The 72,089-nt window shown below is 47.8% G+C and overlaps 1 protein-coding gene across 2 annotated transcripts; it reads right to left on the reverse strand.

The window, feature by feature from the left end:
• Positions 1–14,319: 14,319 nt before the first annotated feature.
• LOC134983161 (zinc finger protein 271-like) lies at positions 14,320–58,367 on the reverse strand. Of its 2 annotated transcripts, none has more exons than XM_063948914.1 (9): positions 58,067–58,367; positions 55,778–55,915; positions 47,604–47,792; positions 47,005–47,128; positions 46,790–46,887; positions 27,862–27,973; positions 22,803–22,900; positions 21,770–21,881; positions 14,320–16,321 (listed from the first exon to the last, which is right to left on the reverse strand). In XM_063948914.1, the coding sequence occupies exons 1-9, from the start codon at positions 58,178–58,180 to the stop codon at positions 14,583–14,585; spliced, it is 2,724 nt and encodes a 907-aa protein (XP_063804984.1). In that variant the 5' UTR covers positions 58,181–58,367; the 3' UTR covers positions 14,320–14,582. The 2 variants fall into 2 exon arrangements, with proteins under 2 accessions (XP_063804984.1, XP_063804985.1); XM_063948915.1 differs by having other exon boundaries at positions 14,321–16,318; positions 58,067–58,366.
• Between the last annotated feature and the right edge of the window lie 13,722 nt (positions 58,368–72,089).

Below are 72,089 nucleotides of genomic sequence, written 5' to 3' on the forward strand. Positions count from 1 at the left end.
CTGATTGAGCCATTTCAGGCTGGTTTCTACCTTCGCCGTCAGGAGCATGTTTAGTTCCCCCCTGGCCGTGGACAAGGATGAGAGATCTGCTTCGGACCCTGTTTTTTTATGTTTCAGTGAGAGGGAAGCGACCAAGTCCGAGAGCTCCCGGATGCGTTTGGATCTGGTCCTCTTATTATAAGAGGAGGTACTGATCAAACATCCACGTATTACCGCCTTGTGGGCATCCCACAATAACATAGGAGAAACAGACGGGGATGTATTTGTCTCAAAGTAATGGGAGATTTCGGCGGCTATGTGGGCTTTCGTTTGGGGATTGAGAAGGAGTCTGTCATTCAGTCTCCACACAGGGTGGCGAACGGGAGGATGCGGACCCGGGATGTCCACAGTAGCCGGGCCGTGGTCTGACCACGTGCTAGGGTGGATGGAGGTGTCAAGGATACATTGAGCAGGTTCCGAGCTTAGAAATATCATGTCCAGTCTTGTGTAAACATCATATATGGGGGAATAGTATGTGTAATCCTTAGCATTTGGCTCTTTCACTCTCCAAGTATCAAGGAGAAGGTGTCGTGATAGCAGGAGATTCAAAGCAGCTGCATTGCGCGAGTGAGAGGAGCGCATTGATCTGGGCAGAGGTTTAGATCTGTCCAGGGTGCTATCCAGAGTGACATTAAAGTCCCCTCCCAAAACCACGTTACCGCGTCTGTGCAGGGCTAAGAGGCTATTTAGGGAGTGGAAGAAAGGGGCCTGGAGCTGATTTGGAGCATATACATTCAGGAATGTATAGGGGGATCCGTTCAACAACCCCACTAGCAGCAGGTATCTACCTTCAGGGTCCCTCCATATTTCAGAGGGGGTGAAATCTAGGTGGCTAGCAAAGAGTATAGTGACCCCCTTTTTCTTGCGCATGGGGTCGCAAGCATGGAAAGTGTGTGGGAAGGATTTTGACCTAAGTTCTGGATGTGATTTACCCGAGAAGTGGGTCTCTTGTAGAAATACGATGTCGCCTTTAAGTTGTTTAAGGGACTGAAAAAGGAGGGAACGTTTACGTGGGCTATTCAAACCCTTCGTGTTCAGAGTAACTATTCTAAGAACCATGGTATAGGAGTGGAGCACTATTCATGCGGGAGCGCACCAGCGGAACCCCAGGGGAGATAGGGGAAAGGAAAGGGGAGGAGACCAGAGAAAGAGGAGGAGAAAGAGTAAGAGAACAGAGGAAGAACAGGCATAGGTTAGTACCAGTAACTAGAAGACAGAGAAAATCCATTCTCATTAGTCGGACCCAAGGAAGGAATAGACCTGCAGGTCTAGCTCGTCCGACGTCGACCTCGGAGGTCGAGTGGGGGGTGGGTGAACCCAGCCGATCGGAGAGGAGACCGGGTCCCGTGTGTGAGCAAAATCAATTTAAGTGTACATATTTGCAGTTAGTAAGCAAAAGGAGCTAACGGGGAAGGGAAGAGGGGGGGGGGGGAGGGAGGAGAACATATTTAAAGGAACTGAGGTTAAACATGTCATGGCGATTACAAAGCAACAGTAGTAACACTAGGACTAGTTTGAAGTAAGAAAAGAAGGCGAGGCCCAGTCGGGCCGCCCGGGACAGGAGCCCACGCGGACAGCCGCGAAGAACCCCTGCCCCGGGGACCCGAGAAGGCCCACCCACCATATATTCAACAAGACAATAAACGGTAAACAACAGTTATATAGGGGGCCCCGCACCACACGGAAATCCCGGTGAAGCGCAACGAGCCCCCCTGAGGTCTGCTAAGAACCCGTGTGGGCATCAAGTCCCTGCAAGACCATCAACATATGCTGAGTCATGTATCTGGAGAGGCATGGGATACCGGTCCGACGGTGTTCCAATTTGGGGAAGGGGCTGCGAGGGGAGGGGAGGTGTTGACTGGGAGAGGGCGCTGAGATGCGGCCGGAGGGCCGGAGATGTTCAATTGATGGAGTAGCTGTAGGGCCTCGTCAGGGGACCTGGCAGAGAGGAATTTGCCATCTGCCCTGACCTGGAGGGCAAAGGGAAAGCCCCATCTATATCTGACGTTGTTGTCTCTCAGGGTTTTGGTTATGTCCTTTAGTTCCCTTCTTCTATTTAGCGTAACCGGTGACAGGTCCTGGAAGATCGAAAGGTTGGACCCTTCGAAAGAGGTGATCGGTGACCTCCGGGCTTTGGCGTAGATTTGGTCTTTAACAGCAAAGTAGTGAAAACGTAGAATCACATCCCTTGGTGTTTTAGCGTCTTGAGATCTAGGGCGCAGAGCTCTGTGAGCCCTATCTAGGAGTAGCATGTCATCCGGAATGGAGGGGGCAAGTGAGCGGAAGAGGCGGAGCAGGTAATCCATGAGGTGGGTTTGTTCAACCGTCTCGGGGACGTTACGGATTCGAAGATTGTTCCGACGGCCTCTGTTGTCCAAATCTTCTTGTTTATCCGCTAGCAGCATGACATCTGTACGCATTTGCGTCATCTCCTGTTCCGATTCTTGTTGGAAGGCGATGAGCTCCTCTTGTTTTCTTTCAATGGCATCAACTCTGGAGCCCAGGCTGTCAACATCAGTTTTCAGACCAGAGATAGCCTCCTGCACCTCCGCACGAATTGATTTTTTAATATTGCGCATTTCGGACAGAAGAAGGGCGACGTCTGCTTTTGTGGCGGGGGAAGAGGAACAGTCATCCTCTGAGTCTCGATCAGAGGTGGGTGGAGGTGAGGATGATTTCCGGGTGGAGGATGGAGTAGAATTCTTGAAGTAGCCCACCAGGTTATGGGCGTTCGTCTTTTTCCCCCCTTTAGGCATAGTGGTGGAGAGAGGTGAAGTAGATTGGTAGTCAACACCTGGGCAGGTATGGGGGAGCTCCTATAGCATTAGAATCACACACGGGATCGGGTGCATTACTTAGTGAGATCACATGGTAGGCGGTTCACAGAGGATGGCCCGGCGAGTCCGGCCGGGTGCGCTAAAACGTGTAGGTACACCCCTAAGCTCCAACCAATTTGGGATCTTCTGATGGCTGAGGTTTCTATTAGGGTCGCCCTATGCACCGCAGCCGTTGTATGTGTAGGTGTAAGAGGTAGCGCCTTGAGGGTCCCCCGAGTGGCACCGGTATTTATATGCCCACGGTTGTTTATCAGATCCCTGCTTGGGTGCAGCGCAGGAGATGCGGGATCTTCAGGGGGTTGGAGTTACAATACGGGGCACCACAGTGCAGTAGAGGGCACCACAGTTGCGCTTTTAGAGGCACAGGTGCGTATGTTTGCGTATCACAACCCTACCCAGATGCACCCGGAGAGAGCAGCATCGCCCTCAATAGGGGACACCTAGGGGGGGAGAAAGCATGTGATAAGGCCGCACCGTAGTAGGGGCGAGAGCATCCACTGGGGAGGTTAGAGATTAATAGTGGTCAGCGCTTCCCGTCTTCCTTGTTTTTGTAACTGCGTGGGAGGTGCGAACAGAGATAGATGTCGCCAGCCCCCCGTTCGTTTTCCCGGGTGTTATTAACCAATATGCAGTCTCCGGTAGTGCGTCTTATCTCACTAGCACACCACCAGTACCCAGTCAGGCAAGAATATAGGTGTGTGGCACGTTACCGCAGGGGAACTGCGGGTACAGCACAGCCTCCGAGGGTGTGAGGGACTCCGCAGTCACAGGGGCCAAACTGGCGAGGGGTAGCTGCAGCAGGTAGCAGCAGGCCGGATAGGGGCGGCTGCAGCAGCTGATAGTGTTAATGCTAATGTTGCCCCAGCAAGGGTAAGTATCAAACAGAGCCGGCTGGGGAACTCCCTATGGCAGGCTGCACTATGTGGGAGACAACAGAAACACCGGCTCTTAGCAGAGAACACAGCCCGGGAACCAGCTCCCCTTCTTAATGCAGGAGTGTGGGCGGCAGTATGCAGCGGGGAGAGAGCAGAGAAGTCACCTCAAGATGGCCGCCGAGCGTCTCCCGATCTCGTCCGCTCTGCAAGATCTCCGGCGTCCTCGGGCAGCACAGGTAGGCAGCGGGTGGATGGCAGTCACTGCTAGCCGCGGCCAGCGGCCGTGCGGGTGCCGGGGATCAGGTGGAAGTCCGCGGTCAGATCCGGCGGCTCACGGAGCTGTCGCCGGTACAGGGCGGAAATCTAGGCCCCGGCTTGAGGAGGTCCCGTAGGCCGCAATCCGCGGGAGCTCAAAGGGCAGCTCCCTGACTCCGCGGCCTAGACAGGGACACTGCTGGGGGAACAGGAGGGACAGGGGAGCCGCTGGTAGCAGAGATGGGGCACGGATGTGGCAATAATAGGAGGTTTGGAGCCCCAAAACACAGGAGCTCGTATAGAGCGTGACTATCTCCTCCAGCAGCCAGGCCACGCCAGAAATGCATCTTTTAATTGCTCTATAGGCAATAATATACTGTCCTTATCTAGGATATCAAATTTCCAGTCAGGGAATCTGACCACGCCAACCCAGCACTGCACCTCCAGGCTGAGGCGATTGCTGGTCGCAGTATAACACCAGTATGTGTGTAAATACATTTTAGGATACCCTCCTGCTTTCTATCAGCAGGATCCCTAAGGGCGGCCATCTCAAGAGAGGGTAGAGCCCTTGTTCTTACAAGCATGTGAGCGCCTTATCCCTCCTAGGGGGTGTTTCCCAACGCACCCTAACCTCTGGCGGGAAAAGGTATACTGCCAATAACTTTTTAGAAATTATCAATTGTTATCGGGGGGAAACCCACGCATCATCACACACCTCATTTTATTTCTCAGATTCAGGAAAACTACAGGAAGTTTTTCCTCACCAAACATAATACCCCTTTTTTTGGTGGTATTTATATTATCAGAAAAGTGTAAACTTTTTCCATTGCCTCAATCATGCAATGTGTGGCCCTATTGGAAATCACGGTTGTCTCTTCACCGTCGACACAGGAGTCAGTATCCGTGTCGGCGTCTGTATCTGAGGTAACGGGCGCTTTAGAGCCCCTGTATGAGACGTCTGGACATGCACAAGCTGAGTAGCCGGCTGTCTCATGTCAACCACTGTCTTTTATACAAAGCTGACACTGTCACGCAATTTCAACAGTACATCCACTCAGGTGTCGACCCCCCAGGGGGTGACAACACTATTACAGACACTCTACTCCGTCTCCTCATCATTTTTCTCCTCATACATGTCGACACAAACGTACCGACACACAGCACACACACAGGGAATGCTCTGATAGAGGACAGGACCCCACTAGCCCTTTGGGGAGACAGAGGGAGAGTTTGCCAGCACACACCAGAGCGCTATATATATACAGGGATAACCTTATATAAGTGTTTTTCCCTTTATAGCTGCTGTATTGTTTATACTGCGCCTAATTTGTGCCCCCTCTCTTTTTTAACCCCTTTCTGTAGTGTGACTGCAGGGGAGAGCCAGGGAGCTTCCCTCCAACTGAGCTGTGAGGGAAAATGGCGCCAGTGTGCTGAGGAGATAGGCTCCGCCCCTTTCTCGACGTCCTTATCATCCGTTTTTTTTGTATGTTTTGGCAGGGGTTAAATGCATCCATATAGCCCAGGAGTTATATGTGATGCATTTATTTTAGCCATAAAAGGTTTTCTATCGATTTATTGCGTCTCAGGGCGCTGCCCCCCCAGCGCCCTGCACCCTCAGTGACCGGAGTGTGAAGTGTGCTGAGAGCAATGGCGCACAGCTGCGGTGCTGTGCGCCTACCTTTATCTGAAGACAGGAAAGTCTTCTGCCGCCGATTTTTCCGGACCTCTTCGCTCTTCTGGCTCTGTAAGGGGGCCGGCGGCGCGGCTCCGGTGACCCATCCAGGCTGAACCTGTGATCGTCCCTCTGGAGCTAATGTCCAGTAGCCTAAGAAGCCCAATCCACTCTGCACGCAGGTGAGTTCGCTTCTTCTCCCCTTAGTCCCTCGATGCAGTGAGCCTGTTGCCAGCAGGTCTCACTGAAAATAATAAACCTAAACTAAAACTTTCACAAAGAGCTCAGGAGAGCCCCTAGTGTGCACCCTTCTCGTCGGGCACAGAAAATCTAACTGAGGCTTGGAGGAGGGTCATAGGGGGAGGAGCCAGTGCACACCAGGTGATCCTAAAGCTTTCTTTAGATGTGCCCTGTCTCCTGCGGAGCCGCTATTCCCCATGGTCCTTACGGAGTTCCCAGCATCCACTAGGACGTCAGAGAAATATATGTTCAATATCAATAATCATCCCCCCTTTTTGGAATCCAACCATGCAAGGTCAGACCCACAACCTGAGAATGTGTACTGAGTACAGTGTAATATGACACACACACACACACACACACACACACACACACACACACACACACACACACACACACACACTGAGCACAATTAACCCACAGATTTCTCCAGGGAGACACATAAGTATGAGGAAGCCAGCCAAACAGCGCCCCTTTAGCCAATAATAATGTCAGCTGGGCACAGACTAAGTATCCCTAATAGGGTATTTATACTCCTAATACTGCCCCCCCCCCCCCCCCTTTTTGTAGGGAAGCTGCGCTTCCCTGCCAGCGTTTACAGTGTGAGCTGCAGAGGGAAAATGGTGCTGGTGAGCTGCAGGATCCTCTCATAGTGAAGCCCCGCCCCCTTAATGGCGCTCAGCTTCCCGCTTTTTTATACTGGCCTGTTATGTCTATAGCCAGTGTGGGTAACAGTGGTGGCTCAGCGTGCCCCTCAGCAGCAGGACACTCTATATGAAATGTCTTCCTGAGCCCCCTGGAGCGCAACCTGCACTCAGAGCTGCACTCCTACCCTTGTGCCGCCATTCCCGCTAACCAGGACGCCGACACTGTACTCACCACTCTTCTGTCTTCTGACTCTGTTAGGGGGTGGCAGCGTGCTGCGGGAGGGTATGCTGTGCCGTGGTGTGGCTTGCGAATGGCTCCCTCAGGAGCTCAGTGTCCTGTCAGCAGAGAAACGGGACCATTAACGCTAAGGAAGTTGGACCGTTCTCCCCCCTAAGTCCCACGAAGCAGTCAGGCTGCTGCCAAATAAGTCCTGACTTAAAATAACAAACATCTAAAATAAAAGTAGAAAACTCTTCAGGAGCTCTCCAAAGCGTGACCGGCTTCTCCGGGCACATTTTCTAAACTGAGCCTGGTAGGAGGGGCATAGAGAAACACTATTGATTTCTTAAAGTGCCCAAGGTTCCTAGTGGACTCGTCTATACTCCATGGTACTAATGTGGACCCCAGTATCCTCTAGGACGTAAGGGAAATGAGCGCTTATTCTAGATAGCTATCAAGAAATTAAGTAACGGGGGCAAACATAGTGTCTAGGGCCCTTCCGATGTAATCCAGAACAGTATATATGGACAGTGGTTTCTGAGTATTGTTACTTCTATGTCAGTGTATTCTCTGGTGTCGGCATTGTAATGTCACATGACCTCTGTGGTTAGCTGTGATGCGATATCACTTCTGTGTATTGGGATGTCCTAGGTTGCCATCTTTAGGATGAGTATGGTGTATCCGTTTATATACTCTGGGCCTTTTACCTGACCAGATCAACTTAGAAATGTTTTCTTGTAGACTGCAGGTATGATTCAGAGCTACACCCAAATACCTTGCGCACTTTCGGGATTGCCACTGGAAACTAGTTTTTTGGGGGAGGGGCATTCTTCTATTCATAGAGTATATCATATTACCCACGTTTCAGTTTTCCATCTTCAGATGGCAGTGGCTGTTGGGGCCAATCTCTCGAATGCTACGCATTGCAGAAGTTGGCAAGTGTGGCAGGATGAATAACCAGGGCATGAGTTACCTTTTTATCTGTGGCTTATATTAGGTCCAAGGATCTTCTGGTGCTGTCTGCTGACTGATGTCTTGAATTATTCCAACCTGGACTTGGCGATCTAAGGTCATAAGTGACGCTAATCCATATGCCGGGATCATGGTGTTAATGCCTAATTATTTTAAAAGAATTGGGGAGTCTCCATTGCGATAATATTCAGCATATAGAATGTTATCATCAAAGAAGAGGCCACGCCTATATTTTCTGCTCAGAGAAACGTGGCCCAAGACAGACTTCATCAATGATGCCCGTGCCTTCAGGGCATTTCGGGCTTACATATATAGTAATAATTATACAATAATTCATAACTGATTGATCAATGAGGCGTGTAGTCAGATAACAAGGGGATTATAGATTGGTTGATGGGTTATAACAGGAAGTCTCAAATATGGTCAGCTGGGCTAGATGTAATGGCTGATCTTCTCCTGAAGATGGCAGACTGGCTCCATGAGTCTTGGATCTCCCATTCACATCAATAGAGCTTCTCAATAGGCCTTGTCAGCAAAGAGGTTATTCTTGTTCAAATGTCATGTTGCTTTTTTCGAAGCCGAAGGTCCATCAGATATTGGTTTACCAAACCCTCATAAAATGTCATTAAGTTCTGGTTATCTAAATACAAGGGTCTCTATTTAGACACGTATGCTCTTAGTCACAAGCTAGGACAAAGGTTGACAGAAAACCTCACTCTAAGAATGACTGACCATTATGGGAATTAAAGTACTAGTTACAGATATTTAACTATAAGATTAAAAGCACAATTTCTGAGGCAATACAGATGTATATTTGATTTTTTTCTCCATCAATGGAGAACATCTTTCCATCTACACTGAGATGACGTGGGGTCTCGAGCTTGTACATGGATGTCAGTCTTCCTCTGGGATTACCGTATCTGCCCAGTGGTGTCAAATCTTTTGCCCTTGAGTATGATGTTAAAGAGTTCAATGACCAGCTACTATAGAGCGGGTACAACTTATGCTAGTAGCAGTATAATCATCTGGTCCTGGTGCCACCGACATCTGTAGGGATTTTATTGCCTAAGCCAGGCATGTCCAAACTGCGGCCCTCCAGCTGTTGTGAAACTACATATCCCAGCATGCCCTGACACAGTTTTGCTGTCAGAGAATGCTAAAGCTGTGTCAGGGCATGCTGGGATGTATAGTTTCTCAACAGCTGGAGGGCCACAGTTTGGACATGCCTGGCTTAAGCTATTTCTGCTGCTTATTGATGCAGACTGCGTACTTGGGAAGCAAGGAAAGTGCCAGGATGTTAGGAAGCTTACAGTATTAATAGCATGTTAGCTGGAGGCGGATACGTCCCTTTACAAGTTATACAAGAGTAGGCTTGCATTTGAAGTAAAACAGGGCTTCACTGTGCATGCGTCAGCCGCTGGTCATGTTTAGAAGCACAGTGAGGGGCCCTGGGTAGGGTGGTTCCACCGACACTAGTATACATAGAATGGGGTAGGATACTCAGGAACATGGTGGGTAAAGCATGCACTATGCCAAACCTAGGACACCAGATTCAGCCATACAAAGTAAATGTTACAAGCCAGAATATTACATTAATATATATAAAACTGAGTATAACTGAGCTATTATAAATGCAATACATGGAGTATTTACACATAAGCAAAATATGTTTACCATGCTATGTCACTCCATTGCAGCAGGATTAACTGTTAGGCAGAGAATGAGTGACAGTTGGCAGCCTTGCTCTGCAGGAAGGTACTTTGCGGATTGGTTGGTTACTACACAGGGGGAGGGTCACTGATGTCATCGCAAACCAGTCTCAGATCCCATAAACGCACAGTGATGTAGATGTGGGATGAGCTGAAGGTATCTTTAATGTAGATTGAAGATGATATTATACATCCATCCAAGCTACAGTGGAATGTCAGGATGACACTGAGCTATGGGGCTAATTCATGTTTGTACGCAGTGGCCGATGTTCACGCAACAGAGCAATTATCAGCAGAATGCGCGTGTCCTGCGATGGCAGTGCGCCTGTGCCAAGGTGCCGCTGCCATCCCACTCTCAACAAAGATGCCATTGTGATTAACAGGAAGTGACCATTTTGAGGTGATGACTAGGAGTTTACAGAGAGTGGTTAGAAAAATGCAGGCGTGTCAATATCTGTTTTCAGGGTGTCTATCTGCTGCGAGCTCATACATGCAAAAAGATGGCAGCTGTGTCGCTACTGCTGTGTCCAGTCTGCATAGCCATAGACCTTCCCTTTAGCATCGATGGGTCTTGTTTTTGCGTACAGGCTGCGAATGTGTATTGCGATGGATCCAGCGGGCGTCTCTTTTCATTTGTGCGGCAGCGTCACTTGCTAACTTTTGCAGTTCCGTAGCCTATAATATCGCAGTTGCGATTGCACGTGCGAACAAACATGAATTAGGCCCCAAGGTGCAGATGTATGTTGCCTGGAGAAGTGATAAAGCAGTGATAAGTGGAAGGTGATAACACACCAGCCAATCATTACTGGTTTGAAAAATGACAGGAGCTGATTGGCTGGTGCGTTATCACTTTGCACTTATCACTTCTCCAGGTTTAATACATCTGTCCCCATGTGTCTTACCATCATGGTCTCAACATTCACATTTTGGGATTAAAGTTTTATTCATTTGTTCAATTAATCATTTAAGTGGGCAGCCCTGACGTAACTCCCGGTGGCATGCGCGGCAATCTCCACTGTTCATCCAAGCATCCTATGGCACTGGATGCAAACTACGGGTAGAAGGGCATAGATACAAGCTAAGTAATATGGCACTTACATATACCAACATTAATAGTTGTAACATAAATACTCAGAATATATTTATTTCACATTTGCCATGGTTTTCTGCCACCCACACTCTCATGGCCTGCACTTCCTGTCAATTTCCATCTGTTCCTCCGTTTACAATTGTCCAAGTTACCAATGTACAACTCTAGAAAAGTGACACATGTAACTACTAGGACCTTTTAATGATAAAATGGCCTTTTTATTATCTCTAAGAGTTGCCGTTCTTAGTTTACAAGTTGTATTTTTAGATCTTATTTTTACATTGGTTGGTTGAACTGAATGGTTTTACAACTGAATGATTAGTTTCCTCCTAGATGAAGTCTTCAGTTCTGTACAATACCTATTTTCTGTGTCAAATATTTCCCATACTTCTGGCAGTTTATTGATCAATGTTCAACATAATTGTTTTCTATGTAGAAAGGTGGCACAGTGTGTAGCACTGCAGGCATGAGTTCAGTTCCCGACCAAGGCCCTATCTGTGTGCAGAGGGATGGACTGAGGGAAACAACTGTCCCCTAGCATTCTTTGTGCACAGAAAGAGGGGGCGTGGCCACACATCACAGGGTGTGGCCTCATGACATGGCCCGTTTCAGCATGACCACTGAGCAGAGTGCCAGGATGTTTAGATGTTTGGCCAGACTTGAAGTGATCGATCTGTCCATCGGGCAATTTGCCCTTCTGGCACTTGCCAAAGGTGCAGTCTGGCTGTGTGTGATGAGTATGTATGCTCTCCCCGTGTTTGCATGGGTTTTCCCCTCATACTCTAAAAACATACCCATAGGTTAATTGTATTCTGTCAAAATTATGCTTGTGTCAGGTAATTTAGACAGTAAGCTCCAAGGAGGCAGGGACTGATATGAAGTACAAATATTCTCTATTCAGTGCTGTGTAAAATAGTGGCGCTATATATATATATATATATATATATATATATTTATAATTGAGGATAATAATGATAATAATAATAATTACAATAATAATAATTTTAACTCATTTCTCAAAATTCACAATATGAAAAAGTCTTTGGGGTATATGCAATTGCGGTCGAATTCCCGAAATTGTCGAATTTCGGGTCATTTTCGCCCAACAAAAAAATTCGCCTATGCAATTCAGTGCTTTCCGACCAAAAAACGGACTTTCAAAATTCGACTTTTTGAAATTCGAATTTTTGCAAATTCGACTTTTCTGCAATGATACAAGTGCTGCAATTCGACAAAAGCATATTCAATTCAAGTTTGGAAATTCGACAGCAGTGCTTTAAGACAGTAAATTCGTCATTTTCAATCCGCCACACTTTGGAGGGTGAAAACAATAAAAAAAAATGTAAACATGTTTTTTTTGGTGTTTTTTTTGGGGGGAATAGCATATCTATTTATATTAGAAGGGATTAGGTACTTTTTTATTTTTTTTTGGAGGCACAAGTATTATTTATATATTTTTAAAAATATTTTTTTTTTGTTTTTGTTTTTTTATTGCTGGAACGGTAAAATAAAAAAAAAAAATGGCGTGGGGTCCCCCCTCCAAAGCATAACCAGCCTCGGGCTCTTCGAGCTGGTCCTGGTTCTAAAAATGCGGGGAAAAATTGGGCAGGGATCCCCCGTATTTTTAAAACCAGCACCGGGCTCTGCGCCTGGTGCTGGTGCCAAAAATACGGGGGACAAAACGAGCAGGGGTCCCCCGTATTTTTAACACCAGCATCGGGCTCCACTAGCTGGACAGATAATGCCACAGCCGGGGGTCACTTTTATGCCGTGCCCTGCGGCCGTGGCATTAAATATCCAACTAGTCACCCCTGGCCGGGGTACCCTGGGGGAGTGGGGACCCCTTCAATCAAGGGGTCCCCCCCCCCCAGCCACCCAAGGGCCAGGGGTGAAGCCCGAGGCTGTCCCCCCCATCCAATGGGCTGCGGATGGGGGGGCTGATAGCCTTTTGTGATAATGAAAAGATATTGTTTTTTCCAGTAGTACTACAAGTCCCAGCAAGCCTCCCCCGCAAGCTGGTACTTGGAGAACCACAAGTACCAGCATGCGGGAGAAAAACGGGCCCGCTGGTACCTGTAGTTCTAATGGGAAAAAAATACCCAAATAAAAACAGGACACAGACACCGTGACAAGTAAAACTTTATTACACACTGCCGACACACACATACTTACCTATGTTCACACGCCGACATCGGTCCTCTTCTCCATGTAGAATCCACGGATACCTGAAAAGAAAAGTTCAATATATTCACCTCAGCCATGGTCCAGAGATACATCCACGTACTTGGCAAAAAAACAAAGCGAACACCCGCTCCATGCCGGACTGAAAGGGGTCCCATGCTGACACATGAGACCCCTTTCCACGAATGAGACCTGTCAGTGACAGCTGTCACAGAAAGGTCTCTAAAGCCAATCAGGAAGCGCAACTTCGTTGCGCTCACCTGATTGGCTGTGCGCTGTCTGAACTCAGACACCGCATCGCACAGCTCCGTCCATTATATTCAATGGTGGGAACTTAGCGGCTAGCGGGGGGGGTTAACCCGCGGTCAGCCGCTGACCGGCGGGTGACCTCACCGCTAGCCGCTAAGTTCCCACCTATGAATATAATGGACGGAGCTGTGCGATGCGCTGTCTGCTCAGACGCGCAGAGCCAATCAGGTGAGCGCAACGAAGTTGCACTTCCTGATTGGCTTTAGAGACCTTTCAGTGACAGCTGTCACTCTGAGAGGTCTCTCTGCATTCGGGGAAAGGTGTCCCATGTGTCAGCATGGGACCCCTTTCAGTCCGCTGGTCGGGTATTTGCGGTTTGTTATTTTGCCAAGTACGAGGATTATCTCTGGACGTGGATGTACCTCTGGACGCTGGAAGGTGAGTATAATTTTTTCACAGGTACCCTCGGATCGTCGGAGACCGTGGCAGTCGGCGTGTCAACATAGGTAAGTATGTGTGTGTCGGCAGTGTGTAATAAAGTTTTACTATCAAGGTGTCTGTGTACTGTTTTTATTTGGGTATTTTTTTCCCAGGAGTACTACAGGTACCAGCGGGCCCGTTTTTCTCCCGCATGCTGGTACTTGTGGTTCTCCAAGTACCAGCTTGCGGGGGAGGCTTGCTGGGACTTGTAGTACTACTGAAAAAAACAATATCTTTTCATTATCACAAAAGGCTATCAGCCCCCCCATCCGCAGCCCATTGGATGGGGGGGGACAGCCTCGGGCTTCACCCCTGGCCCTTGGGTGGCTGGGGGGGGGGACCCCTTGATTGAAGGGGTCCCCACTCCCCCAGGGTACCCCGGCCAGGGGTGACTAGTTGGATATTTAATGCCACGGCCGCAGGGCACGGCATAAAAGTGACCCCCGGCTGTGGCATTATCTGTCCAGCTAGTGGAGCCCGATGCTGGTGTTAAAAATACGGGGGACCCCTGCTCGTTTTGTCCCCCGTATTTTTGGCACCAGCACCAGGCGCAGAGCCCGGTGCTGGTTTTAAAAATACGGGGGATCCCTGCCCAATTTTTCCCCGCATTTTTAGAACCAGGACCAGCTCGAAGAGCCCGAGGCTGGTTATGCTTTGGAGGGGGGACCCCACGCCATTTTTTTTTTTATTTTACCGTTCCAGCAATAAAAAAGCAAAAACAAAAAAAAAATATTTTTAAAAATATATAAATAATACTTGTGCCTCCAAAAAAAAATAAAAAAGTACCTAATCCCTTCTAATATAAATAGATATGCTATTCCCCCCCAAAAAAACACCAAAAAAAACATGTTTACATTTTTTTTATTGTTTTCACCCTCCAAAGTGTGGCGGATTGAAAATGACGAATTTACTGTCTTAAAGCACTGCTGTCGAATTTCCAAACTTGAATTGACCCCACGCCTTTTTTTTTTCCGGGTTTTTCCCGTTTTTTAAAATCGCGGCAAAATCCGCCAAATCGGCCGATTTTCGCCCGTGGGTCTGTCGAATCCGTTTTTCATTGAATATGGTGAATTCCGGCAGCCACCTGCCGGAATTCACCTGTCGAATTGTGTCGAATTAAAAAAGGGCAAAAAATTGCCGCGATTCGCCGTGAATTGCATATACCCCTTTATCTTTGTGAATCCTCTGATGTCTTACAAGAATTCCTTTCTGCGTAAAACATTTCCCACACTCGGAACACAGAAATGGTTTCTCCCCTGTGTGAATCCTCTGATGCCTGAGCAGATCAAATTTCTTTGTAAAACATTTCCCACACTCGGAGCATGTAAATGGCTTCTCGCCCATGTGAATTGCCTGGTGCTCGACCAGACTTGATCTCTGAGTAAAATACTTCCCACACTCTGTACACGGAAATGGCTTCTCTCCTGTATGAATTCTCTTATGTCTAAGAAGATGCGATATGCGCAGGAAACATTTCCCGCACTCGGAACATGAAACTGGCTTTTCCCCCGTGTGGATTATTTGTTGATTAACGGGATCCGGCTTGGGCAAAAAATATTTCTCATTGGCGGGGCATCTAAAACTCTTCTCATCCATGTGGATTCTCTGATGATCTACACAATCTGACTTCTGTGTAAAGCGTTTGCCACACTTGGAACAGGAAAATGGTTTCTCACCGGTGTGGATTCTCTGATGTGTAATAAGGTTGGATTTCTGTGTAAAACATTTACCACAACCCAAACAGGAATATGGCTTCTCCCCCGTGTGAATTCTCTGATGCCTTACAAGATCTGACTTCTTCAGAAAACATTTCCCGCACTCGGGACATGAAAATGGCTTCCCGTCTATGTGGAGACCTTGCTGACTAATGGGACCTGGCTTCTGTGTAAAATATTTTCCACTTATTTGCTGACTAACGGGACCTGATATCTGTGTATAATATTTACCACCATCCGAGCATCTAACGGCCTTCTCATCCATACGGGTCCTCTGAGGGTCCAATCGATTTGGTTTCTGTGCAGTACATTTCCCACGCTCAGAACTTGATAATGGCTTTGTGCATGAATGTGTTCTCTGATGTGTAAAAAGGTTGGATTTCTGTGCAAAACCTTTCCCACAACCCGTACATGTAAATGGCTTCTCCCCTGTGTGAATCCTATGATGCCGAACAAGATCTGACTTCTTCAGAAAACATTTCCCACACTCGGGACATGAAAATGGCTTCCCGTCTATGTGGAGACCTTGCTGACTAATGGGACCTGGCTTCTGCGTAAAACATTTTCCACTGTCAGAATGCCTAAATCTCTTCTCGTCCATGTGGGTCCTCTGGTGGTCAATACGACCTGATTTCTGTGCAAAACATTTCCCACACTCTGAACAAGAAAATGGCTTCTCACCGGTGTGAATCCTCTGATGTGTGAGGAGGTTGGATTTCTGCGTAAAACATTTCCCACAATCCGAGCAAGAAAACGGCTTCTCGCCGGTGTGAATTCTGTGGTGCCGAACAAGATCCGATTTCTTTAGAAAACATTTTCCGCACTGATAGCAAGGGTATGGCTTCCTGGCTGTGGGCAGTTTCTGAGCATTAAAAAATTTTGCATGCCGGGTAAATGTTTTGCCACGTTCAGGACATGGAAATATTTTCTCTCCTCTGGAGGCTACATCACATGCAGTAGTATCCGGTTTATCAGGAGAACATCCCACATAATATGGATTATATGGTATATCTGCACAATGAAGTAATGGCTTTATATACGCGGTGAGGAGATTTTCTGCTAGAGTGTCACGTGTGATGTGGTTATCTGGAGATAAACAGAGGTGTCCCTCGGAAGTGTTCTCGCTGTGGTGTCCATCTGCTGGGAATAAAATAAAGATATGGTAATATCAATCCACTGGAAATGCTAGTTTTACCACAATGAACAGTACTGTGCCAAAACTCCCAGGCTGTGGGCCTCATACCAGGGGAGATATATCAAGACTTGGGGGTTTATATACTAAGCATCGGGTTGTAAAACCCGGTGCTTCCGTTCGTGTTTATGCCCGAAATCTAAAAGGGTATTGATTTTGCTAGCAGAACACAGCTAGTAAAAGCCTTGCCTCATCTTATGAGAACCTAACGCAGTGTTGTAGCTAACTATTAATACTGTTTGAGCCCAGATTACTTTTTGTATGGATTTGCAAAATACATTTTATTTTATGAGGTACACAAGGGAGAAGGTTTATTGTGGATCAGCAGTATAGGCATTGATATCATCAGGGATTTGTGTTGCTTATTCTCTAGTTAATCTTTAAGGATGTTGGATAAAAAAAAACAGATATAGCTACAGTATATACATATATCTCTGTATGTAAGATTAACCAGGGGAAGTAAGGACAGTGTAATGGTTAGCATTACTGCCTCACAGCACTGAGGTCATGGGTTTGATTCCCATTATGGCCCTAACTATGTGGAGTTTGTATATTCTCCTCATGCTTGCGTGGGTTTCCACAATCCCAAAATATACTGGTAGGCTATTTGGCGCCCAACAAAATGAACCCTAGCACAAATGTTTACATGTGGTAGGGATTATAGCTTGTAAGTTCCACTGGGGCAGGGACTGATGCGAATGGCCAAATATTTTCTGTAAAAGCACTTTGGAAAATATGTGTGCGCTATATAATTAACTGGTAATAAATAAATAAGAGCTAAGGTAGAAATATAGTAGTCACTTTGCACGTATTTATATACTGTCTTATTGTACTAACCCAATTCACTTTTCGTTTGGAGCTGTAAGAATACTGCTGAAACTGTATCCTGTACAATAAAATTACACTTTCTTTGCCTTGGAGTAATTCTGAGTTGGTCTGTAAACTAATGTCTGTAGATTTAAGTGTAGAAGGAAGGTATGAAGTATAATCCATAATTCACCACTCCTTATGCCTTCTTGGTGCAGGTGTTCCCCAAACCTTCCCCAGGTGGATTATCAAAATTAGATTAAGGTTTGGGTGGAGGCAAAACTGTATTGTCATATTAAGGTAAAGGAATTACTAGCCTGTCACCTGTTCTATCTTATCTATCACATCTGTTTATTTACATTATGGAAGAAATAGGCATCACATTTTGGAGGCACTGCTGAGATGCCAGACCTCCACATTTTGGAGGCACTGCTGAGATACCAGACCTGCTCTACATTTTGGAGGCACTGCTGAGATGTGAGGCCTCCTCTACCGCTACTTCCTCAGTGCCGCCAAATGGTTCTTCCTTAACCACACACTGTCGCCTGGGACACCCACTAACTTCAGAAATGTCAGTGTTTTTTTCTATGTAGCAGGGATGCTCTATTTATAGCCCCCTTAGCTGTGATTCTCATATTTGCCCTGCTCTGTACACAAGGTACTACAAGTGTACATAAGTCAGTGTACACCCTAGAATAGAAAGATAGACCTGGGGCTAGTAATATCAATGGCGATACTTTATCAAGGTTGAAATGGGGACCATGAAATACAGTGAGGCTTTGGGTGCATCATTACGTGCAACTGGTACAGCTCTGCCATTGGCCTATTATTGGCTGTCAGAGCTAGAGCTAGTTGATTTAGAGGATAATATGGAATTGAATAGAAAGGGAACAAAAAGTATGATCACTATATTTGTGAAGTGCATTAAGCGGTGAGCTGTCCCTGCATCATAAGAATGTGTTCTCATATATATTAACCGATTCCTTATATACGGGGAACATTTAAATATATCCCCCATTCTGCAGGATATTTTCAAAATTAAAAATAACAAATGATGGCTGTAACAAATGCACTGAGCATATGTAGGCCTCATTTGGAGAGTGAGGGATAGACAGTGTATACTACTAATTGAGGCTTGTCTCTTATTTTGATGTAAAACACCACTACGACATGCATGCAGAGCATGTGTGCAGTGGAGTAACTCGAAGTGTGAACCAGAGCAAAATTTTGAAGGTAATCCCAATACTTCTAGAGAGACAACAGAGAAAATATAATATACATAAAACAGAGACAAACAAGGTAGACATAAATGCAGACATGGACACAAATGGTAGCAAGGGCACGGCTATAACCTAATTGGAAAATGGCAGATCTGTGGCAAGAGCAGAGGATGTGGCCCAAAGTGGATACTGGAAAGTTATGAGGTTGCATGCAGATTTATAGTTAGAAGTGGCTTAAGCTTTAATTAAGATATTTAATTCAGAGAGTGTTACAAGTTTGAGGCTGGGGAAGAGTCTCATTCAGAGGCAGAACTACCATTGTACAGCAGGTACATTGCACCAGGGCACCTGAAGACTTAGGGGCCCACTGCTGCCAAGACCAGCAATGAATTACCCCCTGGCCTGCTCGCAGACTATTTTCAGCAATATCAGATGAATGGCCTAGTGCAGAGAGCCGGGTGGGCCCCACTGCCTAAAGCACCTGCCCCTTACCTTAGGGAGGCAGGGATGACCTTGTGTGTGCTGACCTGATAGAGTCCTATCACCTATCAGCTCTGATGATCACAGCCACATACTGGCAATAAGTAACAGACAGAGCAGAGGGCACTCTGTTCCTGAACCCACCAAGATGCATGCCCCCTGTTCTATGCACTGCACAGGACATTATGCTTGTACCCCTGTCACCCACTGTCTCTCACCTACTGCCTACCTCTGTCTCTCTATGTCAATGCCGGCCCCTGACTTACACTGTCACCCACTGCAGTGTGGCATATTGTGAACTTGGGTTGGGAAGGAGGAGGGGGCCCAAATTATATTTTTGCACCTTGGCACACCACTCACAAGTTCCGCAACTGGTCTCATTGGGTGTGGTAAGGAATTTTATAGGTAGATAGTGGTGTGGAAGAAGTATTGTAGATAGTAGTGAGTGCTAGTTATCAGAGAAAAGGCAACCTGCTGGTAAGAATCAGGTTTAACGCGTGGGATAGTATTCCATAGGAAGCCAGAGTAGGTATTTGTGGTATGGCGAATGGAAAAATCTTAAGTAATGCCAGAGAAGAGGCAGCAGTAGGGGGAAATGATGAGAGAATGGATATGAGTTTGTTTTGCATCTTGAGTGAGTAAGAAAGGGGTGTGCTCTAGCAATATTGCAAAGGTGGAGTTGATAGGACTGCAAGTGAAACTGGATGTGAGGAATAAAGGAGTAGTCAAACATGGTGGCAGTAAATGAGACTTAAGGGGAGGTAGAACCTCTGGAAGGACGGAAGAGTAAAAGCTCTGTTTTTGACATGCTGATATTTAGGCAACATTATTATAACCATGAATAGAAAGCAGGGAGACAGTTGCCTATAGAGGATAGTATAAAAAGGGATAAGACTGGGGAAGAGACGGTGTCATCCACGTAGTGCTGGCGCTGGAACCTGAATTAGTGCATTTATCCACCCAGATCAGTGGTTCCCAACCTCAGTCCTCAAGTACCCCCAACAGTTCATGTTTTCCAGGTCACCTAGCAGTTGAACAGGTGTATTCATTACTCACTGACACATTTTAAAAGACCCACAGGTGGAGCAAATTATTTCACTTGCAATCCTGGAGACCTGGAAAACATGAACTGTTGAGGCTACTTGAGGACTTGTTGGGAACCACTGACCTAAAGCACAGATGTGTACAGTGAGAATAGCAAAGGTCAGTAGTCAAAGACTTGTTGTGCCCAACAGATAGGGAGAGGAAGGGATCTGCCAGTGGTAGAGACAGTAAAGGTGCAGTTGGACAGGTAGGAAGTGAACTAGGAAAGAACTGAAAAATAAAGGCTAATGGAATTAATATTTATAAACAGTATTGAAAGCAACAGAGAAATCAGTGAAGATGAGTATGTAAAAGTGACAGAAGCCTGATTGCTGAAAGTCGTGAAGAGGGTAAGACAGAAAGTTGTAATTAAGGTGGTCATTCCGAGTTGTTCGCTCTGTAATTTTCTTCGCATCGCAGCGATTTTCCGCTAATTGCGCATGCGCAATGTTCGCACTGCGACTGCGCCAAGTAAATTTGCTATGCAGTTTGGTATTTTACTCACGGCATTACGAGGTTTTTTCTTCGTTCTGGTGATCGTAATGTGATTGACAGGAAGTGGGTGTTTCTGGGCGGAAACTGGCCGTTTTATGGGTGTGTGTGAAAAAACGCTGCCGTTTCTGGGAAAAACGCGGGAGTGGCTGGAGAAACGGGGGAGTGTCTGGGCGAACGCTGGGAGTGTTTGTGACGTCAAACCAGGAACGAAACTGACTGAACTGATCGCAGTTGCCGAGTAAGTCTGGAGATACTCAGAAACTGCTAAGAAGTGTCTATTCGCAATTCTGCTAATCTTTCGTTCGCAATTTTAATATGCTAAGATTCACTCCCAGTAGGCGGCGGCTTAGCGTGTGCAAAGCTGCTAAAAGCAGCTTGCGAGCGAACAACTCGGAATGACCACCTAAGTCTCTTCAGAAGTTTGGCGGAAGACTGAAGGACAGCAGCTAGAGTGAAGGATAGCAGATACGACAGCAGCTAGAGAGAGATGGTGGTTGAGAGGATGTAGTCATGTGTCACTATACAGAAGCCGGAATCCCGAGGGTTAGAAAGCCCGACAGTCGGCATGCCGACTAACGGGGACTATTCCCAGTCGTGGGTGTCCATGAAACCCTTAGAGTGGGAATAGAACCTGCAAGGGGCTTCGTTGTGCACCCACCTCCCCCTGCCGGCATTCTGGAGACCGTGATCCCAGGGTCGGTATGGTGACCTCTGGGATACCAAAGCCAATCTCGACAATACCAACCCTGGTTGAGAGAGTTTCTTGGGAAACAGAGAGAGACATTTTGAAATGGTCTGCAACAGCTCCTTGGGATTTATGCAGCGCTTTCAAATCATGTCAGGCGCATAGGAATATGGGTTTAGAAACCAAAAGCTCAAACCAACCTTTAGTAAATTCTGTATTTGGGGTTAGAACCAACACGAAAGGAGGCCCATAGACTCACTCTCACAATCCCGTCACCTACCATAACCTATAAAATATTATTAGTATATGCTCTCTTCTTATCTAAGATGCAACATTCGATTGTGCACACTCATCACCAGCCTTGATTATTTCAAATAATTCCTATATTTAATTCCCCTTAACTCTGGGTTCCTGCTTAAATCTAAAAAGAGTGGCAAGACGGTTATTTATTTACTGGCCACGCCCACTGGTCAATCTGAGCAGCACTGAAACAGTGTTACTGGCAGGAGGATTCCATTCCAGGCACGATGCAGGGGCTGTGGAAAAGACCCTGCCCATGGCCCCGGTGTAGAAAAAGAGATTGCTGTAGTGACAGAACAAGGAGAATATGTGACTCTGTATGTCACCTGTGCTCATATCTGTAGGAATTTCCTCCTCTTCCTTACACAGCTGATCATCCATCACATACGTCTCCTCTCCCTCTGTATCTTCTACTTTAATAACAATCAGGTCTTCATCCTAAAAAAGCCCGATAATACCCAATGAAAAGAGATTAAACAGAGAACTATCATTGTATAAAGACTTACACAGTGTCTCTACAGATCATATAGGGCCTCTGCTGCAGCATCTATTGCCAGAGTGATTCTTTAGATACCACCATCGGCACATAACTGACAGCTCTATGGCAGACGCAGTTTCTCCAGCTGACTATGGTCTCTACGACTGCACTTTTTGGGGGTCATTCTGACCTGTTCGCACACTGCAGTTTGTCGCAGCGGTGAGAACGGGTCGGAACTGCGCATGCGCAGCGGCCGCATTACGCACACGCGTTGTTCCCCGCCAGTGGAAAAAGGGATCACAGTGGCGATCGCAAGAAGACTGACAGGCGGGAGGCGTTCCGGGGCGTCAACTTACAGTTTTCCAGGCGTGGTGAGGCGAACGCAGGCGTGTCCAGGCGTTTGGAGGGCTGATGTCTGACGTCAATTACGGGACCTTCGTCGCTGGATCCGTCGCACAGAGTAAGTAAGTCTGAGCCTGGTCTTGTTTTGCAGGAAACTTTTTAAGCATAGCAGGGCTGTACAAGCGATTGCAGCCCTGCAATGCTAAAATACACTCCCCCATAGGCGGCATAAAGTTGATCGCATGAGCAGCAAAAAGTTGCTACGTGCAATCAAATCGGAATGAGGGCCTTTATGCGTTCACTTCAGGCCGCCTCTCCCAGTCACCGTCTCTCACCCATCAATTTGCCGTCCCACTTCTGATAACGTCTGTCCTGATCGCAACCACACCTTTGCGCGTACACTCTGCGCAGGATTTTCTGAATTAAACGCCTGCAAATAATCGATCAACTACGTGAACATCAGCAATGCGTGCAGCTCAAGATCAGGCTCATAGTGTAAAGTAAGTTTGGTATTTGGCGAGACCCTCACATCCACCTACCTGACCCTCCTGGGGGACACTGTGATTCTCCTCTGTATGATCCTGGGAAGAAAGAGGACGGGGACATCTCTCTGGGGTATTCCTGTTACTGACTCCATCTGTAGGAGACAATAGGAGTTTGGTACTTACCAGGTAAATCCTTTTCTTTGAATCCATAGGGGGCACTGGAGTACTCTTGGGATATGGACGGCTTCCGCAGGAACAGGGCACTGAATATTTAAATTTAGAACTCTCCACCCCTCCATATCCCAGAGTACCTCAGTGTTTTTTACTGAGCCGAACAGGAGCTAGAGAGGTTGACAATGGAGAATTACATATAACATAACGGACAACAATAAAGTTGACACATAACGTTACTGACAACTAAACAGTTGACACCATAACCGATAGAACTTGATAATTTGAACCAGTCGGTGAGAGTGTGTTACCATAAGATCCCCTGAACTTACCACAAACCAGGTAAAACTGCTCTGGGTGGGCGTCCAGTGCCCCCTATGGATTCAAAGAAAAGGATTTACCTGGTAAGTACCAAAATCTTATTTTCTTTTTCATCCACTAGGGGCCACTGGAGTACTCTTGGGACGTACCAAAGTTTCCCCCGTGGGCGGGAGAGCTGTTTGGCACCTGTAACACTAGGCGGCCAAAGCTAGATGCTGATGCCGCAAACGTATCAAACTTGTAGAAGCGCACAAACGTGTGCACTGAAGACCATGTAGCCGCCCGGCAAAGCTGTGTCGTAGAAGCTCCACGACTCGCTGCCCATGTTGTTCCCACAGCACGTGTGGAATGAGCTGTTACTGATGTAGGCGGCTGTAACCTAGCATGAAGGTAAGCCTGACGTATGGTCAGTTTAATCCATCTGGATAAGGTCTGCTTAGAAGCTGGCCAACCCATCTTGGCAGCATCATAGAGAACAAACAATGTATCCGTCTTACGAACTGTCGACGTTTGGGATACATAAATGCGTAATGCGCGTACCACATCCAACCTTCCAGAGTCTCCTGTTAACACAGAAACTACTATTGGTTGATTGATGTGAAAAGATGACACTACCTTTGGTAGGAAAGCGGGATTCGTCCGAAGTTCCGCTCTGTCATCATGAAACACCAAATACGGTGGCTTGCACGACAAAGCACCCAAATCTGAAACACGCCTTGCTGAAGCTAAGGCTAAAAGAAAAATTGGTTTCCAAGTGAGAAATGTAATATCCACTTGTTGTAAGGGTTCAAAGTATAAGGACTGTAAGAAATCTAAAACCAGATTCATGTCCCATGGCGCTGTAGGTGGAATGAATGGAGGCTGTACTCTTAGGACACCTTGCAGAAAAGTGTGTACAGACGGCAATAGAGCCAATCGTCTTTGAAAGTAAATTGACAAAGCAGATACCTGCACTTTTAGTGTCGATAAACGCAGTCCTCCATCTAACCCCGTCTGTAGAAATAACAAAAGACGGAATAACTTGAAAGATGATGTCGGAAACTTCCGAGCTTCACACCAACCTATATAGGCACGCCAAATACTGTAATAATGAGCTGCCGTAACCGGCTTCCTAGCTCGTAACATGGTTGGTATAACCGAATCTGAAGGCGTGCTCCCACAAGTGGAGATCCAAGATGAGCTGGGAGTCCGTCATGCCACTGGCTTGTCAGTGACCTTAGCGCCTTGACGACTGGCGTTGGTTTGTTGGAAACCACGCCCTCGACCTCGTCTACCGGGCATGGCTGGTCCTCTACAACGGCCTCGAAAGGGCTGAGGCCGAAAGGATTTGAACGCCGGGCCCGAGTATTTACGTCGATGTACCGTTGGAGGCAATGGTAAGAAAACAGACTTACCTTCCGTGGCCTCAGCAATCCATTTGTCCAATTCTGGACCAAACAACTTCTCGCCACCGTAAGGTAACGCCTCTATACCTCTTTTGATCTCCGCTTGCCAAGAGCGCAGCCAGAGTGCTCGTCGTGCTGTAACTAGCGACGATGAAAGGCGAGAAGTGAGCTGTCAGACGTCAGTAGAAGCTGTACATAGATAATCAGCAGCTTCCCAGATTTGATCAGCGAGAAGTATAAGGTGATCCATGTAGGGCAGACTTGAGTTCTGTTATCCATACCATCAGCGCCTTAGTAACCCAAATGCCAACCAACCCAGGTCTAAGCAACACTCCTGCTGCTATATACATGGATTTTAGCATAGCTTCTATTTTACGGTCTGAAGGGTCTTTAAGCGTAGTAGCCGTTGGTATTGGTATGGTTAATTTCTTAGTAAGTTTAGACACAGACGAATTCACCAATGGCGGATTCTCCCATGTAGCTGTCACAGCCTCTGGAAACGGGTAACTAGACTTAAATCTGCGAGGTATAGAAAAACGTTTATCCGGATTCTGTCGCGTTTCCAGTAACATCTTATTAAGAGATCCCAAAACAGGAAAACACATCGGAGTCCTCTGCCGTTCAGCAAAGACGACTTCATCATTTGTCAGAGGCTCCTCAGTTTCCGTAAACTTCAGAGACTGATGCACCGCTCTGATGAGATTATCAATGCCTGGGCTGTCAAAATCTTCACTATCTATCTGACTGCTGGTCTACTTCGCCCTCTCTTGCGCACTGAGGTCTGGCATAGAATCGCCAGAATGCAACATAGCAGAAACTGGTAAATCATAAGAAAAATGAAATTTATCCCTACTACCCAAAATGGACTTGGACTTTTGGCAAGGCTGAGACGCCTCCGGTAGTTCTAGCGGTCTCACCCTAGACTCAGATCTTGCCGCTTCCAGCTCCTGTCGAGCGGCGGCCAATTCTGATTGCAATGCAGCCATGACATCCGCTAGCGTAGCCCATGGCGGGTCCGGGGATGAAACCGGTTTTGAAACTGGAGCAGAAATTGTATTCGTAGCTGAATCCACAAAACATACTGTACATGTGGTATTGTTACAGACATGGCAGGGAAACTGCTTTTTTTGGTTTTGCTGGTGCCTTACTCATTATGCAGACAGACAATACAATACACAAAGACAGACAACTTGCACGACTCAGTAAAATAGTACTAAGGTGTCTCTATATCTATATATCTGGCCAAGAGCAGTGCACGTGGCCACTACTATATGAAACCTGATCCCAAATTCCCACTAAAACCCCTGCGCCTCCGGTGGAGTAGAGATGTAGGACAGGAATGTTCTGGAATCACAACAGGAAGACAGGAAGCATGGTTAAAATGGCCCCCATGCCTCACAGTGCAGGGTATATTTAACAAGTGCAGCAAACCCGTTAATATAGGCTTAACAGCCTATGTCATTAATGCTGTCACCCCCTTTTTGCAGCCCTCCGCTAAAGTGTATCTTCCCCCCCTTCTGCTCCCTCCCCTGTGGCACGTGTACCGCTGTCTGAGCGGAAGTTACCGTGGAGCGGGTATCCGCGATCGGGTGCAGGGAGCCGGGGAGCGCTGTAATGGAGAGCGGTCCTGCAGCGGCGGCTGGCGGGGTCTTAGCGGCGGAGGAGCGCGGCGCTGATCGGAGCGGTTGCCGGGGCGGCCAGTTAGGAGAGGCGGGTGGGGGCGCAGCGGCGCCGGCTCTGTACATTGTCCCCACACAGCTGGGCGGCAGCGTGCGCTGACCGCCCCGTCCCCCCAGCATACCTGACTCCAGAAGCGATGGCTGTGACGGGGCTTCTATCTGTAAGCTTCGTCCAGCTGTAGCAGCAGTCTTGTGAGCTGCATGTGGCTGTAAGGGTGCTCTTTGTGAGGACCGACACGCCATGCGCTGCTCCGTGCAGCGGCACTATCCCGGACCCACGTTTTTACAGAAACTGGGAAGGGATGTGCTTAAGTTGTAAAAATAAAAATTAAAAATTAAAATCAAAATCAAAAAATATTCACTAAGTGTGGGAGCCCCACACCAGCCCTGTTGCTCCGATGAGCACAGAAAAAAACACTGGGGTACTCTGGGATATGGAGGGGTGGAGAGTTCTAAATTTAAATATTCAGTGCCCTGTTCCTGCGGAAGCCGTCCATATCCCAAGAGTACTCCAGTGACCCCTAGTGGATGAAAAAGAAACACAGTGACTGAGTACATTGTATATATGTGATTATCAGACTTTTTATACTGCCGCGCACACCCCTCAGTAATGTCAATTACCCCTTTGGCTGAATTAGAATTCGTCCGGTTAGTTAATATAAATCAGTTTTCGCTCGTTTCAGCTCACCACCCCCGTGGCGAAGTGTGAGAGCTGAAATGCCGGCGCTGGCAGCTGATTACGCCTGAACGGAGCTACGACTGAATAGATCCATTGGGCGCCATATACTGACTACCCATCTGACTGTCTAATTTTTACTCTTAGTTGTGCCAGACTCCATGGCTAAATGGATCTGCTCCTTTACTTTTGACTATGAGCTGTGAAACAAAGGGTCTAATTCAGACCCGATCGCTGCAACGGCAGCGAACGCAGCACGAATCCCTTTGTGTAGTGCGCACGGCGCGTGCACACCCAGTGAGATGTGAAAGCATCTCACTGGTGTGATCGCCTCTGCCTGATTGACAGGTAGAGGTGGTCGCGGGGCAGGAGGAGGCGTGCCAACGGCGTTAGAACGCCTTTGGGGTGGCACGGTCCGGACAACGCAGGCATGTCCCGACCGTTGCTGGGGCAGGCCGCAACATCTGTGTGACGTCACATGCAGCCTCTGCGACCCAAAACATGGCGGGTAGCCGCCTGCCAGCATAGCTAGTCTGCACAGGTAGGGAGCTACTCACTGGGTGCAAAAGCATCACCGCCAAGCAATGTTTTTGCACCCTTGCAGGAGGGGGGGTAGGGCCTGACATGCAGGGCGGACTAGCCCTGTGCTGGGCGTCCCCCCCTCCGCATATCAGAGAAACTGATCAGAGATGTGCTAAATTTAGCACACCTACGATCAGGTCTGAATCACCCCCAGAGTCTAACAGGCTCCTGACTCTCCCACTGGGCAGACACTTTGTCCTCATTAGTCTGCGCTGACAGAGGAGGGTGTAGAATAAGAGAATGAAGTAATGACTGATCAAGGAGAATATGTGACTCTGTACATAGTGATTATTAGTCACCTGTGCTGATATCTGTAGGGATTTCCTCCTCCTTACACTGCTGATCATCCATCACATACATCTCCTCTTCTCCCTCTGTATCTTCAACAGTAATATCAGTCTGGGCTTCACTCTAAATAACAAAGGAAATTTATAGACAAAAAAACAGAAAACATTAGATTTATGGTAAGAACTTACCGTTGTTAAATCTCTTTCTGCGAGGTACACTGGGTTCCACAGGGAATAACATTGGGGTGTAGAGTAGGATCTTGATCCGAGGCACCAACAGGCTAAAAGTTTTGACTGTTCTCAGAATGCATAGCGCCGCCTCCTCTATAACCCCGCCTCCGTGCACAGGAGCACAGTTTTGTTAACCAGTCCAATGCAGTAGCAGGTAAAAAGAGACGACAACCGTTAGTAGCCACATACACTACATTTTTTTACGACAGGAGAAGGTGTCAGCAGCTAATGCCATACAAACCCAAAGAAGGTAAGTGCGTCAGGGTGGGCACCCAGTGGAACCCAGTGTACCTCGCAGAAAGAGATTTAACAACGGTAAGTTCTTACCATAAATCTCGTTTTCTGCAGCGGGGTACACTGGCTTCCACCGGGAATAACATCGGGATGTCCGAAAGCAGTTCCTCATGGGAGGGGGTGCACTGTAGCGGGCACAAGAACCCGGCGTCCAAAGGAAGCATCCTGGGAGGCGGCAGTATCGAAGGCATAGAACCTTATGAACGTGTTCACTGAGGACCACGTAGCCGCTTTGAACAACTGTTCAAGGGTCGCACCACGGTGGGCCGCCCAAGAAGGTCCAACAGACCGAGTAGAATGGGCTTTAATGGTATCAGGAGCTGGAAGGCCAGCCTGTACATAAGCATGTGCAATCACCATTCTAATCCATCTGGCCAAGGTCTGCTTGTTAGCAGGTCAGCCACGTTTGTGAAAACCAAACAGTACAAGGAGAGAATCAGACTTCCTGATGGGAGCTGTCCTCTTCACTAGGATACGTAGAGCCCATACCACATCCAAAGACCGCTCTTTGGAAGACAAGTCAGGAGAGACAAAGGGCGGAACCACAATCTCCAGATTATGGGGGTCATTCCGAGTTGTTCGCTCAGTAATTTTTTTCGCATCGCAGCGATTTTCCGCTTAGTGCGCATGCGCAATGTCCGCAGTGCGACTGCGCCAAGTAAATTTGCTATGCAGTTAGGAATTTTACTCACGGCTTTTTCTTCGTTCTGGTGATCGTAGTGTGATTGACAGGAAGTGGGTGTTACTGGGCGGAAACTGGACGTTTTATGGGTGTGTGAGGAAAAACGCTACCGTTTCTGGGAAAAACGCGGGAGTGGCTGAAGAAACGGAGGAGTGTCTGGGCGAACGCTGGGTGTGTTTATGACGTCAAACCAGGAACGACAAGCACTGAACTGATCGCAGATGCAGAGTAAGGTTGAAGCTACTCAGAAACTGCTAAGAGGTGTGTAATCGCAATTTCGAGAATCTTTCGTTCGCAATTTTAAGATGCTAAGATTCACTCCCAGTAGGCGGCGGCTTAGCGTGTGTAAAGCTGCTAAAAACAGCTTGCGAGCGAACAACTCGGAATGACCCCCTAAGGTGGAAAGAAGACACCACCTTAGGTAGGTACCCGGGACGTGTCCTAAGAACCGCCTGGTCACGGTGAAAAATCAGATAGGGGTACCGACTAGACAAGGCACCCAAGTCCGACACCCGTTTAGCCGAGGCAATAGCCAGTAGAAACAATACCTTAAGGGAAAGTCACTTAAGGTCTGCAGATTCAAGAGGCTCAAACAGAGACTCTTGTAATGCCTCTAGAACCACCGACAAATCCCAAGGAGCCACAGGTGGGACATAGGGAGGTTGAATCCGTAAAACACCCTGAGTGAATGTATGAACATCAGGCAGTGGCAATTTTTCTCTGAAACCAAACCGACAAGGCAGAAATATGAACCGTGATGGAGGCCAGACGAAGGCCCAAATCCAGGCCCTGTTGTAGAAAGGCCAAAAGTTTGGCAGTATTAAACTTGTAAGCGTCATGATTGTGAGATGCGCACCAAGCAAAGTAAGAACTCCAGACCCTATGATATATCCGAGCAGAAGCCGGCTTATGGACCTTTAACATAGTCTGAATGACCGCCTCAGAAAAACCTTTGGCCCTCAGTACGGAAGCTTCAAGAGCCACACCGGCAAAGCCAGACAAGGGGCCTGAATGAGGAGGTCTGGTCGTTGTGGAAGCAGAAGAGGACGATCTAACAAGAGTCTCTGAAGGCCTGAGAACCAATGCCATCTGGGCCACGCTGGAGCGATCAGAAGTAGGATTCCTCCTTGCTTGAACTTCCTTATTACTCTGGGCAGGAGTGACACCAGAGGGAACACGTATGGCAGAGTTCCATGGAATTGCAAAGCGTCCACGAACGCTGCTTGAGGATCCCTTGTCCTTGCTCCGAAGACCGAAACCTTGTGATTGTGTCGAGACACCATCAGGTCCACATCTGGGAGTCCCCACTTGTCCACTAGGAATTTAAATACTTCTGTATGGAGGCTCCACTCACCGGTATGTACGTCCTGACGACTGAGGAAGGCCGCTTCCCAGTTTAGGACACCCGGAATGAACACTGTCGATATGGCTGGCAGATGGCGTTCTGCCCACTGTAGAATTCTTGATACTTCCCTCATTGCCATGCGGCTTCGAGTGCCGTCTTGATGATTTATGTATGCCACTGTGGTGGCATTGTCCAACTGTACTTGAACAGGTCTGTTCTGAATTAAATGCTGGGCCAAGTTCAGCGCGTTGAACACCGCCCGCAGTTCCAGAATGTTTATCAGGAGGAGAGACTCCTCCTTGGTCCACAGACCCTGAAGGGAGTGTTGCTCCAACACCGCGCCCCAACCTCTCAGACTGGCATCAGTCGTCAGAAGAACCCAGTTGGAGATCCAGAAGGGACAACCCCTGCTCAATCATTGGTCCTGTAGCCACCAGCTGAGTGACAGACGGACCTCCGGAGACAAAGAGATCATGTGAGACCTGATCCGGTGAGGCAGGCCGTCCCACTTGGCAAGAATCAATTTCTGCAGAGGGTGGGAATGGAACTCAGCATACTCCACCATGAGACCTAGCACTTGCATCGCCGAATGTATCAACACTTGCGGACAAGATAGGAAGCATCGAATCCTGTCCTGAAGTTTTAGAACCTGTCCTGAGACAAGAACAACCGCTAGTTGTAAGTGTCCAACAACGCCCCCAGGTGCACCATGCTCTGAGCAGGGACTAGGGAAGATTTCTTCCAGTTGATTAGCCACCCGTGGGCTTGCAGAAAATGGAGCGACATATCCAGATGGCGTAGGAGAAATTCTGGGGAATTCACCAGGATCAACAAATCGTCCAGATACGGGAGGATCCTGACCCCTTTCACGGCGGAGTACAGCCGTCATTACCGCCATGACCTTTGTGAAGACTCGCGGGGCCGTGGTTAAACCAAAAGGTAAGGCCTGAAATTGACAATGGAGGTTGCCCACAGCAAACCTCAGGTACTGTTGATGCGACATTGCAATAGGAATATGCAGGTAAGCATCCTGAATGTCCACGGAGACCATATAGTCCCCGGGCTCCAAGGCCAGAACAATAGAGCGAAGAGTTTCCATACGAAACTTGGAGACTCTCACAAATTTGTTCAAGGACTTGAGGTTGAGAATGGGCTGAGAGGAACCATTCGGTTTCGGGACTAGGAACAGCAGCGAATAGTACCCCTTACCTCTCTGAGGCACCTGTACCACCACTCCTGTGTCCGGGAGGGACTATACCAACGAATGAATAGTTTTTGCCTTCATCTGATCCGAAGGGACACCTGTCAGGCAAAATCGATGAGGGGGGACGATTCTTGAAGGATATGGCGTAACTGTGAGTGACGACTTCCCGTACCCAGGTGTCGGAAGTGGTCTTCAACCATTCCTAGGTAAACCCTAGAAGTCGGCCTCCCACCCTGGGATCCCCCAGAGGGAGGCCCGCCCCGTCATACAGCAGGTTTGTCAGTTTTGGAAGCAGGCTGACGGGCAGCCCAGGCACGTTTAGATTTGGGCTTAATGGTTTTGGAAGTGCGAGCATGTTTCGGGTATGCCTGACCTTTTGCTTTACCTGAAGGACGAAAGGAGCGAAAGGAAGTACTCTTAACCTTCTGCGCCGAAGGAGCAGTACTAGGTAGACACGCTGTTTTAGCAGAAGCTAATTCAGCCACTATCTTATTGAGGTCCTCTTCAAAAAGAATGTCTCACTTAAAAGGGAGCACCTCCAAGGTTTTCTTTGAATCCAGATCCACAGACCAGGATAGCAACCATAAAATCCGGCGAGCAAAAATGGACGTAGTAGAAGCCTTGGGCGCCAGAATACCTGCTTCAGAAGCCGCCTCCTTAATGTAATGAGATGCTGTGACAATATACGAGAGACACTGTTTAGCATTATCAGAAAGGTTGGAAGGCAGCTCTGCTTCCACCTCCTGCGCTCACGCTTCAATAGCCTCTGCAGCCCATGTCGCTGCAATAGTGGGCCGATGCACAGCCCCCGCTAGGGTGTAAATCGCTCTTAACCCTCCACATGTTTATCCGTCGGGTCTTTCAGAGAAGTGACGGTAGTGACAGGCAGAGCTGAGGATACTGCCAGCCGCGCCCTTGCAAATCCACTGGCGGGGCTGTTTCCCAATTTTTACTTAGCTCCGCAGCGAGGGGATAGCGAGCCAGCATCCTCTTGTTAGGTGTGAATTTCTTTCCTGGATTTTCCCAGGATTCCTGACGTATGTCAACTAAATGGTCAGAATGAGGTAAAACTTTTTTAACGACCTTCTGACGTTTAAATCTGTCCGGTTTCTTAGAGGTAGCCTCAGGCTCTGGGTCATCAGTAATTTGAAGAATCAGCCTGATAGCCTCCAATAAGTCAGGAACATCCACCTGTGAGGCTGATTCCCCATCAGAAGTATCTGGATCAGTGTCTGTGGGGTCAGTATACACGCCCTCCTCGTCAGACGAGGTGTCTGGGACGTGGGTGGATTGTGAGGAAGTAATGGCCCACTTAGAGGACCCCTTGGTCTTAGGTGGGCGAGGGTTAGATTTCTGTTTAGTCAGTGAGCGGTTCAATTGCTGTAACTGAGTGGACTGGTGATCTGTCCATGGCGGATTAACCGCAGGGACCATAAGCGGCTGTACCAACATTTGAGGTCCCATAGGGGGCGTAAGTCTAGTTACCAGCGTACTTAATAACGTGGAGAAAGTAGCCCAAGGTGGGTCGTTATGCACCCCCGTTGCTACAGTCCCACTGGGGGGTAGGGAACCCTCAGAACTTGAACCCTCTGCTGCTATGTTTTCCTCTAATGTGTTAGCAGCGTCACCACCACGCACTGTGGGATCAGCCGCAGCTCCGTCGCCCCTTGTAGCTGACATACCTGAAAGGTCAATACACAGGCAACCCAGTACAGTATCAGCAGTCTAATACCTTAACAGGAACCCCTTGTGCGTGTATTAGCACAAACAGAGAATTCAAGAGGTATTTGGTGACTGAAAATCACAGAGTAAAATACTGAATAAGTATATCCTGTGAACACCTATATTAAACAATAACCCTGACGCACCTAGCCTCCTCAGGGTACAGAATATAGGGAAAGCAATCTGAGTGAGATACATGGAATAGAAATCACGCAGCAGCAGCAGCAGCTATATGCACAATCACATGTACAATGCAGAAATTATGACATGCAATAAAACTGTGCTGGACTAGCAATACAAAGTAATACTAAGTACAGCTATACAATCAATAGATATATGAATGCACAGTACATACTGGATGTATATCACAGGGTAATTGTACTACATAACCCTGACTAAATGCATTGTTTCTAAACTAACATTGTCAGCAGACATGTAGAATACTTAAGTGTCCTGTAAAATGCACAGCGCTGACATGTAGGCGGCTTTACAGAGGATGATTTGCCCAAACAGTCCCAAGATCAGCTCAGCTTGTGGAAATGGCGCCCAAACGCTGACAGGGAGTGAGTGAGGGAGAGAGATGCAGCTCCAGGGCGGGAACATTTACTCTAAATGGCGCGCTGGGGGAGGGGCTACAGGTCAGCGCCTTATCCCCCTGCTGGACTTCCCCACCGGCTACTGTGGGCCATATAGCAAACGGTTTTTAGTAAAACCGACCTGTGCCCCTGCCCTGGTGGTCTAGTGGGGTCCCTGTACTGCCACAGTGTCTACGCCAGTGCGCGCGGGCCGGCTCGCGGTTTCCAGCGGGTCCCGCCTGGGAGACCCTCTCACCTCCTCCCTAAGTGCGGCCACGCAATCCGGGAGAGCTTTGGTGGGGTGTGTGTGACTGACGAAAAACCGGTAACCAGGGCGCGGGAGTATACAGCACCGCTGGGGGAGGTGATGGAGCTGCAGCAGGATATGTCTGACTGACATCGAACACTCACAGGGGGAGATTCAAATGTTTGAAAAATTGGTTGGGTCTCTGTTTTTTCCTGTCTATTAGATAGGAAAAAACAGACTCCCAACTGAATTTCAAACATTTGAATCTCCCCAACAGTGTCTCTGCTGCAGCCCTTGAAGTCTTCTTGGAGCAGCCCTGCCTGTTGTCTGCCTGCACTGCAGGCACCAACTACAAAACTGAGCTCCTGTACACGGAGGCGGGGTTATAGAGGAGGCGGCGCTATGCATTGTGGGAACAGTCAAAGCTTTTAGCCTGTTGGTGCCTCGGATCAAGATCCTACTCTACACCCCAATGTTATTCCCTGTGGAACCCAGTGTACCCCGCTGCAGAAATATATTCTTCTCTACAAGTCATATAGTGTACAGTCACTCTGGTATTAGGTCAGACCCCAAATGCCACCTACACAAGAAAAATTGGCTATGAGACAAAATAAGAATTTACTTACCGATAATTCTATTTCTCGGAGTCCGTAGTGGATGCTGGGGTTCCTGAAAGGACCATGGGGAACAGCGGCTCCGCAGGAGACAGGGCACAAAAAGTAAAGCTTTAGGATCAGGTGGTGTGCACTGGCTCCTCCCCCTATGACCCTCCTCCAAGCCTCAGTTAGGTACTGTGCCCGGACGAGCGTACACAATAAGGAAGGATTTATGAATCCCGGGTAAGACTCATACCAGCCACACCAATCACACTGTACAACCTGTGATCTGAACCCAGTTAACAGTATGATAACAGCGGAGCCTCTGAAAAGATGGCTCACAACAATAATAACCCGATTTTTGTAACTATGTACAAGTAATGCAGATAATCCGCACTTGGGATGGGCGCCCAGCATCCACTACGGACTCCGAGAAATAGAATTATCGGTAAGTAAATTCTTATTTTCTCTATCGTCCTAGTGGATGCTGGGGTTCCTGAAAGGACCATGGGGATTATACCAAAGCTCCCAAATGGGCGGGAGAGTGCGGATGACTCTGCAGCACCGAATGAGAGAACTCCAGGTCCTCCTTAGCCAGGGTATCAAATTTGTAGGATTTTACAAACGTGTTTGCCCCTGACTAAATAGCCGCTCGGCAAAGTTGTAAAGCCGAGACCCCTCGGGCAGCCGCCCAAGATGAGCCCACCTTCCTTGTGGAATGGGCATTTACATATTTTGGCTGTGGCAGGCCTGCCACAGAATGTGCAAGCTGAATTGTATTACACATCCAACTAGCAAAAGTCTGCTTAAAAGCAAGAGCACCCAGTTTGTTGGGTGCATACAGGATAACAGCAAGTCAGTTTTCCTGACTCCAGCCGTCCTGGAACCTATATTTTCAGGGCCCTGACCACATCTAGCAACTTGGAGTCCTCCAAGTCCCTAGTAGGCGCAAGACACCACAATAAGCTGGTTCAGGTGAAACACTGACACCACCTTAGGGAGAGAACTGGGGACAAGTCCGCAGCTCTGCCCTGTCCGAATGGACAAACAGATATGGGCTTTTTTGAGAAAAAAACCACCAATTTGACACTCGCCTGGTCCAGGCCAGGTCCAAGAGCATGTTCACTTTTCATGTGAGATGCTTCAAATCCACAGATTTGACTGGTTTTAAACCAATGTGTTTTGAGGAATCCCAGAACTACGTTGAGATCCCACAGTGCCACTGGAGGCACAAAAGGGGGTTGTATATGCAATACTCCCTTGACAAACTTCTGGACTTCAGGGACTGAAGCCAATTCTTTCTGGAAGAAAAATCGACAGGGCCGAAATTTGAACCTTAATGGACCCCAATTTGAGGCCCATAGACACTCCTGTTTGCAAGAAATGCAGGAATCGACCGAGTTGAAATTTCTTCGTGGGGCCTTCCTGGCCTCACAACACGCAACATATTTTCGCCACATGTGGTGATAATGTTGTGCGGTCACCTCCTTTCTGGCTTTGACCAGGGTAGGAATGACCTCTTCCTGAATGCCTTTTCCCTTAGGATCCGGCGTTCCACCGCCATGCCGTCAAACGCAGCTGCGGTAAGTCTTGGAACAGACATGGTACTTGCTGAAACAAGTCCCTTCTTAGCGGCAGAGGCCATAAGTCCTCTGTGAGCATCTCTTGAAGTTCCGGGTACCAAGTCCTTCTTGGCCAATCCGGAGCCATGAGTATAGTTCTTACTCCTCTACGTCTTATAATTCTCAGTACCTTAGGTATGAAAAGCAGAGGATGGAACACATACACCGACTGGTACACCCACGGTGTTACCAGAACGTCCACAGCTATTGCCTGAGGGTCTCTTAACCTGGCGCAATACCTGTCCCGTTTTTTGTTCAGACGGGACGCCATCATGTCCACCTTTGGTAATTCCCAACGGTTTACAATTATGTGGAAAACTTCCCCATGAAGTTCCCACTCTGCCGGGTGGAGGTCGTGCCTACTGAGGAAGTCTGCTTCCCAGTTTCCATTCCCGGAATGAAAACACTGCTGACAGTGCTATCACATGATTTTCCGCCCAGCGAAAAGTCCTTGCAGTTTTTGCCACTGCCCTCCTGCTTCTTGTGCCGCCCTGTCTATTTACGTGGGCGACTGCCGTGATGTTTTATCCCACTGGATCAATACCGGCTGACCTTGAAGCAGAGGTCTTGCTAAGCTTAGAGCATTATAAATTTACCCTTAGCTATATTTATGTGGAGAAAAATCTCCAGACTTGATCACACTCCCTGGAAATTTTTTCCTTGTGTGACTGCTCCCCAGCCTCTCGGGCTGGCCTCCGTGGTCACCAACATCCAAAACTGAATGCCGAATCTGCGGCCCTCTAGAAGATGAGCACTCTGTAACCACCACAGGAGAGACACCCTTGTCCTTGGATATAGGGTTATCCGCTGATGCATCTGAAGATGCGATCCGGACCATTTGTCCAGCAGATCCCACTGAAAAGTTCTTGCATGAAATCTGCCGACTGGAATTGCTTCGAAGGAAGTCACCATTTTTCTACCATGGCCCTTGTGCAATGATGCACTGATTTTAGGAGGTTCCTGACTAGCTCGGATAACTCCCTGGCTTTCTCTTCCGGGAGAAACACCTTTTTCTGGACTGTGTCCAGAATCATCCCTAAGCACAGGAGACTTGTTGTCGGGATCAGCTGCGATTTTGGAATATTTAGAATCCACCCCTGCTGTTGTAACAGTATCCGAGATAGTGCTACTCCGACCTCCAACTGTTCCCTGGACTTTGCCCTTATCAGGAGATCGTCCAAGTAAGGGATAATTTAGACGCCTTTTCTTCGAAGAAGAACCATCATTTCGGCCATTACCTTGGTAAAGACCCGGGGTGCCGTAGACAATCCAAACGGCAGCGTCTGAAACTGATAGTGACAGTTCTGTACCACGAACCTGAGGTACCCTTAGTGATAAGGGCAAATTTGGGACATGGAGGTAAGCATCCCTGATGTCTCGGGACACCAGATAGTCCCCTTCTTCCCGGTTCGTTATCACTGCTCTGAGTGACTCCATCTTGATTTGAACCTTTGTAAGTGTTCAAATTTTTTTAGATTTAGAATAGGTCTCACCTAGCCTTCTGGCTTCAGTACCACAATATAGTGTGGAATAATACCCCCTATTCTTGTTGTAGGAGGGGTAATTTAATTATCACCTGCTGGGAATACAGCTCGTGAATTTTTTTTTTTTTTTTTTTTTCCATACTGCCTCCTTGTCGGAGGGAGACCTTGGTAAAGCAGACTTCAGGAGCCTGCGCAGGGGAAACGTCTCGACATTCCAAACTGTACCCCTGGGATACTACTTGTAGGATCCAGGGGTCCTGTACGGTCTCAGCGTCATGCTGAGAGCTTGTCAGAAGCGGTGGAACGCTTCTGTTCCTGGGAATGGGCTGCCTGCTGCAGTCTTCTTCCCTTTCCTCTATCCCTGGGCAGATATGACTCTTATAGGGACGAAAGGACTGAAGCTGAAAAGACTGTGTCTTTTTCTGCAGAGATGTGACTTAGGGTAAAAACGGTGGATTTTCCAGCAGTTGCCGTGGCCACCAGGTCCGATGGACCGACCCCAAATAACTCCTCTTCCTTTATACGGCAATACACCTTTGTGCCGTTTGGAATCTGCATCACCTGACCACTGTCGTGTCCATAAACATCTTCTGGCAGATATGGACATCGCACTTACTCTTGATGCCAGAGTGCAAATATCCCTCTGTGCATCTCGCATATATAGAAATACATCCTTTAAATGCTCTATAGTTAATAAAATACTGTCCCTGTCAAGGGTATCAATATTTTTAGTCAGGGAATCCGACCAAGCCACCCCAGCTCTGCACATCCAGGCTGAGGCGATCGCTGGTCGCAGTATAACACCAGTATGTGTGTATATACTTTTTATGATATTTTTCCAGCCTCCTGTCAGCTGGCTTCTTGAGGACGGCCCTATCTATAGACGGTACCGCCACTTGTTCTGATAAGCGTGTGAGCGCCTTATCCACCCTAAGAGGTGTTTCCCAACGCGCCCTAACTTCTGGCGGGAAAGGGTATACCGCCCATATTTTCTATCGGGGGGAACCCACGCATCATCACACACTTCATTTAATTTATCTGATTCAGGAAAAACTACGGTAGTTTTTTCACATCCCACATAATACCCTCTTTTGTGGTACTTGTAGTATCAGAAATATGTAACACCTCCTTCATTGCCCTTAACGTGTGGCCCTAATAAGGAATACGTTTGTTTATTCACCGTCGACACTGGATTCAGTGTCCCTGTCTGTGTCTGTGTCGACCGACTAAAGTAAATGGGCGTTTTAAAACCCCTGACGGTGTTTTTGAGACGTCAGGACCGGTACTAATTGTTTGTCGGCCGTCTCATGTCGTCAACCGACCTTGGCGCGTGTTGACATTATCACGTAATTCCCTAAATAAGCCATCCATTCCGGTGTCGACTCCCTAGAGAGTGACATCACCATTACAGGCAATTTGCTCCGCCTCCTCACCAACATCGTCCTCATACATGTCGACACACACGTACCGACACACAGCACACACACAGGGAATGCTCTGATAGAGGACAGGACCTACTAGCCCTTTGGAGAGACAGAGGGAGAGTTTGCCAGCACACACCAAAAACGCTATAATTATATAGGGACAACCTTATATAAGTGTTTTCCCTTATAGCATCTTTTTTATATATTTCTAACGCCAAATTAGTGCCCCCCCTCTCTGTTTTAACCCTGTTTCTGTAGTGCAGTGCAGGGGAGAGCCTGGGAGCCTTCCCTCCAGCCTTTCTGTGAGGGAAAATGGCGCTGTGTGCTGAGGAGATAGGCCCCGCCCCTTTTTCGGCGGCCTCGTCTCCCGCTCTTAACGGATTCTGGCAGGGGTTAAATATCTCCATATAGCCCCCGGAGGCTATATGTGAGGTATTTTTAGCCAAAAAAGGTTTTCATTTGCCTCCCAGGGCGCCCCCCTCCCAGCGCCCTGCACCCTCAGTGACTGCCGTGTGAAGTGTGCTGAGAGGAAAATGGCGCACAGCTGCAGTGCTGTGCGCTACCTTAAGAAGACTGAGGAGTCTTCTGCCGCCGATTCTGGACCTCTTCTCGTTTCAGCATCTGCAAGGGGGCCGGCGGCGAGGCTCCGGTGACCATCCAGGCTGTACCTGTGATCGTCCCTCTGGAGCTAATGTCCAGTAGCCAAGAAGCCAATCCATCCTGCACGCAGGTGAGTTCACTTCTTCTCCCCTAAGTCCCTCGTTGCAGTGATCCTGTTGCCAGCAGGACTCACTGTAAAATAAAAAACCTAAGCTAAACTTTTCTAAGCAGCTCTTTAGGAGAGCCACCTAGATTGCACCCTTCTCGGCCGGGCACAAAAATCTAACTGAGGCTTGGAGGAGGGTCATAGGGGGAGGAGCCAGTGCACACCACCTGATCCTAAAGCTTTACTTTTTGTGCCCTGTCTCCTGCGGAGCCGCTGTTCCCCATGGTCCTTTCAGGAACCCCAGCATCCACTAGGACGATAGAGAAATATACTTTACATTGACTGCAGCTTCTCAATTTGAGGTGCTGAACCTCAAAAAATCATGGACAATGGTGAAAAACACAAAGAAGCGCTGTCATTGAAAGTATTACACAATTTATTAAAAATATATATATATAATAATCACAAGTTGGTGAATAGAACCTGGTATCCTGTAATTTGATAACACAGCATATATAATATAGCAAGCATCAATAATTATCAGTAGCAGCAAATGATGGACATATTAGCAAATTCCCCTAAAACGATATAACCACCTGTGCTTCAGATGGTAATATAGCACTTGTAATTATAAAAGGCTCCTTGCTGGGAGCTCCACATATGTGTTAATTAGACGTATAGGCTCATAAGATGATTTTATGGGTTTAAAAGTCCATCCGTGGTGTGAATATAAACAGTTCACATTTGTTTTGTCCATGTGGATGAGATGACATTGCTCAAAAAGGGCCTTAAATTTGCCCCATCCGCTAAACCGGATTTGTTTGGTTTGTTTGTTGACCTTAATAGGTTTGTGAGGTCCTTGAGCCGTAAGAGGTACTTTGCCATTAAGGAATTAAATAAAAAAGAACTCACAGGGAACCCCATTGTACTAGATTCCAATGATCAAATCCCTTTGGAAATGTTAGAATCTTTGCTCTCTGAAAATGTGGTAGGTTCTGAAGTACCTCCAACATCAATAAAGATATATGATGTTAATAATAAAGGAATATCTTTTAAAAAACCATCAGAGTTCTATCCTCTCCAATATCAGGGACCATTCGTGGAAAGCTTTTACTCTTCCACCATGGAGGATTTTAGGAAATTATGCCAGAAAGTAGAGTCCAGAGGAATTAAGAGCAAATTTCGTGGGGATAATCTTACCATGAAGGAGAGATTAGCCCTTAAAAAACTAACAGCAGATACTGATTTGGTGTTTAGACAAGCCGATAAAGGCGGAGGTCTAGTAATACAAAGTAGAAAGGATTATCTTTTTGAAGCTAATAGACAGCTGAATAATATATCCTTTTATAAGAAACTATCATCTGACCCTACCTTGGGTTACCAGAAAGAGTTAAAAACCCTTTTAGATACAGCTCTTGTTGATGGCACTATATCAAAAGATACATGGCACTTTTTATTTTCTCTGCACCCGGTTATCCCCATATATTATCATTTACCCAAGATTCACAAACACATCACAACCCCACCCGGTCGACCTATAATTTCTGGTGTAGGTTCCCTAACCACTAATTTATCTTCTTTTGTTGATGCACATCTCCAAGGTTACGTAACGTCTCTTCAATCTTATCTAAGAGATTCTTCCGACTTTCTGAATAAAATAAATCAAATTGTCTGGAAAGATACTTATAAAATTATAACATGCGATGTGGAAGCACTTTACACCAATATCCCACATGAGAAGGGGATATTGGCTGTGCAACATTATTTACAAAAAGATCCGAATGTTTCTGAGTCGTTATGTAATTTTCTTTTTATTATCATCTATACAATTCATATTATCACATAATTATTTTTTGTTTGAATCACAATTTTTCCAGCAGTCACTGGGGACAGCCATGGGGACCAAATTCGCCCCGAGCTTTGCCAACCTCTACATGGGGCGTTTTGAGGAGCGCCACATTTGGGGTGGCGGGCACGGGGCGAACTTGGTCTTCTTTGGGCGCTATATAGATGATTTATTTATTATTTGGGATGGGGATTTTACCACAGTCACGGATTTGGTTCAGAATCTTAATAATAATGAATTTAATTTAAAATTCACACACAATGTGAGCGATATCACTCTTAATTTTTTGGACATCACGGTGAAGGTGATTGATAATCAGCTTCATACTGTCACTTTTATTAAGGATGTGGATTGTAATAAGTATCTTCATTTTGATAGTTGCCATCACAGGAGCTGGAAGGCTAACATACCCAAGGGCCAATTTATGCGAGTTCGCAGGAATTGTTCCAATAATGCGGATTATGCTGTTCAAGCAGAGGCTATGTTTACATCCTTTTTGAAACAAGGGTACCCAAAAGAACTGCTAGAAAAAACATTTACAGAAGTCAGTTTAATGGATAGAAAAGGGCTTCTTGTGTCTAAGAAAGATAAGTCCTCCAATTCTACAACACATAGGAAAATTAATGCTAAACATCCCCTGACCTTTGTGACAAAATACAATTCATCAGCTATGGAGATTAAACGTATCATTAATAGAAATTATAGTCTTTTGAAGCTTGATAAATATTTGAAGAATGATATACAAGAATCTCGGAAAATTGTTTTTAGGAAAGCAGATAGCCTAAAACTTAAATTAGCACCAAGTATGCTTAGACCAGATTCCACTAAAGAGGCGATTACGGGGAATTGGTTGGGGTCAAACCCGAAACCAAAAGGGTTTTTCAGATGTGGCAAGCCCAGGTGCCATACATGTGATCATGCAGCACATCGATGTAATACCGTCACATCATTTAGCAATAATGAATCATATAAGTTAGAATCTTTTCTCAACTGTCAATCATGTTATGTTATTTATGTCATCTCGTGTGGGTGCGGGGTTCAATATGTGGGCCGTACCACGAGAACACTTAATGTTCGGTTTCTGGAACACAGGAGGCTTCTTATTAAAGATAATAGAACACATAGTTTACCTTGTCATTTTGGAATGTGTCCTAAGGGGATTCTCAAGGACATTAAAGTACAAGCTATTGAACAGATCCCCCCATCGACCAGAGGGGGGGATAGATATAAGAAGTTGTGCCGCAAGGAGGCCTTTTGGATCTATAAACTTGGAACTATGGTTCCTGTGGGCCTGAACGATACTATCGAGCTCAACAATATTTAATTGTGTAAATAGAGGCTATAGGTAGGCATCCCTGGTGCACTGCTCTTCTCCTTCCTTTTCCACCATTTCCAGAAAAAAATCCTTATCTCTCCCCCATAGTAGACTTCCAAACATAGTTTCGGTTCCATCTCTCCTTTTATTTTCAGGTTATAATATTTAGTAAGTTTAGAACATTGAGGAAGTTCTGAAAAGGACTGGCGAAGCCCCAATTATCACCTAGACCCCCCAATATTATACTGGGTTAGGTAGCTCTGCAGTAATTTAATCAGTAGTTCTAATTGGGTGCAGTTTTTAAGTTTTTTATGTTTTTTCAAGAAAAATAATAAAAAATAATAATAAATTTATGATACTATATACATATGTTTACATGTAGGCGTGATATGATCTAATTCGATATTTATATCTAAGGGTTCTTGAAAAATCAACGCAATAATGTTTTTCTACTTTGCTGTTTTTCCTGAAGCTTTAAAGAATCCTTAAAGAATCGTTAGAGGAGCCTTATTGGCCTTTGAGAGTGTGTCTAAGTTTTAGAATTTATATTATCAGGAATATACATATATATATATTTTTTATTATTATAATGACTATTGACACTACCATTCTAATAGAACAAATATATGGTAATTATTTGGCTATGAGACATCTATAGGTATATTTGTGTATTTATATGTTAATTCAATTTTAAGAATTTTTTTGTTAAAATTCTCCTGCCTCACTGTCTAGTTTTATTTATTCTAAATATTGTATAATGATTTAAATGGCGAGGTATAAAACCTTTTATTATTTATGTTTTTCTAGATTGTCTTGCTATGTGAATAGAAGCTTGCGAGCACTCATTATATCAGTTTTTAATTGCTTAATTGTTTATAGACAGCTGTATCAATGATTAGTGAGGCTATGAGTATAAAAATGCCCAAGGATCTGGAGGCGGTACTTCTGATGAAACAGCCCCAGGATTGAGGCTGAGAAACGCGTCAAGCATTCCTCCTAGTATCCCGTCTGGTATCCTGCTTCTTTCCATCACCAGAGACTACAAGCACGTCTCCGAACGGCTCCAGCTACAGGCACGTCTCTGACGGCTCCCGCTATATCACTGCAAGTGAGCGGTCCTGAGTGTTCAGTCCACCAATACATTCTGCTCTATTTCACCCCTTCGGTGCCGCAGTTAAGTGGCGTGGGCAGCCGGCGCCCACCATTTCAAAGGAATTACCGAATAATTGCAATCAGCAGAGGTTGGGGTAAGCACAATACGAGACTGTCAAAATAGCGTTCTATCACTTACATACCTCGGGATACATATCCCCCCTACCTCCTCGGCTGTGTTCGATTTAAATCTCCCCCCCTGATACTCACTCTCCAGACCCTGACATCCTCGTGGTTGCTGTATAAGATATCCTGGCTGGGACGTTTATCTGCCTTTAAAATGTCCTTACTACCCAAACTTATGTATTTATTTCGCACTATACCTTATTCTTTTCCCAAACCGTACCTCGATAAATGCAAAGTGGTTCTGACGAAATACCTATGGAAATCGCACCCCCCAAAACTGGCACACGCTAGAATGATCCTTCCCCGACATAGAGGAGGCCTCGCATTGCCTGACCTAAGTATGTACCAGGAAGCATGTGTGCTTGCCCAATTGAAATCTTGGAACATATCCAATCCCGCTCCCCTCTGGGCTCACATTGAGGAGGTCGGGTGCATAGGATACCCCTTAGCAGATTTGCTGTGGACTCCTAAGGTCCTCCGTCCCAATGGTTTGAATGTTCTTCCCTCTACAGCTTCTTCCCTACGAATATGGGATAATTTGATGAGTAAACTTCCTAGCATTACTACCCCCCACACGACCCTTTCACTTAAAGCAGTGAGTAAGTTAATTCCCAACTTACATATCTCTACGTGGACTGCTTGTAATATTCATACCCTTGGAGACTTGTTGGACGGAACTGCCTTCCTTACATTCGCCCAATTGCACGATAAATTCTCCCTCCCAAGTGCTGAACTGTTTCATTACTTCCAGATCAGACACTGGTTCCAAAGCCTACCCACAATACAAACTCCCCCCAGCTCTCTGGCTCAGTCTATCCGATCCCGCATGGTATTATCTTCATCAACTAAAGATATAACTTATTGGTACAACACACTCATCTCATTAGTCCCATACCAAAAGTCTAATGCTCAGAGGCGCTGGGAGGGAGACTTGGGTATTCCCATAGCAGAATCACAATGGGAGAAATTATACCGTTTAACATTTCGCATGTCTCGCTGTTTAAATCATTCAGAAATGCATGTTAAACTACTGAATAGATTATACCTGACCCCAGACAGACTGCACACCTTCTGGCCCTCCTGCTCACCACTATGCTGGAGAAATTGCGGAGAGATAGGGCATGTATACCATATTTTCTGGTCATGTCCCCTTCTCCAAACTTTCTGGGCAGAAGTATTTACGCTAATAAATAAAGTTCTAGGCCTATCTTTAAGCCCATCCCCAGGTCTGGCTCTCCTACATATGTATCCCCTGGAGGTATCATCTTCCCGGAGGTACTTGTTGGGACACATCTGTATAGCAGCAAGGGCAACCCTGGCCCAAGCCTGGAAGCAGGTGGCGGTCCCACCTGTTCTAAAGGTGTTTCATAAAGTTAATTTTCATTATACTATGGAAACCGAATGTATGCCTTATTCCTCTTCTGCTTCCTCTCCCATGGTGAAATGGTTCCATTGGCATGAATACGTCATGGAGGGGGAAGGCTCCACCCTCATATCACACCCGGGGCTGTCGTCCCCTATACAATTCAGCCTGAATGAGGAACCTTCTACTTCTTGAGTGCTCTATCTCCCATACTTTCCCCTCTGGTTTTTTTTACTAGACATTACATTTATAATGTTATCAACCGATTCCCACCGGTTTCTAGAGATGGAGTAGAGAATCCATATTGAACTAACTATGCGCATTTCAAACTGTTAACATGTCTAGGATACCTGTATACCTACTTCGTGTTACGCTATCTGTTCTATATGTAAGTTGCATTTTATTGACGTGTACATCCCTCCACACCCTGGTCTTTTTTCTGTACCCCCTCCTTTTTTATTCCCTTTTTGCATTCAATATAAAATTCAATAAAAACTATTGATGTTAAAAATAGCGTTCTATGCTTAAATGTCATTGTGCTGTGCACGGAATTGTGCTAATTAAAACCACCCGCTAAAAGCCTTTTCCAAAATACGGAATAAGTATTGGGAGCAGATATTATAAAGTGGACAAAACAAATGTGAACTGTTTATATCCACACCACGGATGGACTTTTAAACCCATAAAATCATCTTATGAGCCTATACGTCTAATTAACACATATGTGGAGCTCCCAGCAAGGAGCCTTTTATAATTACAAGTGCTATATTACCATCTGAAGCACAGGTGGTTATATCGTTTTAGGGGAATTTGCTAATATGTCCATCATTTGCTGCTACTGATAATTATTGATGCTTGCTATATTATATATGCTGTGTTATCAAATTACAGGATACCAGGTTCTATTCACCAACTTGTGATTATTATATATATATATTTTTTTAATAAATTGTGTAATACTTTCAATGACAGCGCTTCTTTGTGTTTTTCCCCAAATGCCACCTACCTGATCCTCCTGTGGGACACTGTGATTCTCCTCTGTACAGTCCTGGGAATAAAGAGGACGGGGACATCTCTCTGGGGTATTCCTGTTACTGGCTCCATCTGTTGGAGACACACAGTGACTGAGCACATTGTATATATGTGATTATCAGATGATGTGTATCTAGGTGGCCCCCATAGCTGCTCTCTCCATTACACTACATGACAGTCTCCTCTTACCCAGTGATGTGAGGGGCCGGTGATTCTCCATCATTGTGTCCTTGTACAGACCCCTGTGTTCCTCTATATACTCCCACTCCTCCATGGAGAAATAGACGGTGACATCCTCACACCTTATAGGAACCTTACACACACAAAGACAAAGTCATCACCCAGACACATCCCCCGGTGTTACTGTATAATGTCCCATTCCCAGCAGTCACCTCTCCAGTCATCACCCAGACACATCCCCCGGTGTTACTGTATAATGTCCCATTCCCAGCAGTCACCTCTCCAGTCATCACCCAGACACATCCCCCGGTGTTACTGTATAATGTCCCATTCCCAGCAGTCACCTCTCCAGTCATCACCCAGACACATCCCCCGGTGTTACTGTATAATGTCCCATTCCCAGCAGTCACCTCTCCAGTCATCACCCAGACACATCCCCCGGTGTTACTGTATAATGTCCCATTCCCAGCAGTCACCTCTCCAGTCATCACCCAGACACATCCCCTGGTGTTACTGTATAATGTCCCATTCCCAGCAGTCACCTATCCAGTCATCACCCAGACACATCCCCTGGTGTTACTGTATAATGCCCCATTCCCAGCAGTCACCTCTCCAGTCAGCAGATGAATGATCTTGTTGGTGAGATCCAGGATCTTCTTTTCATTGTGTCTCTCATGTATCAGTGATTGAGGTGGAGGCACCGTGATGGGGCTCTGGGTCCTGCTCAGTCCTCCTGACACACGGGGGCGGCGGCTGGGTGTCTCACATTTATCAGACTTCTGCACTACTGTGTAATCCTATATGAAGAAAAACGCTGCTAGTTTTTTTGCTTCTGGGTCTGACAGCTATATGTGTCTATAAATGGTTAATGGTTTCAATCATGCGCTCTCCCTCACACTCTAGAGCAGCTAATTGTCTATGATAGGAACCAAGACCTGTTCCTTAAAAGCATACAAACACTGGGGAGATATAGACAATCTGCGCTAAGAGTAAAAAACTCCTCAAGTCTCTGTTTCAGTTATCATATACTGAGTGTTCCATAATTCTCTGTGATCCAATGCAATATCCTGGTCACCTCCTATATCAACGATTTTCTGTCACGATCCTATAAACCTCTCAGGGGCTGTTTTGAGTAAAATAACACTACTTACATATTATATCACTCTCGCATGCGATGAAAGGTTTCTTTACACACCGTACACCACACTGGCCCCTTCACTTCAATAAACATGGGAAACTTACATTATATTTCTCTCCCGCATACACGTAAAGGTATCTTTCGTACTCCAAAGATCCATCAAAAAGCTTTAATCTTCTTAAAAACCGCCACAAGATCTTGAGGAAAGAGAGTGACGTCTCCGAAACGCGTTGATCATACCCGTACCTTCAGGAACGGCAGTCGAAGGAGGAGGGAAGTCGAGTCAGCAGATTCATCAGCCGCATGTGTACGCCTACTGCAGAGGCGGATGCTAAAGCCGGTGACTCCTTGCTCTTCCACCGTGAGCCGACTGATCCAAATTTGACACCATTGTTAATAGACTGTTTTGGTATTTTATGAACTTTTTATGATATGCTACGTTGTGGTGGTTTTTAAGAAGATTAAAGCTTTTTGATGGATCTTTGGAGTATGAAAGAAACCTTTACGTGTATGCGGGAGAGAAATATAATGTAAGTTTCCCACGTTTATTGAAGTGAAGGGGCCAGTGTGGTGTACGGTGTGTAAAGAAACTATCACTGACCTGGTTTGAGGAGGTTGTGGACTCGGGGTTTCTTCCGATGACCGGGAAGTGGAACCGCAACTGGGCCGCAGCAGAGATGGCCGGATGTAAGTCTTCCTCATGCAGGATCTGATCGCCGGACAGGAGGCACGTGCGGACGCTGAAGGTCTCCTGAAAGAGAGAACTTGACAGGTGCTGGTAAATCACGAAGGTGCTGGGCGGTACGGAGGTGCTTGGAGGCACGGAGGTACGAAGGTGCTGAAGGCACGGAGGTGCTTGGAGGCACGGAGGTGCTGGAGGCACGGAAGTGCTTGGAGGCACGGAGGTGCTTGGGGGCACAGAGGTGCTTGGAGGCACGGAGGTGCTGGAGGCACGGAGGTGCTTGGAGGCACGGAGGTGCTTGGAGGCACGGAGGTGCTGGAGGCACGGAGGTGCTGGAGGCACGGAGGTGATTGGAGGCACGGAGGTGCTTGGAGCACGGAGGTGCTTGGAGGCACGGAGGTGCTGGAGGCACGGAGGTGCTTGGAGGCACGGAGGTGCTTGGAGCACGGATGTGCTGGAGGCACGGAGGTGCTTGGAGGCACGGAGGTGCTTGGAGGCACGGAGGTGCTGGAGGCACGGAAGTGCTTGGAGGCACGGAGGTGCTTGGAGGCACGGAGGTGCTGGAGGCACGGAAGTGCTTGGAGGCACGGAAGTGCTTGGAGGCACGGAAATGCTTGGAGGCACGGATGTGCTTGGAGGCATGGATGTGCTGGGAGGCACGGATGTGCTTGGAGGCACGGATGTGCTGGAGACACGGATGTGCTTGGAGGCACGGATGTGCTGGAGACACGGAGCACTGGAGATCACAGGTACAGTTTGAACGATGATACTCAGGCGCCGGAGCACTGCCCGGCGTCTGAATTTAAACTTCCCGCCAGGGCCTGATTGGAGGACGGGCCGATGACGTCACCCGCAGCTCCCGAGGACGTCGGACGTGGAGGCCTGCTAGACGGAGCGCCGGACGCCGGGGACCCGCCAGCGAGGACGGCCGCACGGAGACCCAGCGCGCCCGGAGAGGTAAGTAGGAAGACCGCGGCGCCGTGACAGTACCCCCTCCTCTAGGAGTGGCCCCTGGACACTTTCCCGGCTTCGTAGGATGTCTAGCATAGAAGATCCGGACTAGTCGAGGAGCCGAGACCTCAGAAGCCTTTATCCAACTTCTCTCCTCAGGACCATATCCTTTCCATTCCACCAGATATTGCAGATTCTTGTGAAGGTAACGCGAGTCTAGAATATTTTTGATCTCGAAGTCTGTTCCTGTTTCAGTCTCCACTGAGGTGGGGCTAGAGGTCTTTGAATGGAAACGATTAAGGACGAGAGGACGAAGAAGAGAAACATGGAAGGCGTTCGGTATATGTAGGTGTGAAGGTAAACCCAGCTTGCAGACCACAGGATTCAGGACTTGTAGCACAGGGTAAGGACCGATGAATCTTGGAGCAAACTTCATGGTGGGCACCTTCAACCGGAGATTACGTGTGGACAGCCATACCCTGTCGCCAACCTTGTATTCTGGAGCGGCTCGCCGTTTCTTATCCGCAAAGAACTTGTACCGGACTGAAACCTTCTTAAGATTAGCATGAACCTTACTCCAAATTTGTCTGAAGTGTAGTAGAGTGGACGTTACGGCTGGAACCTCTTCCATCGGAAGGCTTAGTAATTCTGGAACACTTGGATGGAACCCATAGTTGATGAAGAATGGAGATTCACCAGTGGAAGAATGAAACGAATGATTATGGGCAAACTCTGCCCAAGGTAACAACTCCACCCAGTTGTCCTGTGAAGGGGAGAGATAAAGACGGAGGAAAGTCTCTAGATCTTGATTGACTCGTTCCGTTTGTCCATTCGTTTGGGGATGATAAGCGGAGGAAAACTTAAGTTTAATCTGTAGAGTCGAACAGAGGGCTTTCCAAAACCTTGCGGTGAACTGTACCCCACGATCAGAGACTATTTCCTGTGGCAACCCATGCAACCGAAAATGTTCTTGGATGAACAGTAGAGCTAGTTTCGGGGCTGTTGGTAGACCAGTCAAAGGAACGAAGTGTGCCATCTTCGAAAAACGGTCGACGATAACCCAAACGGTGTTGCAACCTTTGGAATGGGGCAAGTCAGTGATGAAGTCCATGGAAATATGAGTCCAGGGTTTCATAGGAATGGACAGAGGACGAAGCAACCCAGCAGGAGGTAAACGGGGAGATTTATGCTGTGTACACTGGGGACAGGAATTAACGTAATCCTGTACATCCTTCCTCATGGAGTCCCACCAGTAAGATCTTTGCAGAAACTTGTACATCTTCTGGGCGCCGGGATGACCGGAGAATTTGGAGATATGGGCCCACTGAAGTATCCTCGACCGGAATTTGACCGGTACGGACATTCTTCCAGGAAGAGGACCTGGAGTAGTCGAGGCAGCAGAGACAGAAATTGGATTTAAAATTAAACTCCGTTCAAAGGAATCCTCCTCATCTGTGGGAGTTTGTGAACGGGACAGTGCATCCGCTTTGGTATTGAAAGTCCCGGCTCGGTATTTGATAATGAAAGAAAATCGAGTGAAGAAGAGTGCCCATCTAGCTTGGCGAGGATTCAAACACTGTGCGGTTTTGATATACAACAAATTTTTGTGATCAGTGTAAATGGTAGTCACATGTTTGGCCCCCTCTAAGAGATATCTCCACTCTTCCAAGGCAGATTTAATCGCCAAGAGTTCCTGGTCTCCAATAGTGTAATTCCGTTCAGCTGGAGAGAATTTACGAGAGTGAAAGCCGCACGGATGTAATTTCTTATCTGAGGCATACTGAGAGAGAACGGCCCCAACTCCGACCGAGGATGCGTCGACTTTTAGGAAGAAAGGTTCCTCGAAATTTGGTTGTTGGAGTACTGGAGCGGACATAAAAGCTGATTTCAAGTGGGAAAAGGCCTCTATGGCTTCGGGAGACCACAACCCCGGGTTGGAACCCTTTCTCGTTAGGGCGGTAATGGGTGCAACAATGGTGGAGAAACCTCTAATGAACTTTCTATAATAGTTCGCAAAACCCAGGAACCTTTGTATTGCTTTCAAGGAGAGAGGCTGTGCCCAGTCCCGAATGGCAGAGAGTTTCTCCGGATCCATGCGAAGCTCCTTCCCCGAGATAATATAACCGAGGAACGGTATTGATGTTACTTCGAAGGTACACTTGGACATCTTGGCATAGAGATGATTCTCACGTAGACGGCGGAGTACCTCTTTGACTTGTAATCTGTGTTCAGCAAGGTCTTTTGAAAAAATCAGGATGTCATCCAAATACACCACGACACTTAGGTATAACATGTCTCGGAATATTTCGTTGACGAATTCCTGGAAGACAGCAGGAGCATTGCTAAGACCGAACGGCATCACCAGGTACTCATAATGCCCATCCCGGGTATTGAAGGCGGTCTTCCATTCATCTCCCTCTCTGATGCGTATAAGGTTATAGGCCCCCCTCAAATCGAGCTTGGAAAAAACATGGGCACCACGAACTCTATCAAATAACTCTGTGATTAGAGGCAAGGGGTATTTATTTTTGATGGTAATATCATTTAAGCCGCGGTAGTCGATACATGGTCTTAACCCTCCGTCCTTTTTTTTTACGAAGAAAAAGCCCGCTCCAGCCGGGGAAGTAGAGGGGCGGATGAATCCCTTGTGAAGATTGGTTTTGATATAGTCAGACATAGCCTGTGTCTCTGGGAGAGACAGAGGATAAATGCGACCCCGAGGCGGCATTTTTCCAGGGATAAGGTCAATGGGGCAGTCCCAAGCTCTATGGGGTGGTAACTGGTCGGCTGCTTGTTCCGAAAACACATCTCTAAATTCTTGGTATGCCTCTGGAATAGGTTCCTCCTCCGCCTTAGAAGAAACACGAAGCGGACAAACAGGGGTGAGACAGTTAACGTGACAAAAAGAACCCCAAGACCGAATCTGTGCGGTCTTCCAATCGATATGGGGATTGTGACTTTTGAGCCAAGGTATTCCGAGAACCAGATCGTGATGCATTTCCGGGATCACCAGGAACTCCAAGTATTCTTGATGTAGAGCCCCGACCTGTAATTTAACTGGAACCGTGCGTTCTGTTATGATACCCTTGGATATCCTAGTACCATTGATGGCTGTCAAGGAAATAGGCCGTTCGATGGATCGTACTTCCAAATTCAGGCTTTGAACACAGAGGGAAGAAACGAAATTCCCCGCAGCTCCAGAGTCCAACAGGGCTTCAAAAGACTTGGAAGTGGCCTTGGTGATTAACGTTACAGGAAGCAAACAGTCCGAAGTGAGAGAAGATTTGGTCGTAACCCCCAACTTGACTCCTCTGGAACAAGCTAGGCCTTCTCGTTTCCCGGACGGGATTTGCAGGACTTGATGAAGTGACCCGCAGCTCCGCAGTACAGGCAGAGCTTACCCTCATGACGACGTTGCCGCTCCTCCGGGGACAATCGGGATCGGTTAATCTGCATGGGTTCGTCTGGACTTGGACCCACCGCTTGCCTTGCAGGAGGAAGCCGGAACCTAGAACGATCCGATCGACTACGTTCTCCTCCACGTTCCTGCATCCGGAGATCTACCTTGACACAGAGGGAGATCAATTCCTCTAAAGAACCCGGAAGCTCTCGAGTGACCAACTCGTCCTTCAGGCGATCAGAAAGACCGTTCCTGAAAGCAGCTCTCAGAGCCTCATTATTCCAACGAAGTTCAGAGGCAATGGTTTGGAAATGAACCACATACTGACCCACGGATCGGGAGCCTTGACGGATGCGGAGTAAGTCAGAAGAGGCCGAGGTCATCCTGCCGGGCTCGTCAAAAATTCGTCGAAAAGACGTGATGAATTCGGAGTAATTGGAAACCAGTGAATCAGAACGTTCCCATAATGGAGACACCCAGTCCAAGGCAGATCCTTCCAGCAGAGAAATAATATATGCTACCTTGGACCGGTCTGTAGGAAAGTTGTGAGCTAGTAGCTCGAAATGTACCTCGCATTGGTTTAAGAAACCACGACAATTCTTAGGATTCCCATTGTAACGGGATGGCGTAGGCAGCTGAAGGCGCGGAGTGGCACCGGCCGATGGTTGGACATTGCTGGAGGTGGCAAGTGGTGCAGCTACCGGAACTGGTGCCGGAATTACTGAGGCTAGAGACGCCTGAATCTGATCCAGACGTCCGGACAACTCCTGGAGGTACTGCATCACCTGACCTTGTGCCGCTTCCTGACTTTGTACACGGGAAGCCAGGTCCTGTATGGCACTTGAGTCCGTGTTCCGATTCCCCGGGTCCATGTGGCCTGAGTATACTATCACTGACCTGGTTTGAGGAGGTTGTGGACTCGGGGTTTCTTCCGATGACCGGGAAGTGGAACCGCAACTGGGCCGCAGCAGAGATGGCCGGATGTAAGTCTTCCTCATGCAGGATCTGATCGGCGGACAGGAGGCACGTGCGGACGCTGAAGGTCTCCTGAAAGAGAGAACTTGACAGGTGCTGGTAAATCACGAAGGTGCTGGGAGGTACGGAGGTGCTTGGAGGCACGGAGGTACGAAGGTGCTGAAGGCACGGAGGTGCTTGGAGGCACGGAGGTGCTTGAGGCACGGAGGTGCTTGGAGGCACGGAGGTGCTTGGAGGCACGGAGGTGCTTGGAGGCACGGAGGTGCTGGAGGCACGGAGGTGCTGGAGGCACGGAAGTGCTTGGAGGCACGGAGGTGCTTGGGGGCACAGAGGTGCTTGGAGGCACGGATGTGCTGGAGGCACGGAGGTGCTTGGAGGCACGGAGGTGCTTGGAGGCACGGAGGTGCTTGGAGGCACGGAGGTGCTGGAGGCACGGAGGTGCTGGAGGCACGGAGGTGACTGGAGGCACGGAGGTGCTGGAGGCACGGAGGTGCTGGAGGCACGGAGGTGATTGGAGGCACGGAGGTGCTTGGAGGCACGGAGGTGCTTGGAGCACGGATGTGCTGGAGGCACGGAGGTGCTTGGAGGCACGGAGGTGCTTGGAGGCACGGAGGTGCTTGGAGGCACGGAGGTGCTGGAGGCACGGAAGTGCTTGGAGGCACGGAGGTGCTTGGAGGCACGGAGGTGCTTGGAGGCACGGAGGTGCTTGGAGGCACAGAGGTGCTTGGAGGCACGGAGGTGCTGGAGGCACGGAAGTGCTTGGAGGCACGGAAGTGCTTGGAGGCACGGAAATGCTTGGAGGCACGGATGTGCTTGGAGGCACGGATGTGCTTGGAGGCACGGATGTGCTGGGAGGCACGGATGTGCTTGGAGGCACGGATGTGCTGGAGACACGGAGCACTGGAGATCACAGGTACAGTTTGAACGATGATACTCAGGCGCCGGAGCACTGCCCGGCGTCTGAATTTAAACTTCCCGCCAGGGCCTGATTGGAGGACGGTCCGATGACGTCACCCGCAGCTCCCGAGGACGTCGGACGTGGAGGCCTGCTAGACGGAGCGCCGGACGCCGGGGACCCGCCAGCGAGGACGGCCGCACGGAGACCCAGCGCGCCCGGAGAGGTAAGTAGGAAGACCGCGGCGCCGTGACAGAAACCTTTTATCGCATGCGAGAGTGAAATAATATGTAAGTAGTGTTATTTCACTCAAAACATCCCCTGAGAGCTATATGTGTATTATTTTGAACTGACCACTCCCTCCTTTATATACTCTACAGTTTACCCGCTACTTGTCTTATTGCTCCTCTCCACACGTAACCCTATCTTCCTACACCCTTAGGGGCATATCCAATTTTCTGCATATTTATTTTTTCCCAGCAGCCGGGAGGTTTTTAGTATTCAATTAGGCAAGAGAATTCATCTGCGGTAATGTAAACAGGAAATTACTGAGACTTTTTCCTCGCATGTCCGGAGCAGGTGCAAATTAATGAAGGTAAAAATGTGGGACTTTGGTTTAGAACCCCTGTTGTATGTGTTACCCCTAAGTAGGGCACTGCAAAGCCCTTGTGATGCCATATAAATAAAAAATAATAACACATCCGTCTCCTTTACATGCTCATTATATCCCCTTTGACTCACCTCCCCAGTCAACAGGTAGATGATCTCCAGAGTGAGGTTTAATATCCTCGCAGTCATCTTGTTCCTGTCCGTGTCCATCCTTCGTGGACCAGTTAGGAAGTAGACTCTTTTGGAGGAGCTGGCAGCAGAGATAATCACCTAATCCAACAGAATACATGTATAGAACATTCAAATCTATTAATAGTTATAAAGTTGTATTTTGTATCCGTGCCAAAAATAATTGATAACTCAGCATGTTATATAAAGGGTGTAAGCTGGGTCAAGAGGTTTGAGCCGACAGCTGGGTCGAAATCTTTAAATTGATAGACATGTGTTCCCCGAGTACGTTTGTTGTAGAGACACAGTACCAGCTGTTCATATACTGGTACCATTGGCCAGATGCCCTAGGTATAATCAGGGCCGCCATCAGGGGGGTGCTGGGGGCCCAGCTGTCCCGGGCCCAGCTTCTCTGACAGAGAGAGGAGAGTCCGGGATGCTCATGCAGCCACATGCCCGCCCGCCGCCATCCCTGTCGTTCCGCGGTCATCCCCGCTGTTCTGCCACTGTCCTCCTACCCTCCAGCAGCTCTGTATTGAAAACTTCCCTCCCAAAATGGCTGCCACCACAGAGGAGACAGTTATTCAAGATACTAGAGGAGCCCTCTAGTATCTTGAATAACGGTCTCCTCTGAGGCGGCGGACATTTTGGGAGGTACTTTTTCAATACAGCTGCAGAAGGACGGAGGAGAGCAGTAGAACAGTGGGGATGGAGGCGGGCAGGCAGCGGCATCAGCATCCCGGGCCCTCCTGACAGCGACATATGTATGTATGTAGCAGCGGCATCAGCATCCTGGGCCTTCCCGACAGCGGCACATGTATGTATGCATGCATGTGTGTGTATATAATACACACACACGTTAACTGGTGCAATTCTTAAGGTGACTCCTCAACAGTGGGGAGGGGGGCCCTGCAATTTTGGATGGCAGCCCTGCATATAATGCACATAGGTGTTGCCGATATCTGTTGGAGATGTTCATCACATGTTGACTGTCCGCTCCGGGACCCCCGATGACAGAGACGCCTTGCCGTTCCGCCTGGGGGCTTAACCCTCTATCTGCAGATATATGCAACCAAGATCTCTGTATTATCTGATCATTATGTAGTGTCATTTTTCACTCAGTGTGCATTAGGGATAGCAAAATGTTTTTTCTTACTCAGAATTACCCCTCCCTTTTAGCACCTGACTGACATCACAATCTGATTGAGCAGCTTGCCAATAAAATGTGCATTGTATACAGGTTATGTCTGTTACATTGCAAGAATAGCAGCAGTCTCCAACAGCCTCATTCATTAGCAGCCTGGGATCACATTATGTAAAATTGGTTGTCACTATTCGGGTAGAGACTGATTCCATACACAGCTGACGCTCTGTCACGTGTAAAAATCAAAGGAGTAATGCAAGATCCTGATACAACCCCGCCATGTCTAAACTCAGATTCAGATGTGAACGGAGTGCCCACCTGCGCCGCAAAGTACCGATGTTCAGTACTTTACGCATGCACAGGACCCATTCTGCGACACAGGACGGCAGCAGACGGTCACTACAGCTACAGTACATTTTGCCCTTAAAAATTAAAATAGGCGCTCCTCACTGATTAGGTGCAGGGTGCTAGAATGAACACTAACACCCTAATACTATGGCACGGCATGCTGTGATATGTAGTTCCACAGCAGCTGGAGGGCCGCATGTTGAATACCCTTGGTTTGGACGATGCAGTCACTGAGGGAGCACTTAACGGGCATTAAGATAACATCTTAAAAAAAATACGGAGCTGGGTGATACCATCTGCATTGGGGCGGTCTATCCCTTACATAATATGGAGAAGGTGATAGAAGGCTCCTACGCGGTCTACTTACGTAAGCATTCGGTAATAAATAAGCACATTGGGGTAGATGTATTAATCTTCGTAATGGGGGAGAAGTGGTTTTAGCGCATGTTATGTTAGTATTAGGGATGTGGTCATGTGACCGGCGCTCGGGATCCCGGCGGACACCATGCCGACACCGGGATTCCGAGCAATCAAAATGCTGGCAGAGAGAATGCGGACCCACAGGGACTATTCCCACTAGTGGGTGTCCACGACACCCATAGAGTGGGAATAGAACCTGTGGCGAGCACAGCCCATTGGCCAGTCAGTGGCAAACCCTGTCACAGAGTAAAGCAATGCAACCATCTATACTGCTGGTGTAATGCAGCAATACCCTCCATGTAAACACAAATAATGATAATATATCACATTATTAGTATTACCTGCTCCAGGTGACAGGACAGCAAAGCAGCTTCTACCCCCTGCAACTCTGCCCAATACCAGGAAATAATCAGAGGCTGCAATAGAGTATTCTGGGAGGTGTAGTTCTGTGTCATTGGCAGTTCAGAATTGCTCACCTGGTGGACTACCACAAAATGGCCGCCGACCTCTTCCGCATTGTCTCATATAACCCTGACAACCTTGCCGGTAGACCGTCCCTTCTCTTTGCCTACCCAAAGAAATCACAGTGTAACGATGTGAAAGTAGAGGAAGAGTCCGTCTTTCACCTCCATGCCCTAACTCGCGGGATAGGTGGACCACCGCAAAATGGCTACCGACCTCCTGTTCTGCGGACACAGAAAAATAGCTTCTCGCCTCAGGGCGTTACTGTAGTCCTAATGACGCATAGGGGAATCTTACTAATCAGATTTAGGGAAAAAGGAGGGGGGGAGGAGGTGTGATATGATTGGATGGTTGTCTGAATGTACTGTAGTACCACTGACAGCATGGTTGGTAGCATCTACCCTGACAGCATGGGGAGTGAGGGGAGGCAGTGACTGACAGGAGATACCTTCTTATTGCATGTCACATATACGGGGCAAACGCAAGATTTGCAGGGGGTGGGGTTCTGTATAAAGATAACTAAATAATATATATTTAGCTATATATAGATGTGTGTGCATGTGTCAGGTTGTGTATGTATTATGCTATTTCCCCTGCTTGCCTGTGTTACATTTCAGTATCTCCATACCATTATCTAAGGGCGTTATTGTATAGGTTCATATTGATAATCTGTATAGCATATTATTATTATTATTATTATTTTTTTTTATTTATATGGCGCCACAAGGATTCCGCAGCGCCCAATTACAGAGTACATATGCACGTAATCAAAACAGGAAAACAGTGACTTACAGTTGAAGACAATATAGGACAAGTACAGGGTAACTAAGCATAACTACACCAGTAAATGACAGAGAAGTTCCAGGTGGCCAAAAAACTGCTAGATTTGGGCAGTTGAGGATTATTAAAGTAAAAAAAGGATAAGCACATGAGGGAAGAGGGCCCTACTTGTGAGAGCTTACATTCTAAGGGACCTCTTCCGCATTGTCTCATATAACAGTGACATCCTTGCCGGTAGACCGTCCCTTCTCTTTGCCTACCCAAAGAAATCACAGTGTAACGATGTGGAAGTAGAGGAAGAGCCTGTTCATTTTAACGGGTGCTCCTACATTATACCATACCCCTCCAACATTGGTCTGAGGCAGCAGCATATATCTGCCGCCCAGTACGGACCAGGGGGTAAATTTACTAAGGTGGGAGTTTTTCAGACCTGGTGATGTTGCCCGCAGCAACCAATCAGATTCTGTTATCTTCTAGAAGCAGCTAGATAAATGTTAAGTACACCTAAAAAAACTCCCACCTTAGTAAATTTACCTCCGGGTACCACTTTATAGTGTAGGTCTTCTCTTTTCAGTTAAGAATCTTTGAAGAAAAAAATGTATGTTCTATAAAGGATTTAGGAGGCAGGGTATTATTATGTAACGCTAAACTGTGACAACAAGAATTTGTTGGCAGTGGTCAGTGATAACAAAACACGAAACTTACTAAAAAAGGAGAGTTATGGTAGACTTACCATTGTTAACACTCTTTCTGCAAGGTACATTGGGTTCCACAGGGAAACATCAGGGTGTAGACTGAATCTTGATCCAGAGCACCAACAGGCTAAAGCTTTAGGCTGACCCAGGATGCAATGGGGCCTCCTCTGTAACCCCACCTCCAGGCACTGTGAGCTCAGTTTTGTTAACCAGTCCAAAGAAGGAGCAGGTAAAAGAAAAGGTTGATGTTAGTCATATAGAACCACATTCTCACGACAGGAGAAGGGACCAGCAACTAATGCCAAACAAACCCATAGAAGCTAGGTGCATCAAGGTGGGCGCCCTGTGGAACGCAATGTACCTCGTAGAAAGAGAGTTAACAATGGTAAGTCGACCATAAATCTTTTCTGCAGCAGGTTACATTGGTTTCCACAGGGAAACATCAGGGATGTCCTAAAGCAGTTCCTCAAGGGAGGGGACGCACCTTAGCGTATATGAGAACCATCCTGGGAGGCAAAAGTATCAAAGGCATAGAACCTAATAAACGTGTTCACAGAGAACCACGTAGCCACCTTACATAATTGTTCTGCATACGCGCTACGGCGGGCCAACCAAGAAAGTCCAAAAGACCGAGTAGAATGGGCATTAATAGCAGCAGGAGCTGGGAGACCAGTCTGCGCATAGGCTTGTGCAATCACCATTCTAATCCATATGGCCAAGGTTTGCTCATTCGCAGGCCAGCCATGTTTGTAAAAAACAAACAAAAAGGGAATCTGACCTCTTGATAGAGGCAGTCCTCTCCACATATATATACGGAGAGCCCGTACCACATCCAAAGACGGCTCTTTGGAGGACAAATCAGAAGAGATAAAGGGCCTGATCGAAGCAGCAAATTCCGACACCCGGCATACCGACAACTATTCTCCCTCGTGGGGGTCCACGACCCCCCTGGAGGGAGAATAAAAGTGTGGCGAGCGCAGCGAGCCCGCAAGGGGCTCCTTTGCGCTCGCCACGCTGTCGGTATGCCAGCGGTCGGGCTCCTGGCGCCGGTATGCTGGTCGCCGGGAGCCCGAGCTCCGGCATACCGTACTACACCCGCAGAACATAACAAGTGCATAGAGAGAGTAGATTTGGGTGTGGTGAGTTCAATCTGAAATCTAAATTGCAGTGTAAAAATAAAGCAGCCAGTATTTACCCTGCACAGAAACAAAATAACCCACCCAAATCTAACTCTCTCTGCACATGTTATATCTGCCCCCCTGCAGTGCACATGGGGGGTAATTCCAAGTTGATCGCAGCAGGAAATTTTTTAGCAGTTGGGCAAATCCATGTGCACTGCAGGGGGGGGGGGGCAGATATAACATTTACAGAGAGAGTTAGTTTTGGGTGGGTTATTTTGTTTCTGTGCAGGGTAAATACTGTCTGCTTTATTTTTACACTGCAAATTAGATTGCAGATTGAACACACCACACCCAAATCTAACTCTCTCTGCACATGTTAAATCTGCCTCCCCTGCAGTGCACATGGTTTTGCCCAACTGCTAACAAAATTCCTGCTGCGATCAACTTGGAATTACCCCCAGAATTCTGGAAGTTCTGAATCTGTATGCATCATAATTCTTATCAGCACACCAGGTAAAGAATTCCAGACCCTGTAATAAATCAGAGCAGATGCCGGTTTGCAGGCTTTTAACATAATTTGGATGACTGCCTTAGAGAATCCTTTGGCTCTCAGGAGTGATGCCTCAAGAGCCACACCGTCAAAGCCAGCATAAGGGGGCATAAGGTGTTCCACCAGAGTACCCAGTAGGTTTGTGAACGCAGCCCAGGGTGGCTCCTGATTGGTTACAGGAGCTGCGGACTGACTGGGAGATGTATGATACACAGCTTCCCCCTATGGAAGATCTTTGGCGCATGCTCTGCATGATGCAGGAGTGTCCACAGACTTACTGCCCTTCTTGTTAGACATTGTACACAAATGCAACAACAGAGCGAATTAGTACGCTAAAGCCAGACAGAGTACAATACCTGCCAATAAATCCGTTAGTATGTGACTGTAGAGACAGTACACAACACCAGCGAATAAATCCGGTATTATGTGACTGAGCACACAATAGAATACATGTAATAGGTAAATAATGTGACGCACTATATATATATAACCCGGACGCACCTAGTCCCTTAGGGTACAGTGGGGGAGATGTACTAAGCCTGAAAAGTGATAAATATCACTGTGATAAAGCACCAGCCAATCGGCTCCTAACTGCCATGTCACAGGCTGTGTATGAAAAATGACAGGAGCCAATTGGCTGGTGCTTTATCACAGTGATATTTATTACTTTTCAAGCTTAGTACATCTGGCCCAGAATATGGTGATAGATATATCTGGGAAACACTGAAAGTGAAACCACACAGCAGATACAGGGACACTCAGTCACAGGCAATGCAGATAATTATTATTACAATAAAACTGCACTGGACCAGTATATGTACAGATATATATATATATATATATATATATATATATATATATAAAAACACAGCACGGTCCTAGATCGGAGGTATATATCAGAGTACTCGCACAATATATCCATTTAATAGGCACACTTTTTCTTAACTAACGCTGTCTGTATAAAGACATGTAGAATACTCAAGTGTTTGTAAAATCACAGCGCTGTATATAGGCGGCTTTACAAGGGAGACCTTGCCCTGCAGTCCCAGAGACCAGCTGCAACTATGCTTATAAGATGGCGCCAAGCATCTCAGGGAGTGAGGGAGAGTGTGAGGCAGATACACGGTGGGAAAACCTGCAGTAGATGTCACCCTGGGCCGGGGAGAGGCTACAGGTCAAGCGCCGGCTCCCCTATGCTGGACTTCCACCGACGTACTATCGAGCCTTATTAAATGGGGCATTAGTACACCCGACCTGTGCTCTATTGCCCTGGTGGTCTAGTGGGGTCCCTGCTCAGTGACAGTGTCCACGCCAGTGCAGTGACCCGTCTCCCTAGGTCGCGGATGGAACGTAATTTAATGCCGGGTCCCGCCTGGGGGACCCTCTTACCTCCTCCCCGTAGCAGCCATGCAAACCAGAAAAGCAACTGTGACCGTGTGCCTAAAGCCGGAGTGTCTCCGCCGCAAGTACCTAGGAACAGGCTGCGGGAGTATGCAACGCCACTTGTGATAAAGCTGATTATCTTTACAGGAATGAAAGCTATACCTTAAACATACCTTAAATACACTTTAAACCATCAGCCGCTGCGGCCGCTATACTTAATTCACACTCTACGCACCTTTTACGCTATTAGCGTACAGAGTCCCCTATCACTGTACGGACTTTGCATTCAAACACCGCGCTGGGGGTACAAAGTACACACAGCGTGTGCACACCCAGAGATACACTGTAAACCTTTACAGCAATGCAATGCTATTACACTTTAAACCTTATGCAGCAATGCAGTGTGATGCTATTACACTTTAAACCTTAGCAGGGAAAGAAATACACCACACCAATTGTGATTTTACCGCTGTGTTCCTACACCACAGTGGATTATTTCTGAAAGGGGGTTTACAATACAAATCATACACTACAATACAAGACAATATAACAGAATAATGGCTACAGTCAATGTACATACGTGATTGGAATCGCTTGCACAACCCGGCTGGTCCCCGGTCATCTGATAGATAACGTTGTGAGTCTTGTGTGTGGCCAGGCTGCAGCAGGCTTTATTTATACAATTCTTCCAAAAGCAATACAATGGATACTGTAATCCCTTTGTCCATTGGACACAGGAATGCACTTTTACAGTACAGGAGAGGTCATAGGTTGATTTGAAAAGGTGGGCGATGTCTTTCTCAACTGCTCTTGTGGGTGGTCTCCTCTGGATTCCCGCCGCATACATAATATACAGTAAATACAGTTTATATCTATATTCTGCTTCTGCACATAACTATCCGCAGGAACATGCGATCTTCCGCAGACCAACACCGGAATGTTACCCTTAAAATACCCTACAGCTGGATACCAAATACCACCTTATAACCTTAGGCTGTCCCAAGGCCGGACTGGTCATCTGGCACTTCTGGCAAGTGCCAGAAGGGCCGATGGCCAGATGGGCCGGTCTGACTGTCTGCTTTCTTGCCAGAGTAGCTCCGCCCCCTTTCAACACTCTCAGCGACCGGCGCCTATGTCCGGCCGCTGCGTGTTGGAGAAAAGTGCGGCTGCTCTCCTCTTCCCTCCCACCTTCCCAGAATGCCAGTGTGAGCGCGACATCATCACGCTCGTCCGCACACCATTCTGGGAGTGGGCGCGGTAGTGGGAGGGTAGTAAACGAGCAAGGAGCAAGAACAAGGAGCAGCAGCAGCCCCAGCATGGTGGCACGCGACCACCCACCCGCTAACAAGCACCCAGTCTGCCTGCCTGAGCCCCTGTCCCTGGATCCCGGCCCCAGCAGCAGTACAGCAGACAGACAGCTGCAGCATCAGCACTGCAGGGAGAGTGCTGTCCCCCTGGCTAGGGTGAGTGCGGGTGTATCATGATGCCCTGGTTGACTCTCACTCTCTCTCTCTCTCTGTCCTCTCTGCTTTCTATTTTTCTCTCCCACCCCACTCTCTCTCTCTCTCTCTCTCTCTCTGTGTCCTCACCCCCTCTCTCTCTTTTTGTCCTCATCCTTCTATTTATCTCTCTCATTCTTACCCCCCCTCTCTCTCTCTCTCTATCTGTCCTCATCCCTTCTCTCTCTCTCACCTCTCTCTTTTGTCCTCACCCCCTCTCTCTCTTGTCCTCATCCCTCTATCTCTCGTCATAGCGCACAGCATTCTGGGAGTGGCCGTGGGGGAGAGAAGTCCTAGGAGCAGCAGCATGGTGTTGGGTGATGGCACTACACGCGGCCACCCACAAGCAGCCCAGCCTGCCTGACTGAGGCCCTGGTGAGGAAACCCATTACCCACGCAGTCCTGGATCCCAGCCCAAGCAGCACCACAGCACAGGACCAGCTGCAGCATCAGCATTGCAGGGAGAGTGCTGCCCATCAGGTGATTGCAGGTGTATACATGCCTTGGCTGTCTCTCTTGTCCTCACCACTGTCTCTCTCTCTCTCTCTCGTCCTCACCTTTCTGCCCTCACCTCTCTCTCGCCCTCACTTCTCTCTCTCAGGTCCTGACCCCTCTCTCTTGTCTGCACCTCTCTCTCTCTCTCTCTCTCTCGTCCACACCTCTCTCTCTTGTCTTCACCTCTCTCTCGTGACGTCTGTCTCCCTTGTCCTCACCTCACTTTTTCTTGTCCCCACCTCTCTCTCTCTCTCTCTCTCTCTCATCCCTTACCTTTCTCTCTTGCCCTCACCTCTCTCTCTCTCATCCTCACCTTTCTCTCTCGCCCTCACCTCTCTCTCTTTCTTTCTTTCTTTCTTTCTCTCTCTCTCTCTCAGGTCCTGACCCCTCTCCCTTGTCTGCACCTCTCTCTCTTGTCTTCACCTCTCATGACGTCTCTCTCCCTTGTCCTCACCTCACTTTTTCTTGTCCCCACCTCTCTCTATCAGATCCTGACCTCTCTCTCTCTCTCTACTCACCTCTCTCTCTTTCTCTCTACTCACCTCTCTCTCTCTCTCTGTTCTCACCTCTCTCTCTCTGTCCTCACCTCTCTAGTCCTTACCTCTCTCTCTCTCTCTCTCATCCTCACCTCTTTCCCTCTCGTCGTCACCTCTTTCCCTCTCTCTTGTCCTCACCCCCATCTCTTTCTCTCTTGTCCTCACCTCTCTCTCTCTCTTTCACTTGTCCTCACCACTCTCTTTCACTTGTGCTCACCTCTCTCTCGCTCTCACTCTCTCTCTATTGTACTCACCTCTCTCTCTCACTTGTCCCCACCTCTCTCTCTCTCTCTCTCTGGTTCCCAACTCTCTCTCATCTTCACCTCACTTTCTCTCATCGCCACCTTGTCTTCACCTCTCACTCTCTGCCCACACTTCTAGCTCTCTCTCGTCCCCACCTCTCTCTCTCTCTCTCTCTCTCTCATCCCCACCTATTTCTCACCCCCTCTCTTTTGTTGTTCCCACCTCTCTCTCTTTCTCTCTTGTTATAATCACCCCTCTCTCTCTTGTTGTCCCCACCTCTCTCTCTTGTCCTCACCTCTCTCTCTCGTCCCCAGCTCTCTCTTTTGTCCCCACCTCTCTCTCTCTTGTCTCTTCCTCTCTCTCTCTCTCTGTCTCTCTCTTGTCCCCACCTATCTCTCTCTCTGTCCTCATCTCTCTCCTTACTTCTCTCTCTCTCTCTCTCCTTACTTCTCTCTCTCTCTCTCTCATCCTCACCTCTTTCCCTCTCATCCTCACCTCTTTCCCTCTCTCTTGTCCTCACCCCATCTCTCTCTCTCTCATCCTCACCCCTCTCTCTTTATCTCTCTCTTGTCCTCACCTCTCCTTCTCTTGTCCTCACATCTCTCTCTCTTGTCCCCACCACTCTCTCTCGTCCTCACCTCTCTCTCTTGTCCTTACCTCTCTCTCTCTCGTTTGTCTTCACCTCTCTCTCTCTCTCATCCCCACCTTTCTTGCCCTCACCCCTCTCTCTCTCTTGCCATCATCTCTCTCTCTCTCTCTGGTCCTAACCTTCCTCTCTCTCTCCCCACACCTCTTGCTCTCTCTCATCTCCACCCCTCTCTCTCAATCTTGTTTCTTACTCACTCTTGTCCCCGCCTCTCTCTTGTCCTCACCTCTCTCTCTCTCTCTCTCTCTCTCTCTTGTCCTCACCTCTCTCTCTCTCTCTTGTCCTCACCTCTCTCTCTTGTCCTCACCTCTCTCTCTCTCTCTTGTCCTCACCTATCCCTCTCTCTCTCTTGTCCTCACCTCTCTCTCTCTCTCTTGTCCTCACCTATCCCTCTCTCTCTCTTGTCCTCACCTCTCTCTCTCTCTCTCTCTCTCTAGTCCTCACCTCTCTGTCTTGTCCTCACCTCTCTCTCTTGTCCCCGTGGCCGCTCCTGATTGGCTGCTGGTCCATGGCAGATTTGAAATAATAGCGCCGCAGTTATAGGAGCTGCACTGCAGTACCGCACCAAAGGCCATGACCACAGCCGCCTCCTCCTCCGTTGCACTGCTGCCGCCCTCTGCCTCCTCCTCTCCTGCAACGGCGCTGCCCTCAGCCTCCTCTGCCAACATCGGTATGGGTGAGGTTCTCTGGCTTTAAAATATAGATTGCCTTGCTCTAGATGGGCATACAGTGAGGAACTAAACTGGATAGACCTGTGCCCTCAGTCCTTCTCTGCACCTCCGCCAGCTCCCACAGCTGCCTCCTCCGCACCATCTTCTAGACCCACAGCCTCCTCTGCCCTGCACTGACCACAGCCTCTTCATCCACCACACCGCAGACCACAGCATCCTCAGCACCGCCGCTGCTAAATAGGTCATCTTACCCTGCTGCCTTTCTCTCTCTTTAAGTCCCTACTGTATGCCCTTGCTGTCCCTCTCTCTGTCACTCTCCCTGACCCTATGTTCCTGCTGTCACTTTCCCTGTCACTCTCCCTGTCCCTATATCCCTGCTGTCACTTACCCTGTCCTTCTGTCACTCTCCCTGTCCCTATGTCCCTGCTGTCACTTACCCTGTCCCTCTGTCACACTCCCTGTCCCTATGTTCCTGCTGTCTCTTTCCCTGTCCCTCTGTCACTCTCCCTGTCCCTATGTCCCTGATGTCACTCTCCCTGAATTTTGTCTCACTCCATGTAGCATAATGTAAATTTTGGCTTATTCTGTGTGCTATAATGTGAATTTTGGCTCATTCTGTGTGCTATAATGTGAATTTTGGCTCATTTTGTGTGCTATAATGTGAATGGCGGCTCATTCTGTGTGGTATAATGTGAATTTCAGCTCATTCTGTGTGCTGTAATGTGAATTTCGGCTCATTCTGTGCTATATTGTGAATTTCGGCTCATTCCGTGTGCTATAATGTGAATTTCGGCTCATACCGTGTGCTATAATGTGAATTTCGGCTCATTCCGTGTGCTATAATGTGAATTTCGGCTCATACCATGTGGTATAATGTGAATTTCGGGCTCATACTGTGAGGTATAATGTGAAAAGGTCACCAGTACTAGATAGTATAAGGGTTCCTACTATTGAGGTGCATAATGTGTATAAGGGGTATATGGTGTGGTAAACTACACTGAAGGACTTGCCCCCTTTTGAGTGGCCACGCCTGGAGGCTTATTTACAACATTTACTTTTCCATACCCTCACTTCAACATTTTCACTTCAACTACTGGTTGTGTGTATTTTAATAGAGAATGATGTACACTTGTATGTTGTTATAATATTAATTATATTTGTAAGAGCATAGACTAAGAAGTAGGAGGAGTCGGGAATAGTAAGGGGAGGAGTCAGATGCTGACACCGAGGTGGGCCTGTGTGCTTAAAAAATGCCAGGGCCTATTTTTAGTCTCAGTCCGGCCCTGGTCTGTCCCCTCCTATCCTGTAAAGGTGAATCCCTTTGTTCTGCAACCATTTAAACAGCTATAACTTTCTGATGTGGTGCAAGGAGACTATGGGGGAAATTTACTAAGCTCCCGATTTTGACCGAGATGCCGTTTTTTCATCAAAGTGTCATCTCGGTAATTTACTAAACACTAATCACGGCAGAGATGAGGGCATTCGTAATTTTTTGCAAGTCCAAGTAAAAAATTACGAATGAATACACCATCGGTCAAAACGCGGCTGTTTAAGTATGAATCTCTGTCATTTACTAAGAAGTGCAAAGCAAAAAACAAACAAACACTGCCGTGAAAAATTACAACTCGTAAAAAAGTGCTAAAAAAAAACAGACCTACTTTTTTTTTCCGTGATTGGATAGGCATGCAGGGATCCATGAGATCCGTGCATGTATATCAGTGGGAAGGGGTGGGAAAGTTGTTATTTTGTTAAAAAAAATTGCGTGGGGTCCCCCCTCCTAAGCATAACCAGCCTCGGGCTCTTTGAGCCGATCCTGGTTGCAGAAATATGGGGGGAAAAATGACAGGGGTTCCCTCATATTTAAGCAACCAGCATCGGGCTCTGCGCCTGGTCCTGGTCCCAAAAATATGGGGGACAAAAAGAGTAGGGGTCCCCCGTATTTTTAAAACCAGCACCGGGCTCCACTAGCTGGACAGATAATGCCACAGCCGGGGGTCACTTTTATATAGTGCCCTGCGGCCGTGGCATCAAAAATCCAACTAGTCACTCCTGGCCGGGGTACCCTGGGGGAGTGGGGACCCCTTCATTCAAGGGGTCCCCCCCCCCCCAGCCACCCAAGGGCCAGGGGTGAAGCCCGAGGCTGCCCCCCCCCCCATCCAATGGGCTGCGGATGGGGAGGCTGATAGCCTTTGTTGTAAAAGAAAAGATATTGTTTTTAGTAGCAGTACTACAAGGCCCAGCAAGCCTCCCCCGCATGCTGGTACTTGGAGAACCACAAGTACCAGCATGCGACGGAAAAACGGGCCCGCTGGTACCTGTAGTACTACTACTAAAAAAATACCCAAAAAAAGACAAGACACACACACCGTGAAAGTATAATTTTATTACATACATACACACATACATACATACTTACCTTAAGTTCCCACGCAGGTCGGTCCTCTTCTCCAGTAGAATCCAAGGGGTACCTGTTGAAGAAATTATACTCACGAGATCCAGGGGTCCAGGCTCCTCGGGAAATCCAGGGGTAATCCACGTACTTGCATTAAATAAGAAAACGGAAAGCCGAGCCACGAACTGAAAGGGGCCCCATGTTTTCACATGGGACTCCTTTCCACGAATGCCAGAAACCCACTCTGACTGATGTCTAAGTGGGTTTCTTCAGCCAATCAGGGAGTGCCACGTTGTAGCACTCTCCTGATCGGCTGTGTGCTCCTGTCCTCACTGACAGGCAGCACACGGCAGTGTTACAATGTAGCGCCTATGCGCTACATTGTAACCAATGCTGGGAACTTTCTGCTCAGCGGTGACGTCACTTTAGGTCAACCGCAGGGCAGAAAGTTCCCATCATTGGTTACAATGTAGCGCATAGGCGCTACATTGTAACACTGCCGTGTGCTGCCTGTCAGTGAGGACAGGAGCACACAGCCGATCAGGAGAGTGCTACAACGTGGCACTCCCTGATTGGCTGAAGAAACCCACTTAGACATCAGTCAGAGTGGGTTTCTGGCATTCGTGGAAAGGAGTCCCATGTGAAAACATGGGGCCCCTTTCAGTTCGTGGCTCGGCTTTCCGTTTTCTTATTTTATGCAAGTACGTGGATTACCCCTGGATTTCCCGAGGAGCCTGGACCCCTGGATCTCGTGAGTATAATTTCTTCAACAGGTACCCCTTGGATTCTACTGGAGAAGAGGACCGACCTGCGTGGGAACTTAAGGTAAGTATGTATGTATGTGTGTATGTATGTAATAAAATTATACTTTCACGGTGTGTGTGTCTTGTCTTTTTTTGGGTATTTTTTTAGTAGTAGTACTACAGGTACCAGCGGGCCCGTTTTTCCGTCGCATGCTGGTACTTGTGGTTCTCCAAGTACCAGCATGCGGGGGAGGCTTGCTGGGCCTTGTAGTACTGCTACTAAAAACAATATCTTTTCTTTTACAACAAAGGCTATCAGCCTCCCCATCCGCAGCCCATTGGATGGGGGGGGGGCAGCCTCGGGCTTCACCCCTGGCTCTTGGGTGGCTGGGGGGGGGGACCCCTTGATTGAAGGGGTCCCCACTCCCCCAGGGTACCCCGGCCAGGAGTGACTAGTTGGATTTTTGATGCCACGGCCGCAGGGCACTATATAAAAGTGACCCCCGGCTGTGGCATTATCTGTCCAGCTAGTGGAGCCCGGTGCTGGTTTTAAAAATACGGGGGACCCCTACTCTTTTTGTCCCCCGTATTTTTGGGACCAGGACCAGGCGCAGAGCCCGATGCTGGTTGCTTAAATATGGGGGAACCCCTGTCATTTTTTTCCACATATTTTTGCAACCAGGATCGGCTCAAAGAGCCCGAGGCTGGTTATGCTTAGGAGGGGGGACCCCACGCATTTTTTTTTATTATTTTACAGTGTTTAATTAAAAAAAAAAAAAAAATAAACCCCAGCACGGATCACACAGATCCGGCCGAGATTGATTGTAAAAAAAGTCGGCAGTGTTTTGCTAATCACTGCCGTAAAAATAGAAAAAAAACCACGAATGACATCGACATCGGAACAAAAGAAAAACCCGAATACGACAGCTTAGTAAATTAGTCGTAATCAATTCAAAAAGTTGCAGTTTTACACTTTCGATGTCATTCGTGATTGAACTTTGACCTGAAACGGGAAAATACGAATCTTAGTAAATTTACCCCTATGTGTACATTGTGCACTATTTGGATTAAATATGTAATGTGTTTTGATGGCTCTCCATGCGTACACAAACTTTGCCGTAAATACCCATACCACGCACCGATGCGCAGGACCGCGGGAGCAACCATACGCAAATTGCGGATATGTGCACGCACGGCAGAACAAGTGCACGCGCAGTGGGCATGTGTGTGCAGTTTGTACGTGATGTGTGTTCTGCAATATTTTTCGACTTTGACACTTGGGAGGTGATGGAGCTGCAGCGCTGAAGTGTCACCATGACACACAGTGCATACAGCCCAGTTTTGAAGAAATTTTCTGTCAGAAAAAGCTTTTTCAGGGCTGCCCAGTGCAGCCCACCTATTAAGTGACCTGCTGCTGCAGACACCAACTGAAACTGAGCTCACAGTGCCTGGAGGCGGGGTTACAAATGAGGCTCCAATGCATCCTGGGACAGAGTAAAGCTTTAGCCAGTTGGTGCCTCTGGATCAAGATTCACTCTACACCCTATTGCAGTGCCGTAACTAGGTGTGGGCGGATGGGGCATTGCACACAGCGCAGTTGAGCTGTGGGCGCACCATCTGCATCCACACCGATTGCTCCCCACCAGCTGCTGCGCTGCCCACTGTAGTGTAGTGTAATATTAGTAGCGCTGCGCCCGGCACCTTCCCTGCCGGAGGCAGCGCTGCTAGTATACATTACATTACAGTCACAGCAGGCAGCGGCGCAGCGCTGGGCTGTCTGTGAAAGTAGACTCTCTCCCCCACGCTCAGTCTTTCTCTGCTCCGTTCGCCCCCCTCCTCCTGCTCTTCTCAGCACTGTGCATACACTTCCGGGTAGAGCCGGCCCTAGGCATTTGAATGCCCAGGGGCATCCCTGCCAAGCCTAGGACTGGTTCAGCTTGCAGTGTGCAGCGGCGGGTAGCGGGCATTTGAGGTGCGGAGCTGGCTGTCTACTGCGATTGGAGCTCACAGCTCCGGTCAGGCAGTAGCTCATACAGATGAGTCATCAGCAGCAAGAGCCCAGGAATTGTGGAGCAGAGACAGTGGGGGCAGCAGCGGGAGAAAACTGAGGGAGATATCATGCATCCCCGGGTTCATCGGCTGGCGGCA

The sequence above is a fragment of the Pseudophryne corroboree genome (genome assembly GCF_028390025.1).
Source record: "Pseudophryne corroboree isolate aPseCor3 chromosome 3 unlocalized genomic scaffold, aPseCor3.hap2 SUPER_3_unloc_1, whole genome shotgun sequence".
NCBI lineage: Eukaryota > Metazoa > Chordata > Amphibia > Anura > Myobatrachidae > Pseudophryne > Pseudophryne corroboree.

What these genes read in the sequence shown, in the direction of transcription:
- LOC134983161 (XM_063948914.1), bottom strand. Translation starts at nt 58,180, where the DNA reads ATGACACAGAACTACACCTCCCAGAATACTCTATTGCAGCCTCTGATT. An exon ending in GTGTCCCACAGGAGGATCAG is followed by an intron (nt 27,974 to 46,789) that starts GTAGGTGGCATT and finishes TTTGTTATTTAG; the next exon opens with AGTGAAGCCCAGACTGATAT. An exon ending in TCCTACAGATATGAGCACAG is followed by an intron (nt 16,322 to 21,769) that starts GTGACATACAGA and finishes TTTTATTCCCAG; the next exon opens with CAGATGGACACCACAGCGAG.